We start from the raw sequence: 72,089 nt of genomic DNA, 5'->3' as shown, positions 1-72,089 counted from the left end.
CAGCCTGTATAATATTCAGATGGCAAAACTGGGCTTTATTGTATTCTCCAATGGAGGCAAACCAGTCTTGTAAAGTGACAGTAGTCCGAGAGATAAATTCTCTAAGGACAGTATGAGAATCAACATCTTCTCGAAGCATCTGAATATCGAGCCAAGCTTTAAATTCTGCGAGACGATCTCTCCATTTTGAGGGAGGAATGTCGTCCAATGAGAACCATAGGCCTGAGCTGGGCCTGGATTGGTGTGGGGCTCCTGAAAGATTAAAGTCTAGGATTGGATCGTCTTCTGGTATTTTCACATGTGGTTCTTGGGCTTGATGAGGCCCAGTAGGAGGGCTTGTGGTGCCACTGGTGGAATCTGTAGTTGGAGAAGGACCTGTTTGAGATGCAGTTGGTTGAGGATCAGCCATGAGCAATGTCGTGATATCCATTTTTCCATCCTCACTGTCATCTCCAGATGAATCGTCTGAAGAGTTGTCTTCTGATTCAGGGGGCATAGACGCCATATGCTGAGGAGGAAGATCAGGATACATTTTGTCCTTTCCCTTATCATTCCTTCTTTTTAGAGGATGGGATTCTTCCGAAGAAAATGAACTCTTTGGTTTATATCTGGTAGGTGTAGGATTAGGTCTGAACAAAGGAGATGGATGATATGTGGTTGGAGGTGGTTCATATGAGTAGTTAAAAGGACCAAAAGGAGAATATGTAGGTTCAGGTGCAGGAAGGAAAGGATTATGGGCCATTTGAGTGGAAAATGGGTCGTAAGAAACAGGAACCTCTGTTGGCTTACGCAGGTCTGCTTCAACTTGGGCTAACTGTTTTTTTAACCTTCTGATTTCCTGTTCCTTCTGGTTAAACTTCGCGCTAAACCTCCTTTGCTGGATTGAGGATCTCAAATCCTTGTCAAGCTGGGCAATTCTGCCTTGCAAATCTTTATACATGTTCTGGACAAATGCAGTGAAAGAATCGACTTTCTGATCAATATGGTGAGTCCTGGTAAGGACTTGATCAATCTTGGAGTCAATTCGTTGTAATGTTTTATTCTGAACAGCTGCATTCTTCGTCTGCCAATTCAAAACTTCTTCAGCTTGAGTGATCAGGGTTATCTGACCTTCACTATCAACCTTAGTTGAGTGGATGAAAGGTCTAATGGAGATTTTGGTCTGCTGGTCTGTTTGTTGTGCTAGTGGGGGAAAGTCTGCTTCATAAGAAGCAGGTGAGAACATCATACAGAGTTGCACTAAAGGAAGTGCAGGAGGAGGAGAAGAAACTAGTTAAAGAGGGGGCAGTTTCTTTCCTTCTTTTCTGATGATCTCAAGGGCAGGCTCATAGATGGGAAGAGGTTTGTTCTGCTTGGTTTTCTCATGGATACCAATCCATAGGCTATTATTTGGATAGTCTCTTCTGAGAACTTGCCGAGGCTTGCAAGAGGCTTTCCTCGTTTGTTTGGTAAGCTTCCTCCAGTTTTTATTAGACAAAGGATGGTCATATTCATTTTCTTAGTAGTTATCACAACAGTCACAATCTTCATCGCACATTGCAGATCCTGGGAGATCCCAGGGACAGTGACCATCTATCTTCTGATGATAGATGTAATGGTTGTCAGGTGTTACTACTCCAATGGGAAAATCTTCTTTCTCCTTTTCTAATGGCTGGACTATCATGGTCTAGAATACAGGTAAAGATCCTGTAGAATGACGAGGTGGCTGAAAGGAAGTCTGTATTGTTCCATCAGGATTTCTCCTGAAAGAGGATTCCGTAATCTGGATTGGTTGAGAGGTTGAATGAAGCATTTCATAGTTAGTTAACCAATCTTTCGGAATGAGCTGCTCAAGCTCATTTCTAAGCAGTTGCCTAGGTATCTGAACAATTGTTAGAGTGGTCTCAGTGTCTGCTAACACCAGTAGAGCATCATTTGATACGAATGGCTGAGATAGATCTACTGCATGATCTTGCAGCCTATAGATAATCTGATGGTGTAACGTAGCCATCATGGAGGATGTGACTTGTGCTGTACCAGTGAGTTGGATTTGGACTTTTTAAGGCGGTGCTGAGATGTGGATCTCTGAGTGAGAGATTGTAGTTCGGAAAGAACGTCAGTACTACACTTCTAGCATGCAAGGTGTTAAGACATGTCCCTATCACTGCATATTCATACTATAAGAACCTTGTGTCAAGAAGAGACACTCTTGCTGTTACTGGAAGTCCTCGTCTTTCACGTAGACTGAGGATAAGTCTAACGGCTCCAAAGTGAAGGTGAGAAAATTATTCTTGTCTCCATCTAGGGATGAGTTGAGGAAGGATCTTTAAGGTCATATACTGTTCAACAGATGAACTCTGAAGAGAGCATTGGTCCATCTTGGAAGCATGAACGTATTCTTTTGATAAAGACCTTCTGGAAGAGATGATAGATCTGGTTAAAGATCCAGATCGTCTGTAGATGTTGTAAGGACTGAGAAGAGGTAAGAGAGATTCTCCAACCTGGGCATCTTCAGGTAGGGTAGAGATTTCTACGAGATTATCAATTCGGGAAAAAAGTGTTTTTTGAAGTGGTGAAGAGAAAGAAAGAGAAGAGGTGAGATTAACAATTTCTGAGGGAAAAGGGGTCTGGAGATGAGTTTCAGTAGCAGGGTTAGGTGTTTGACAAGCCATGTTTGGTACATAGCGCTGTGGCCAGAGATCGCTCTACCTTCTAGGAAAGAATTAAGCAGTTACTGGTTTCCAGCCGATATACCAAGATAGAAGAAGATAGCAGAAAATAATGATACAGAGATTATGAGAAATACCAGAGGTTGAAAGTTTCTCCCCTACTCACCAATGAAGTATGTATAATACAAGCAAAATCAGGCTTTGATACCAAGATAAGCCGAGAGCCCTTACCATACATATAATGGTTTGGGCCCATGGACGGGACTAAAGAGGTATTTGGTGCACTGACTGGACAGGATATTCTTTTCAGTTCAAGTGGTATCAGAGTCTCGTAACGGTCTGTGCGGTCCAGGGTTCGAGTCTCACCCCTGCGTAAAAAACAACTCTGCGCTAAGAGTGGGCCTGGCGAACCTAAAGTCTGTGCAAGTTGAGTCGTGGTGGGTTTGGGCCCTTAGATGGGGCTAAAGAGGTATTTGGTGCGCTGACTGGACAGGATATCCTTTTCAGTTCAAGAAAAAATAGCTCTGCTCTAAGAGTTGGCCTGGCGAATCCAGAGTCTGCGCAAGTGGAGTCGTGGTGGGTTTGGGCCCGCGAACGGGACTAAAGAGGTATTTGGTGCGCTGACTGGACGAGATATCCTTTTCAGTTCAAGTGGTACCGGAGCCTCGTAACGGTCTATGCGGTTCCGGGTTCGAGTTTCGCCCCTGCGTAAAAAACAGCTCTGCGCTAAGAGTGGGCCTGGTGAACCCAGAGTCTGCGCAAGTGGAGTCGTGGTGGGTTTGGGCCTGTGGACGGGACTAAAGAGGTATTTGGTGCGCTGACTGGACGGGATATCCTTTTCAGTTCAAGAGATCTATCAGATCTATCATCTCTTCCAGAAGGTCTTTATCAAAAAAATACGTTCAGGCTTCCAAGATGGACCAATGCTCTCATCAGAGTTCATCTGCTGAACAGTATTTGACCTTAGAGATCCCTCCTCAACTCATCCCTAGATGGAGACAAGAAGGATTTTCTCACCTTCACTTTGGAGCCATTAGACTTATCCTCAGTTTACATAGAAGACGATGACTTTTAGTAACAGCAAGAGTGTCTCTTCTTGACACAAGGTTCTTACAGTATGAACATGCGGTGATAGGGACATGCCTTACCACCTTGCATGCTGGAAGCATAGTATTGACGTTCTTCCCGAACTACAATCTCTCACTCAGAGATCCACACCTCAGCACCGTCTTAAAAGTCCAAATCCAACTCACTGGTGCAGCGCAAGTCACATCCTCCATGATGGCTACATTACACCATTAGATTATTTATAGGCTGCAAGATCATGCAATAGATCTATCTCAGCCATCCGTATCAAATGATAATTTACTCGTGTTAGCAGACACTGAGACCACTTCAACAATTATTCAGATACCTAAGCAACTGCCTAGAAATGAGCTTGAGCAGCTCATCCCGAAAGATTGGTTAACTAACTATGAAAGGCTTCATTCAACCTCTCAACCAATCCAGATTACGGAATCCTCTTTCAGGAGAAATCCTGATGGAACAGTACAGACTTTCTTTCAGCCACCTCGGCATTCTATAGGATCTTTACCTGTATTCCAGACCATGATGGCCCAGCCATTGGAAAAGGAGCAAGAAGATTTTCCCATTGGAGCAGTAACACCTGACAACTATTACATCTATCCTCAGAAGATAGATGGTCACTGTCCCAGGGATTTTCCAGGATCTGGAATGTGCGATGAAGATTGTGACTGTTGTGATAACTACTGGAGAAATGAATATGACCATCCTTTGTCTGATAAAAACTGGAGTAAGCTTACCAAACAAACGAGGAAAGCCTCTTGCAAGCCTCAGCAAGTTCTCAGAAGAGACTATCCAGATAATAGCCCATGGATTGGTATCCATGAGGAAACCAAACAGAAGAAGCCTCTTCCCATCTATGAGCTTACCCTTGAGATCATCAGAAAAGAAGGAATGAAACTGTCCCCTCTTCAACCAGTTTCTTCTCCTCCTCCTGCACTTCCTTTAGTGCAACCCTGTATGATGTTCTCACCTGCCTCTTATGAAGCAGACTTTCCCCTACTAGCACAACAAACAGACCAGCAGACCAAAATCTCCACCAAACCTTTCATCCACTCAACTAAGGTTGATAGTGAAGGTCAGATAACCCCGATCACTCAAGCTGAAGAAGTTATGAGGATGGAAGAATGAATATCACGATATTGCTCATGGCTGATCCTTAACCAACTGCATCTCAAACAGGTCCTTTTCCAACTACAAATTTCATCAGTGGCACCACAGGCCCTCCTACTGGGCCTCCTCAAGCCCAAGAACCACATGTGGAAATGCCAGAAGACGATCCAATCATGGACTTTAATCTTCCAGGAGCCCCACACCAATCCAGGCCCAGCTCAGGCCCATGGTTCACATTGGACGACATTCCTCCCTCAAAATGGAGAGATCGTCTCGTAGAATTTAAAGCTTGGCTCGATGTTCAGATGCTTCGAGAAGATGCTGATTCTCATACTGTCCTTAGAGAATTTATCTCTCGGACTACTGGCACCTTACAAGACTGGTTTGCCTCCATTGGAGAATACAATAAAGCCCAGTTTTGCCATCTGAATATTATACAGGCTGTCAATGTTATTTTTGCTGAGTTCCTTGGAGATGCATCCTTATATAACAAATAGCTACGATAGGAGTTCTTTGACATGCGTTGTTGCTCTTTAAAGAGAACAGATATTGAGAAGCACTACCAGCGCATGGCCCAGCATTATTATTTGCTGAATGGGTATAATGATGTCAACCTCAGGCATACATACATTACTTCCCTTCCAGAAGTATTACAACATGAACTCCATAGAAGTATTACTGCTACCAAAAGAGCAATGAATGTCATAACCATTGGAGAAATCCATCAAATGACTTTGGCTTGCTTAGACAAGATGTGCGAGCAACAGAAGTTGTTCAAGGATATCATTGACAATAGCAAGGCCTTAAAGAATGTCTGTTAGAAGTCCCACCTTGCCATCAAATGCAAGGAAAAGAACTGTGAGTGCAAGACAAAAAAGAAAGGGCATTACAAGAAGTATTCCTCTGGTTTCAAACCCTCTTTCAAACAGAAGAAAGGAAGAAGAGCAGTCATATACTTTCGAAAGAAAAAAATGGGTACAAAGAAGTCTGATAGGTGCTACATCTGTGGCAATCGAGGTCACTATGCCAAGAACTGCCTTAAGAACCCTAATAAGGCAGTCAAGTTCCTACAACACATACAACAGGCTTCTCACATCTCTCTAGAGCATGATGATGTTGAATCCTTATTCTCTGAGCAAGATGAACCAGATGAAGATACAGTCTTTGCCCTCGGAGCCGATACTGGTTCAGAACAAGATCACTCCTCCTCTTCAGAAGAATTCAGTTCAGATACTGAAGTCCATTACCCGTCTTACCTGGCCCAATATATCCAATCTTTTCAATCAACTTACGGCCCAGACACTATTTCAATCCCTTTAGTCTCGCTTCATATCCTTCCCAGTTAATATGAACAGCCTATTAGTGTCATTGGTTTTCTAAATACCGGAGCTCACAAAAGCATGATAAACCCAGCCATTTTACCTTCAGAATACTGGGTCCCTCATGAAGAATACTTCAAGACAGCAGATGGGAATGTTTTCAAGACTAGCCTCATCACCAAGTATCCCATTGGAATCCAGTTCTTTCCTACTTGTATCCTCTGGACCGGGGTCATCGGGTCGGACCTTCCTGACAAAGATTTGTTGATAGGCTTTGACTTGTATTAACAAGGAAGCATTTGAAGATCCTCCCCATAGGATTAAAATATAAGAGGAATTTTCAGCCATTCACCTCTGTCCCAAGGTTATATTCATTGGCTGATGCTTCAGCTGAGTTTCAAGAACACAAGGAGCTCCTCTTAAGGTCCTGTGCTGATTCCCGTGCACATTTTCACCATCATCACCCATTGTGGAAGAACCTAGATTTCTTTGTCAACCTTCCATTCAAACTCAATGAAGATATTAACCTGACAAAGGCATCACACTCGGGGATGAATCCTACAGACTTGGCTCTAGCCCAAGAAGAATGTAAACAGCTCCTCAAACAAGGTCTCATATAATCCACTCCTCTCAGTGGGCCTGCCAGGCCTTTTATGTTGAAAAAAGATCTGAGCGAGTAAGAGGAAAGAAAAAACTTGTCATTGATTACAAGCCCCTTAATCATTTCCTTCAAGATGACAAGTTCCCTCTACCAAAACCTGAAGCCTTGTTCACTCAACTCCACGATGCTCATGTTTTCTCCAAGTTTAATCTTAAAGCTGGATTTTGGCAATTGGGTATTAACCCCTCTGATAGGCCCAAAAACGCTTTCTATATTCCCACGACCCAATACCAATGGACAGTCCTTCCATTCGGCCTCAAGACGGCCCCATCAGTTTTCTAAAAGGCCATGACAAGGATATTCGAGTCCATACTTCACAGTGCTCTTATTTACATAGACGATATCCTTCTCTTCTCTAAAAATGTTACGGCCCATAGAACACTTCTCTCTACATTTCAACAACTGGTGGATTCCCATGGAATTATGCTTGTATTATACATACTTCATTGGTGAGTAGGGGAGAAACTTTCAACCTCTGGTATTTCTCATAATCTCTGTATCACTGTTTTCTGTCATCTTCTTCTATCTTGTTATATCGGCTGGAAACCAGTAACTGCTTAATTCCTTCTTAGAAGGTAGAGCGATCTCTGGCAACAATGCCACGTATCAAACATGGCTTGTCAAACACCTAACCTTGCTACTGAAACTCATTTCCAGACCCCTTCTCCCTCTGAAATTGTTAATCTCACCTCTTCTCTTTCTTTTTCTTCACCACTTCAAAGAACACTTTCTTCCCGAATTGATAATCTCGTAGAAATCTCTACCATACCTGAAGATGCCCAGGTTGGAGAATCTCTTACCTCTTCTTAGTCCTTACAACATCTACAGACGATCTGGATCTTTAACCAGATCTATCAGATCTATCATCTCTTCCAGAAGATCTTTATCAAAAGAATACGTTCAGGCTTTCAAGATGGACCAATGCTCTCTTCAGAGTTCATCTGCTGAACAGTATGTGACCTTAGAGATCCCTCCTCAACTCATCCCTAGATGGAGACAAGAAGGATTTTCTCACCTTCACTTTGGAGCCGTTAGACTTATCCTCAGTCTACATGGAAGACGAGGACTTCCAGTAACAGCAAGAGTGTCTCTTCTTGACACAAGGTTCTTACAGTATGAACATGCGGTGATAGGGACGTGCCATACCACCTTGCATGCTGGAAGCATAGTATTGACGTTCTTCCCGAACTACAATCTCTCACTCAGAGATCAACATCTCAGCACCGCCTTAAAAGTCCAAATCCAACTCACTGGTGCAACGCAAGTCACATCCTCTATGATGGCTACGTTACACCATCAGATTATCTATAGGCTACAAGATCATGCAGTAGATCCATCTCAGCTATCCGTATCAAATGATGCTCTACTCGTGTTAGCAGACACTGAGACCACTCCAATAATTGTTCAGATACATAGGTAACTGTCTAGAAATGAGTTTGAGTAGCTCATCCCGAAAGATTGGTTAACTAACTATGAAAGGCTTCATTCAACCTCTCAACCAATCCAGATTACGGAATCCTCTTTCAGGAGAAATCCTGATGAAACAGTACAGACTTTCTTTTAGCCACCTCGGCATTCTACAGGATCTTTACCTGTATTCCAGACCATGATGGTCCAGCCATTAGAAAAGGAGCAAGAAGATTTTCCTATTGGAGCAGTAACACCTGACAACCATTACATCTATCCTTAGAAGACAATTCGAATTTCATCTCATTGGCCACCATTTTACTTTGGTCATGGACAGCTCATCCTTTCTAAAGGTTCTAGACTTCAAAAATAAGTCTCTTCCTGGACCACAATTACTGAGGTTAAAGGACTGGTTCGCCAAGTATAAATTCATAGTCCAACACATCAAGGGGAAACAAAACTTGGTTCCTGATCTCCTATCTATGCCCAAGAATCTCCATCTTATTCAATCCTCCTCTACTCTCCCCCTGATCCTTATGGCATCATCATCGTCCTCTCCACATACTCCTTCTCCAATGCATAATTTTCTGGTTCCTACTCCAGACAGTTTCCCTCCAGGATACTCACCCAACGAACCCATCACAAAAATGGCTAAGTTTGCAAGAGATCATCTGTTCCACTATCTAAGTGCTAGAAACACTCTGAGAGGGTTACTCCCATCCTCGTCTATCTTTATCCCTGATAACCCTTTCCTCACTTGTTTCAATATCCACCCTGACAGAGAACTCATCCTGGAAGAACTATGGCTTCTCTGGTGCATGGTTACTCTCTATTCCATAAGGATAGAGTTCCCACTCATGGCCCTGTACCAGTATGTTATGTGCAACACTAATAGGACTCTCCTGTCCAGATTTCTGGAATGGTTCAAGCCCATTTCGGCATGGTGCTACAGTCTGAAGCGCATCATAGACACACATGGAATTGAGGACAGGCCCATCAGCACTCTGCCCAATATCAGGACCATGTTCATAATGCACAGGCCTTTCTCTAGAAGGCCCGATGGACTCCTTTGGACCCAAAATACTGAATACGAATGGAGAACTTATGAGGGATCAATCACTGAAAATGACGCCATGAGGCCCCTAAGAAAATAATTAGCTGAATATCTCTATGAAATTAACAGCTATTATTGTCTGGTGCCTCCCCATGTGAATTGTACATCACTTGGTCCCATCCGGTCTCTCACTGACGAGCCTATTGACTGGACCCATCCCATGTGGCAAGATTCCCAGGATCCAACGGACACCGAGTCAAGAGATGCCATCCAGAGCGCTGACCCACCATCACCTGTACACCGACAGTGGCCAAAGGACTTTTTTGGAATCGACTCTGACGACTCTGATTTTGACACCCTTAATCTGTCCACCACTCCATGAAGAAAGTTAAAGTTTGTCGGTCAATAATGTAATAAAATATCTATCTTTGCTTTGCTTTTCCTTTATCTACTTTAAAAGTGTCGGTAGCCAGTTTCTAACCGGTTGCCTGTAATGCTAAGAGCCTCCAAGTTCATATAAAGAGTTGCTCTCTTCAGTTGTAATCAGACTAAGTTTTTCCTTCAATAATATTCTTTGAAGTTCTCTTCTATGGCTTTCTAAAACCCTTTTCTTTCTCTCTGAAAACCTTTGAACGTGTATCATACTCTTATAATCAGAGATACGTATGCTATACACTTGCCTCTCTGAGAGGATCCTGTGTATCAGAAATATCTTTGTTTTGGTATTTAGGTGCGACGGTCCCGTTATCATATGTATAATGTACAAAAGGGCACAGCCAGTGAGTACCTATTGAGAGGGAATAAATATAGCATGAGTGCATTATATGTATGGTAAGGGCTCCGATAGGAGATCAGAAACCAAGTTGTGTTTCCCCTTGATGTGTTGGACTGTGAATTTATACTTGGCGAACTAGTCTTTTAACCTCAGTAATTGTGGTTTAGGAAGAGACTTATTTTTGAAGTCTAGAATCTTTGGGAAGGATGAGCTGTCCATGACCATAGTAAAATGGTGGCCAATAAGATGAAATTTGAATCTTTTTATCCCATTTTGACAGCTAATATTTCTTTATAGACTGAATGATAATGTTTCTGAGGCTCTGGAAATTCTCCATTAGCATGTCCGCATATATGCATTTCTCTTTGTATCTCTTCGATGAGAACCGCACCCCAGTGGGTGTCACTAGCATCAGTCTAAAGGATCTGATGTCCAATGCTGGGAATCTTCAGAGGTGGCGGATTCAGAGCCACTTCTTTTAGTGCCTTGACTGCACATGTTTGCTCTTTCTTTCCAAGGTGGAGCATTCTTTTTTAGCATTTTCGACAGTTGGCAGGTGTGGGTGGCCACGTGCGGAATAAACTTCCGGATATAATTCATAATACAGAGGAACTACTCTATTTGCTTTACTGTTAAGTCCTTATCGGGGAACTTCAGTAATTCTTCTGCAATGTGAAGTCTCGGTTGGTATTTTCCATCCTTGAATTTCATTCCAAGGAAGTCGATATTAGTTTGGGCCAATGAGCTCTTCTTTTCTGATAGCATAATTCCATAGGAATTCACCAGTTGTTGAAATGTAGAGAGAAGTGTTCTATGGGCCATAACATCTTTGGAGAAGAGAATGATATCGTCTATGTAAATAAGAGCACTGTGAAGTATGGGCTCGAATATCCTTATCATGGCCTTTTGGAAAACTGATGGCGCCTTCTTGAGGCCGAATGGAAGGACTGTCCATTGATATTGGGCCGTGGGAATACAGAAAGTGGTTTTGGGCCTATCAGAGGGGTTAATACCCAATTGCCAAAATCCAACTTTAAGATCAAACTTGGAGAAAACATGGGCCTCGTGGAGTTGAGTGAACAAAGCTTCAGGTTTTGGTAGAGGGAACTTGTCATCTTGAAGGAAATGATTGAGGGGCTTGCAATCAATGACAAGTCTTTTCTTTCCTCTTACTTGCTCAGATCTTTTCTCAACATAAAAGGCCTAGCAGGCCCACTGAGAGGAAGTGGGTTCTATGAGACCTTGTTGGAGGAGCTGTTTACACTCTTCTTGGGCTAGAGCTAAGTCTGTAGGATTCATCCCCAGGTGTGATGCCTTTATCGGGTTAATATCTTCATTGAGTTTGAATGGAAGGCTGACAAAGAAATCTGGGTTCTTCCATAGGGGGTGATGATGGTGAAAATGTGCATAGGAATCAGCACAGGACCTTAAGAGGAGCTTGGGACAGAGGTGAATGGCTTGAAATTCCTCTTATATTTTAATCATGTGGGGAGGATCTTTAAATGCTTCGCTTGTTGATACAAGTCAAAGCCTATCAATAAATATTTGTCAGGAAGGTCCGACCCAATGACCCTGGTCCAAAGGATACAAGTAGGAAAGAACTGGATTCCAATGGATACTTGGTGATGAGGCTAGTCTTGAAAACATTTTCATCTGCTGCGTTGAAGTATTCTTCATGAGGGACCCAGTATTCTGAAGGTAAAATGGCTGGGTTCATCATGCTTTTGTGAGCCCCGGTATCTAGAAAACCAATGACACTAATGGGCCGTTCATATTTACTGGGAAGGATGTGAAGCGGGACTAAAGGGATTGGAATAGTGTATGGGTCGTAAGTTGATTGGGAGGATTGGATATATTGGGCCAAGACGGGTAATGGGCTTCAGTATCTGAACTGGATTCTTCTGAAGAGGAGGAGTGATATTGTTCTGAATCAGTATCTGCTCCGAGGGCAAAGACTGTATCTTCATCTGTTTCATCATGCTCAAAGAATAAGGATTCAACATCATCATGCTCTAGAGAGATGTGAGAAGCCTGTTGTATGTGTTGTAGGAGCTTGACTGCCTTATTGGGGTTCTTAGGGCAGTTCTTGGCATAGTGTCCTCGATTGTCACAGATATAGCACCTATCAGACTTCTTTGTACCCGCTCTTTTCTTTCGAAAGTATTTGACTGGTCTTCTTCCTTTCTTCTGTTTGAAAGGGGGTTTGAAACCAAAGGAATACTTCTTGTAATGCCCTTTCTTCTTTGTCTTGCACTCACATTTCTTTTCCTTGCATTTGATGGCAAGGTGGGACTTCTGACAGACATTCTTTAAGGCCTTGCTATTGTCAATGATATCCTTGAACAACTTCTGTTGCTCGCACATCTTGTTTAAGCAAGCCAAAGTCATTTGATGGATTTCTCCAATGGTGATGGCATTCATTGCTCTTCTAGTAGCAGCAATACTTCTATGGAGTTCAGGTTGTAATACTTCTGGAACGAAAGCAATGTATGTATGTCTGAGGTTGACATCATTATACCCATTCAGCAAATAGTAACGCTGGGCCATGCGCTGGTAGTGCTTCTCAATATCTGTTCTCTTTAAAGAGCAGCAACGCATGTCAAAGAACTCCTGTCGTAGCTGTTTGCTATATAAGGATGCATCTCCAAGGAACTCAGCAAAAATAGCATTGACAGCCTGTATAATATTCAGATGGCAAAACTAGGCCAATCTTTCTTTTTGGAGGATGGAATTCTTCCGAAGAAGATGGACTCTTTGGTTCATATCTAGTTAAAAGGACCAAAAGGAAAGTATGCAAGTTCAGGTGCAGGAAGGAAAGGATTATGGGCCATTTGAGTGGAAAATGGGAAACAGGAGCCTCTGTTGGCTTACTATTTTCTTAACCTTTTGATTTCTTGTTCCTTCTGGTTAAACTCCGCGCCAAACCTCCTTTGCTGGATTGAGGATCTCAAATCCTTGTCAAGCTAGGCAATTCTGCCTTGCAAATCTTTATACATGTTCTGGGCAAATGCAGTGAAAGAAACGACCTTCTGATCAATATGGTGAGTCCTGGTAAGGACTTGATCAATCTTGGAGTCAATTCGTTGTAATGTTTTATTCTGAACAGCTGCATTATTCGTCTGCCAACAGAACTTCTTCAGCTTGAGTGATCGGGGTTATTTGACCTTCACTGTCAACCTTAGTTGAGTGAATGAAAAGTCTGGTGGAGATTTTGGTCTGCTGGTCTGTTTGTTGTGCTAGTGGGAGAAAGTCTGCTTCATAAGAGGCAGGTGAGAACATCATACAGGATTGCACTAAAGGAAGTGCAGGATGAGGAGAAGAAACTGGTTGAAGAGGGGCAGTTTCTTTCCTTCTTTTCTGATGATCTCAAGGGTAAGCTCATAGATGGGAAGAGGCTTCTTCTGCTTGGTTTCCTCATGGATACCAATCCATGGGCTATTATCTGGATAGTCTCTTCTGAGAACTTGCTGAGGCTTGCAAGAGGCTTTCCTCGTTTGTTTGGTAAGCTTCCTCCAATTTTTATCAGACAAAGGATGGTCATATTCATTTTCCCAGTAGTTATCACAACAGTCACAATCTTCATCGCATATTCCAGATCCTAGGAGATCCCAGGGACAGTGACCATCTATCTTCTAAGGATAGATGTAATGGTTGTCAGGTGTTACTACTCCAATGGAAAAATCTTCTTACTCCTTTTCCAATGGCTGGACCATCATGGTCTGGAATACAGGTAAAGATCCTGTAGAATGCCGAGGTGGCTGAAAGGAAGTCTGTACTGTTCCATCAGGATTTCTCCTGAAAGAGGACCATCCACCAGAGAAGCCATAGTTCTTCCAGGATGAGTTCTCTGTCAGGGTGTATACTGAAACAAGTGAGGAAAGGGTTATCAGGGATAAAGATAGACGATGATGGGAGTAACCCTCTTAGAGTGTTTCTGGCACTTAGATAGTGAAACAGATGATCTCTTGCAAACTTAGCCATTTTTGTGATGGGTTGGTTGGGTGAGCATCTTGGAGGGAAACTGTCTGGAGTAGGAACCAAAAAATTATGCATTGGAGAAGGAGTATGTGGAGAGGACGATAATGATGCCATAAGGATCAGGGGGAGAGTAGAGGAGGATTGAATAAGATGGAGATTCTTGGGCCTGGATAGGAGATCAGGAACCAAGTTATGTTTCTCCTTGATGTGTTGGACTGTGAATTTATACTTGGCGAACCAGTCCTTTAACCTCAGTAATTGTGGTTCAGGAAGAGACTTATTTTTGAAGTCTAGAACCTTTGGGAAGGATTAGCTGTCCATGACCATAGTAAAATGGTGGCCAATGAGATAAAATTCGAATCTTTTTATCCCATTCTTGACAATTAATATTTCTTTATAGACTGAATGATAATGTTTCTAAGGCTCTGGAAATTCTCCACTAGCATGTCGGCAAATATGTTTTTCTCCTTGTATCTCTTCAATGGGAACCGCACCCCAGTGGGTGTCACTAGCATCAGTCTAAAGGATCCGATGTCCAATGTTGGGAATCTTCAGAGGTGGCGGATTCAGAGTCACTTCTTTTAGTGCCTTGACTGCACATGTCTGCTCTTCTTTCCAGGGTGAAGCATTCTTTTTGAGCATTTTCGACAGTTGGCAGGTGTGGGTGGCCACGTGCGGAATAAACTTTCGGATATAATTGATAATACCAAGAAATTGCTGTATTTGTTTTACTATTAAGTCCTTATTGGGAAACTTCAGTAAGTCTGAGAAATTAAAATAATTAGATTAAAAATATTAAACGATTATGTTAAATAATGAATATATTCAAAATTTTTAATTTTATGTGAAATAGCAAGATTTTTAAGATTTATTATAATTGTAGGGGTCACAGTAAATTATATTATAGTATTTACAGTTTTATTTGATTAATAAGTAAAAATTTTGGATATATTTGTGATTTAATATAATATTTGGTATTTTTAGTTTATTGATTGAATTTAATATTTAAAAAGAAAATATTTTTTATATTTATTTTTAATTGAAATTTTGTATTAAAAAAATATTTTTATTAATTAAAATTAATGTAATTATTTTTTAATGAAGCCAAACAAATTTGTATATTCAAATATAAAATTTAAGAATAAATTTATACCTTTTTTTAAAATAGTTTTAAAAATAATATATAATTAAAAAGAATGGATTTTGCACTATGAATCCGTAAAAGCAGAGATTATGTATTTAAGGTTTAATCGTGGTCAAATCAAGGTTTAATCGCTATAATAATAATAATAATAATAATAATAATAATAATAATAATAATATTTTATTATAACTAATATTTTTATATATTTTATAAATAATTATAAAAATAATATTTAATTATTTATAATAAGAAAAAATTAAAATAATAAATTTATTCATATCAGTAAAAAAATAAATGTTAATATATTAAATTAATGATATAGTAAATAAATAAATTTGTGTGCTCATATTTTATAAAAAATTAAATAAAAAACAATTTAATAATTTAAATTAATATAATAATAATAATAAAGTAAATTATTGATATTATTAATTATTAAGTCATAAGTGTAGTTAAAAATTTTTTATTCTTAGATTATTAATTATTTTATATTAATATAATATACTATAAGTAGAAAAATATTTTTATTTATTAGTTTAGTTGATATATATATTATTGCAAAACAAATGCCAATTATGTTTGTAGTTTGTAGGGTAATTGGAGTGAAAAAAGGTTTGAAGGTCTTACTTTCTACTCCTCGTAGTGGTATTTGAATTTCTTTTTTTTTTTTTTTTTTTTTGAGTAATCAAATTAGATTACTCGATTCCAACCTGGCTGAGTTGACTAGTTTGTAGGTTACCCAGCTAGCCCAGCTATCGGGACCGATTGGCCGGTCCGAGTTTAACAACCATAATTTTATATGAATTATAGTATTCATTAAATAATTGTATATTTTATATATGATTTATGTTAATTAATATGTGTATTTTATTTAATGAATACTACAGTAAATTTGGTTTAAACTTAAATTTTTTTCACTCATTTTTTTACTAAATTCTTGAAAAACTTACTGACGAGTTCGAATTTTAATTGAAAGAAAATGGAAAAAAAAAAACTCAAATGTAATAATATGCATGATTCTAAAATTTTATTCTTTTCTTCACAAGAAAAAAAGAAAAAATAATTTTATAAAAATTTATGAAGAACTCGAATATTTTATTTTTCTTTTATTTTTACGAGATTTACAATATAAAGAACTCATATAAATTTATGAAATTTATATGTTTTAATATTATATATCATATATTTTAATTCACATGATAAATTGAGTTTTGATATGATTTTTTTTAGTTATTATTAATTCTTTGAAAAACTCATTAACTCAACTCAACTAAACCTTTATCCCAAAAATTTGAGGTCGGCTATATGGATTCGCTTTTTCCACTCTGAACGATTTTGGGTTAAATCCTCAGAAATGTATAATGCTTCTAAGTTATGCTGTACTACTCTCTTCCAAGTCAATTTAGGTCTACCCCTTTTTTTCTTTCTATCCTCTAGCCTAATGTGTTCTACTTGTCTAACTGGAGCCTCCGTATGTCTACGCTTCACATGACCAAACCACCTCAATCTCCCTTCTCTCAACTTATCTTCAATTGGCACCACTCCTACCTTTGCTCTAATACTTTCATTACGGACTTTATCTAGTCTAGTATGACCACTCATCTACCTTAACATTCTCATCTCTGCAACTCTTATCTTAGATGCATACGACTCTTTCAGTGCCCAACACTCACTACCATATAGCATAGCCGGTCGTATGGCTGTACGGTGAAATTTTCCTTTTAATTTATTGGGAATCTTACGATCACATAAAACTCCCGTGGTACGTCTCCACTTCAACCATCCGGCTTTAATCCTATGACTAACATCCTCCTCACATCCCCCATCTACTTGAAGGACTGAGACTAGATATTTAAAGTGATTACTTTGGGACAGTGCCACTCCATTCAAACTAACTCCTTCCCTATCACCAGTTTGGCCTTCACTGAACTTGCAATGCATGTATTCTGTCTTCGTTCTACTTAACTTAAAACCCTTTGACTCTAGAGTACTTCTCCAAAGTTCTAGCTTCCTATTGACTCCTTCTTGTGTCTCATCTATCAGAACAATATCATCCGCAAACATCATGCACCAAGGAATACTCTCTTGTATATGTTTCAGTTCATCTAAAACTAATGTAAAAGGTAAGGGTTTATGGCTGATCCTTGGTGTAATCCAATTGAGATCGGAAAATCTCTTGTGTCCCCTCCCACTGTGCGCACAATAGTAGTTGCTCCTTCATACATATCTTTCAATACTTGTATGTACCTAATAGATACCCTCTTTTGTTCTAACGTATTCCATAAGACCTCTCTTGGAACACTATCATAAGCCTTCTCCAAATCAATAAAAACCATGTGTAGATCTTTCTTCCCATCTCTATATTTCTCCATCAAGCTTCTAATGAGAAAGATCGCTTCCATAGTTGAAAGACATGTGATGAAACAAAATTGATTGAGAGAGTTATAAGTATCATGTCGTAGTCGATGCTCCACAACTCTCTCCCACAACTTCATAGTATGGCTCATGAGTTTAATTCCCCTATAGTTTGAGCAACTCTGTATGTCTCCCTTATTTTTAAAAATAGGTACTAAAATACTCTTCCTCCATTCATCAGGCATTTTCTTTGAGTTTAGAATCTTATTAAATAATTTAGTTAACCATGCCACTCCCATATCTCCCAAATACTTCCACACTTCAATTGGTATTTCATCGGGTCCACAGGCTTTACCTACTTTCATTCTCTTAAGTGCTTCATTTACTTCTAAAGATCTAATCCTTCTAGTATAATTTACATTCTTTTCTATCGTTCTATAATCTATATTCACGCTATTTCCATTTTGACTATTATTAAAGAGATCATTAAAATAATTTCTCTATCTTTCTTTAATGTCCTCATCTTTCATCAACACTTTTACTTCATTAATGAGTTTAATTCTAATTAAAGGAAAAAAAAAAACTCAACGCAATAATATGCTTAGTTTTATAATCATAATCTTCTCTTCACAAGAAAACAAAAAAAGAAAAAGAAAAAGATCAATGAAAAAAATTTATATTTAAACATAATTTATCATGAATTATAGCATCTATTAAATAAAATATATATAAATAAAAATAAATTATATATAAAATAGACATTTTATTTAATGATTAATGATTTTATGATTTAAATGAGATATTTTTGTCATATATATATATTTTTTAAATTGCTTTGTAAAAATATAAAAAATAATTATGTTAATTTTAATTAATAAAATATTTTTAATATAAAATTTTAATTAAAAATAAATATAAAATTTAATCAATAAAATAAAAATATCAAATATTTACATTAAATTATTATTGTATCTAAAATTTTTAATTTTTAATCAAATAAAATTATAATTACTATATTTTAATTTGCTGTTAATTTTTCAACTTCAATTCCATACAATTATAATAAATTTTAAAATTTTAATTATTTCACATAAAATTAAAAATTTTAAAAAAATTATGATTTGATGTAAAGGATTTTAGTCTTATTGACCAAATAATTAAAATCATTGACTATTTCTCTCCTTCACAAAGCACCTATAAATTACTTCATACGGCCACACAATCAACTTACACGGCCCGTCCATATTTTATACTGCAAAAAACAATTCGGTGACCTGAAGGTGCTCTTTCAATTTGCAGCTTAACTCTCACTCCATTATGATGGCCTTACTGCATCCTTTTATATGTGCCACGAAGCAATGTCCGACTTTGTACTTTAAAGAGCTTTCCTTTTCCAACTTTAAGTTTTGACTCTTGCCCCAAAAACAAGCTCTTTAGTATTATTTTTTTCTTAATTTAATTACGCAAATAAACCTATTCTACGACAAATTCACCGTCAAAAAAAGATAATAATAATTAATATAATTATTTTTCTCACTCATAAAACACTCGCAAATTACTTGACATGCCACAAAATCAACTTACACGGCCTGTTCATGTTTTACACTACGATCACTCAAAGACAATTTGGTGACCTTATAGTGCTCTCTCACCAACCCGCTTGCTTTCAATTTTTGGCTCAACACTCACTCCCTTGTAATGGCCTTAATGCACCGCTTTTATATTTACTACAAAGCAAAGTCCAACTTTGGAATTTTAAGGAGTTTTTCTTTTCCAACTTTAAGTTGGACTCTTGATTCAAGAACGAACTTTTTTTTTTAATTTCTTAATTAATCTAAATAAATTCTAATCCGATGTTCTTAATTTATTTTAACTCCTAATTTCAATTGTGCTAGAAATTCTAACAAATCTCGCCATATTAGAGGAGAAATATTTACATAAATTAAGCTCATCACATGTCATATGGATTAGCAAATTACATTATCACATGCACACTATACATAGTGGCTGAGCTAGAAGTTTCATTTGGTATAATGGTTATCTCAATCATTAAGATGATAGGCCAATATTTTAGTGCGCAATGCTATTTCACTATGAAGACCTTCTAAGTCAATCTCCACACGAGATTGCTTTGAAAATTTTTGCTCATTTTGTTTGTGATTGCTCTAATGGTTTTCTTTTTATAAGAAATTTATCTATGGCCTAAAAAATAAAATATGCTTCATAATTAAATTCAATTCTTATAAAAATAATAAATAAGTAGATGCAATTATATTAAAATGATATCAAACTAAATAAAAATTTTGATACCTTAGATTAACATCAAATTGGTATCTCTTTCGAACTCAAAATTCAACATCAAAGCTTCATTAATAGCAGAATACAGGGTCTTAATTAGTCAATTATTTGGCTGCTGTCTGAGCACCAAAGAAGAGCATACCTATGCTAATATTCTACTTATAATACCCGATTCTTCTTACAATTATAATTTAAAAAAAAAAATTGTAACCTTAAAAACCATTAATTTAGTGCATAAGCTGAAGCAGAACTTCTACTAAATAAGCATACATCAACAATAGCAATTTAGCAAGTATCAATCATAACACAACATTCTTGATAATAATAGTAATATAAAACATAATTTCTCAATGCAAAGTAAAAGCATAAGAATTTTATTTCCACTTCTAAATTGACAACGTAATGAAAATGTGTTGATTTTTTATAAGTTGCCAATGCATTTTTGCATTGTAATATTTATAAGAATAAATGTCAATGTATGAATTTAATTACGCAAATAAACCTTTACAATTTCTTTTGAAATCAAGTTCAAAATCCAATCAATATATGACCATACTATCTACTTTCAACCATTTATCTAAATCATTAGAATCAATTGTAAGTTTCTTATGAGTGCCATTGGTAAACCCTAGCTTATCTTTAGCCCTAAGCGCCATCAACATCGATCTACTCCTGTCACGACCCAACCTATGGGCCGGACCGGCACTAGGACCTGGGCCAGCAAAAAGCCCCTGAGGCCCGTAATAAGCCTTACTGTTCTCAAACCCATGACTAGGCCCATAATTTAGGCCCAATATGCATATAAAATAATTTAAATTAAACTGTTATAATTGTATTTTGGGCCAACTTAACTCAGTAATTATCAGAAACTAAAATTAGGGGAGCCCAGCTCAACCCTGTTACCTCATTTACAACCATTTAAAACTCATAAATTTTTTTTTCATTTATTAATACAAAAACATAAATTCATGCAATCCCTGACAAGTTTAATGCTACTACTAGCACATGCGAAGTCCTAAATTACAAATTTGGAGAATAATAATACAATTAAGTAATTTTTCATAACCTGCGAGGAAATGGACAGGTTATTCTGAAAAAGGTCTCCTCCTGTAGCCTGCAAAAATGTGGTGAACAGGAGTGAGCGTTCGACTCAGAGAGTAAAATATCAATTTTAACCATAATCTCTATATCTATCCAAAGCTAATGCACCCTGTGAAGTGAAATGCAACATTGTCACAAATTTCATATAAATCACATCAAAAAGGCAATTTGGAGCACTCACACACCTAACACTGTCAAACAATACATATATGGGAGCTGATCCCCTATACAACCCTCTTAATCCAACCTGTGCCAGCGAAGAACTCAAGCCGGACTTTTGCTTAATAAACCAAATCAGGGTCCCAGCGAAGAACTCAAGCCGTGTCTACCCCGAAGGACTAGGTCCCAGCAAAGATCTCAAGCCGTGTCTACCCGTATTACAGTCATACTTTTATTGTATGATCTCTATTCTTATCCTTTAGCTTACATAATAACCTTACTACTTCGAGAACTGATTCTGTAGCAATTTTATTTATTTGTTATTATTATTATTATTATTATTATTATTATTATTATTATTATTATTATTATTATTATTATTATTATTATCTTTCTATGTTTACTCAATTCGCCAAAATTTAAGATTCCGGGCACCCAAACCTGTCATCCAATTCAAAGGATTTACATCCATCATGATCTGATTGTATATGATTCCTATAATGGAACTTGTATCCTCTCCAGGATATCCGAGCCAACTACTCTCTACCACACTCTACAGTCCCATCTGGGACACTATTCCATAAGTCATTATTATCAGTAATAACCTTCGATCCCTTCTGAAAAGATAGGACTATACCCTAACTTGCTGCAACAAAGGTACTACATTCACCACCTTGCCAAAACCATGTCAAGTTAATGACTCTTTTATCATATCATAGCCCTATAAATCATCAATTCATAGTTTTGACTTTCTCTAGGTAGTAGGGTTGTACTTTACACCTTACTGATACACACAAGGTATACTATTCTCACTCTATAAGTGTCACCTTTACTTTGCAACTAATCCGAAACCTCTGGTCTGATGGCAACTCTTGATGTAACTCTAGCGCATGCTAGGGTAACTGAGTCACTAATTCTAGTTATCACCCAACTGTGACCTTTCAATATTCTAACTCTAGACCCCTAACCAGGAGTTCCCAACTCCTCTGCAGATATAGAACTCTGTTATGGCATAACTATACCAAAACAGAAGCCATCTCAAACACCCTCATTATAGAGCACCACGGGGATGCACGCAGCTCTACACAATAATTTCATATCGGTACTGTAATCTGTAGCTTACAGAGCAGACATCGAGAACATTGTATAGTTACTAAGATACGTCCTGACCGACTAGGTCTCCTAATTTCTTATCTCTCTTGAATATTCTATTATCACAAACTTATTCTGACTGGGTCATCCACTGATGACTGCCAGCAGTGGTATCCTCATCCTTATCTAGGGCAACTGTACTTTCAAGACTCACCTTTATGTACTCGTTCCTTGCACGAAATGGGCACACCATTTAAACCCATACAGACATAAACATAGCATTTCTTGGAGTATGTATCCTCATGAGAGACCTCAATATGTCTGCTAATTCTATTTCACCTTTTTATGTACTCCACGAAAATCAAGACACTAACTGAGGCACTTTTATATTTCCCGAGGTATAACGCAGAATCTAGAAACAAAGAATTACAGAAAAGACAAAACAGAATCCTATACTCCGCATGTAACATCCTAACAAGACTCCTTTTACACTCCCAAGTATATTCTTTTCCATGAATCTAGAGCCTAAGCTCTGATACCAACTTTGTCACGACCAACCTATGGGCCGGACCGGCACTAGGACCTGGGTCAGCATAAAGCCCTCGAGGCCCGTAGTAAGCTTTACTGTTCTCAAACCCATGACTAGGCCCACAATTTAGGCCCAATATGCATATAAAATAATTTAAATTAAACTGTTATAATTGTATTTTGGGCCAACTTAACTCAGTCATTATCAGAAACTAAAATTAGGGGAGCTCAGCTCAACCCTGTTACCTCATTTACAACCATTTAAAACTCATAAAAAAAAATTCATTTATTAATACGAAAACTTAAATTCATGCAATCCCTGACAAGCTTAATGTTACTACTAGCACATGCGGAGTCCTGAATTACAAATTTGGAGAATAAGAATACAATTAAGTAATTTTTCATAACCTGAGTGGAAAGGGACAGGTTATTCTGAAAAAGGTCTCCTCCTGTAGCCTGCAAAAATATGGTGAACAGGAGTGAGCGTTCGACTCAGAGAGTAAAATATCAATTTTAACCATAATCTCTATAGCTATCTAAAGCTAATGCACCCTGTGAAGTGAAATGTAACATTATCACAAATTTCATATAAATCACATCAAAAAGGCAATTTGGAGCACTCACACACCCAACACTGTCAAACAATACATATATGGGAGCTGATCCCCTATACAGCCCTCTTAATCCAACCTGTGCCAGCGAAGAACTCAAGCCGGACTTTTGCTTAATAAACCAAATCAGGGTCCCAGCGAAGAACTCAAGCCGTGTCTACCCCGAAGGACCGGGTCCCAGCAAAGATCTCAAGCCGTGTCTACCCGTCCTGTCCATAGCCAACACCATACCACACGCACGCCAACTCATGCACACTGCTCCAAATTACCACAACAATATCCATGGCACTTTAACAATTATGAATGCAACATAAAACGTGCCTAGTGTTTAACTATATAAATACATAGTTATAAGTGATGCATGGGCATGCTTGAACATATAATAATATCGAAATTACAATTAAAATTAATATTTTACTAACAGTACACCGAGGACTATTGTAGCTGCTGGATGAAGGAAAATAGCTGACATCGATCACCTAATTATTAAATTATAAATTTATTAGTACTAAGTCAAAATAAAACTCTAAAGAGGCAACAGATAGCCTAATTCATGCCGGAAATTCGGCAAAGTTTTCCCTATACCTGGGACCTACCCAACCTGCAAAAAGGCTCAAATAATACTTCTAAATTCAACTCATATCTCATTATCATTATATGGCCCCTCCTGGGCTTTCCAAACCAAGCAATACTCAAAACCTTTAAAATTATATATTTGTCTCTATAATTGACATTTTGTAAAAATTCACTCAAACAAGCTCTAAAAATTCTAAAATTTTTCCCCGCGGTCCTTAACAATATTATAAAGCTATTGCAAAATGAATTGTAATTTTCTAATCACCCATGAATATTTTACTCAAAAATATTACTCAATTTCATAAGTTTTCAACAGCTAACATATTCTTAATTCAACCCAATTTAATATTCACATATTTAAACCTCCATCCTCAAGCTTCAACTAATCATATAAAATTTAAATATCTTAATTTCAAATAATCTTATATGTCCATATGCTAAAAATCTAACTAAAATTCATATATTTGTCAAAAATATTCTACAATTACTCAAAAATTCAACAAATACCATAGAATATCTCCAAATAATTTTACTTTCATTATATATTTTTCTTAGAATTTTTCTCAAATTTTTCCTGTTTAAGGAACACTGCATTTATGCTATACAGACAAAGAAATAATAAAAATAATCTTACCCGAAGCTTATATGTGTCTCAAAAATTCTAAAAATTTATGAGGAAGCATCTGAAAGTTGAATCATCTCCAAAGTCCACCAGAGCCACCGCCGGAACCACCGCGCACGATGGCCAGTCGCCGGCGACATTTACCGGATCTGATCATACCATCATGTTCTTCTCCTCTCCCTCAGTCCATAGGTGGTATCGGGTCGTCAATCCAACAATCGGATCGTCGGAAAATCAAAGAAAAGTCGATTTTCTCTCTCCTCGCCGGCGCCGAAAACGGCCACCAAATCCGGCGAGGCTGGTCTCATCTGAAAGGGCTCGCTTTTAGGAGTCCATAGCTGCTGGAATCACTCCAATCGGACATCGGGATCGCTGGATATAAGCATTCAAAGTTTGGGACCTTTTTTTTTCTCTCTCTCTATTGTTAGCCGGATTCCGGGCTAGTGCCGCCGCTTGGAAATTCGCCGGCCGGGTGGGGAGCTGCTTGGGAGGTCGCCGGTCGGCCACCGGAGAAGGAAAGAAGAAGAGGAGAGGGGAGGAGAGGAGATAAATTTGGGGGCAGGGAGGGGGGCCCCTCCCGATTTTGTTTTGAATTTTTTCTTTTTTTTAATTAGTAGTGACAGTAGAAATCCACTGTGACACGCCAAGTCTCATCCCTCTTCCCTTTTTTTTTTGTTGTTACATTCCAAGTCAAATAGTTATTTCCAACAAGAGACATACCCATCAAAATCATTTGAGGAGAATCAGAGTGTTGAAGCGGAAACTGTAACTGCTCCCTCTGTGGTTGATTTAGATTTCTAGTAATTATGTCGACCATGATTATAATCGAAGATCTACTCTTCAACAAGGAGAACCACACAGATTCAGATCAATGAACACAGGGATTTGATCGTGGCTCTGATACCATGAACAAATTTAACAGAAATCAAATGAAGAAAGCACTTGGCTGGCTTAAAGAACAAAATAAAGAGAAAATTTGGGGAAAATGAAACCCATTTTCATTGATAACCGCTTGTAACAGATTTACATATATTTTATAGTGTTCTTTCTTGTGCAGAAAGTAAATAGATCTAGCTGGATTGCCAGCCTGTAACTAAAATTCCCGTCGCTTCTGTTCTAAGTTGGTGTTCTTCGATATCATGGAACGCACCATTTCTAACTTTGAACTAAACGCATCGTTTCATTAATTTGCAGTGCAGCGTTTCACTCATCTTCTTCAAGGTGCGTTCTTTTGTCCAGTGGGAGCCATATTTGCATAAATAAAGACTTATGAACGTTTATATATATAACAGATGACTTCCATAAAAATATGATCGATAAAAAATTAATAATTTTTTATTTATATAATTAATTAAAATAATATTAAAATTTATTTTAATTTAAATAATTAAATATAATATTTATAATGGCATAATAATATTATATTATATATAAAAATAAAAAAAAAATTATATATAAAAAAATTAAATTATAAATATATATAACAATAATAATAATAATAATAATAATAATAATAATAATAATAATGTATATTGCAGAAAAATATTAATAAATTTATAAATATAAAGGAATAAAAAAAATCAAGTTATATATATATATATATATATATATATATATATATATATATATATATATATATATATATTTTTTTTAAATTTAATTTTAATTTGATATAGTTTTGATTTAATCTTAATGGAAGAATTATAATCAAAACAATAAAATAAATTCTGATCAATTTGATACAGTTTTTCAATTCGACGAGATCAGTGCAAATGCACACCCAATGAGATCTCTAATTTTTTATTTTAAGGAATCCGTAATTTCTAAAAGAAAAATAATAATTTAAAAAAAAATCTATTTGTTTTTGACCAAACAAAGCGACGAATTTTGACCCAAAAGAAAAGACAAATACGTGAGACACTCAAAGATATCCATATTAATTGACAATATAACGCGATCCTTTGAAATTAAATTATTTCATTTTACATTATTAAACATTTGCAGTTTGTATTCTAATTCGTGATTTATGCAGAAATTAAAATTAAATTAAAATTTTCATATGATTTTAATTTATTTTTTAATATTTTGATTTTTATTTTATTTCATTTGATTCTTATTTTTCTTTTATAAAATTTAATACAAATTATATGCATGAAAAATTAATTAATTTCTCGATTTAAATTTAAATTTTAAAATAATTTTATATAAGTATTATTATAAAAAATCATTTAAATAATTTTAAATATTATTATATAATATATTTTTATTTATTTTTAACAATATATTATTTAACCGCAATATTTAAGAGAGAGAGAGAGGAACTACGCCTCAAACGAGCAAACTATCAATGTATACTGTAATTTTAATTGTATAGAAATATATATAATTATTCTAAAACTATATAGTATATTAAAAAATTATAGAAAACTAAATATGTAAAATTTATTTATCAATTTAGTATGATTTTAATTTAATTTTTAATTAAAAATTAAAATTAAATTAAAATAATAAAATAAATTTAATTTAGTATGATTTTAATTAATTCGATATAATTCTTAAATTTTAATTTACGGTCCATGTAAATTATGCACATCCATAATTATTATGATACAATTATTATAAACTCATTTGTATATAAAAATCAATTCAATAACTATTATATTAAATATTTACTATGAGATTCATATGGAGTTAATATAATAGTAGAGTTAACATAATCAAACTATACTTTATATACTAAAGCAGAGTATGCTTTGACTGTTCTTAAGAATAGTAAAAGTACCCTTTTGCCCATAAAAAAAACTAGAGAAGCAAGCAGAATTGGCATCCTGAATTTGTCCTTTTTTTGCAATGGCCACCAATTTGAGCATTATTTCTACACTACACCCACATGGCCAACTAAAATAAATATCTAATATATTTTATTTTTTAAAAAATAAAAATTTTTTCTTTTATATTTTATTAAAAATTAAATTGTCAGTGTTAAAATCTATGTCATTTATTTTTTTAATAAAAGCTTTTCTTCCTATATCTACTTTGATATTTTAAAAAAAAAAATATTAATTTTATTTCCTATTATACTATATTAACATATTAAAAAGAGTACAACCTAAGAATATTTAAATTACTCTTATCTCTATTTTTAGAATATTTAAATTACTCTTATCTCTATTTTTTTTTCTAATTTCTATTTTAAACTATTTAATTAATTTTTACTATTATTTAGAACATTATAAGTACCTGTTACCCATGACCTTTATCTTTTCTTTTATTTTTAATTTCTATTTTAATATATATATATAATTCAAATTATTTTTTATTTTAATATCAATTACTTTTAGATTTTTTAATTATTATTATTTTCATTGAAAAAATTTTGAAATAATTTTATTTGTTATAAAGCGTAACTCACTATTTTAATAAAAAATTTGTCATTATTTTACATTGATGTGATTTCTTATTTTTGATGCCTTTATTTTTAAAACTTTTTAATTGCTAGGAAATAGAGACTTTTTCTTTACTTTTTATATAATATATTTTGAAACCTTTTGACATGCTAACCCTTTTTTTTCCTTGAGTCTCCTATAAATTTTTATTTTGTGTTTTATTTTATTAATTAAATTTTAAATTTTTATTTATTTATTTTAATTTTTAAACCACCTAAATGTTCATATATGAATTCAAATTTTTCTGCTATTTTATTTTCCTGTTATTGTCATTTTAATTACTTTGAATTATTTGAATATTTAATTATTATTTTATGTTAATTATTATTTTTTTAAATAATTTTAAGATTAGCTTTATTTTATGATAAAATAATTTTTAGTTTATACACTAACATTATATTAATGAAATATTATATTTTCTTCTCATTACAAAAAAGTATAATAATATTGTAAATTGTTCATTTATATTAAAAAAATATATACTTTTTATAATATCTATTTCAGGTGTTAGTCCAATAAATGTAGATTTAGTTTATAAGTAACAAATAATTAAATTTACTTTACTCTTAAATTTTGATATAATATATTTAACTTATTTATTAATAATTAAAATTAATTTAAAGTAAATGTGTATATACATTATTTTTATATATTAAACTTATTCCCTTAAAAATAGTGTTACACTTTTTTTTTTAAAATAGGTTAATTAATTTTACCTTTTTAAGTAATATTATTATTATTATTATTATACTCTTTTATAACTAAATTATACAATTAAATATTTTTTATTATAAAATTTTGTTTTATTATGTATTGCAAGTAAATAATAAATATTATATTATTAACATCAGCTGGTCTTAAACTATATCATATACTAATACCTAATATGCAGTATAACGAATGATTAAAATTATATTTCAATTGAATTGATTAAAGGATTTTAATAATTATGAGTAAATTAACGGTTTTATTTATAAAATATAAGTATAATGTTTTTTAATATTATAAAATAAAATAAAATTTTTACATAAAATGACAATAACCCTTTACTTTTTACTTTTTTTTTTTCTTTTATCATAGATATATTTTGTTTTGGAGATTCGAATCCAGGACATTGACCAGATTGAGTTATGTCTTGATCACTAGAGTAAGCCTAAACTTATCAGTAACTCTTTACTTTGACTGAACGTAAAATAGTAGATCGTATTGTGAAAGCTTGTTATATTTATATCTTGATTAATTTTTATGAAATTTGTAATATATACTTAATTTAAAAATTATTAAATTCGTATGGAAATGATCTTATATTATATGCATTTAGAATAGAAGATTAATCAACAATCTATATATAAAGAGAGAGAGAGAGAGAGAGAGAATCTATAGACCAATTATGCAAATCTTTGAAATTAAATTATTTTTTATTTTAATGTACGAAATAAATAATTAAAATAAGAATAAAGGAAGGAAAATTAATGCTACCGCACCAAAAAAAGTCAACTAAATGCACGTCACCAACTTCAATATTCCACTAAAAGAGACAATAAATTGTTCCTTTTTATGAAGTTTCCTTTTCAAATTTCCACTCCTGGCAATGTCAATACTCCATGAATGAGTAAATTTCGGATCAAATTTTTTTTGTGATTTTAATTTACTTTTTAATATTTTAATAATTTTATATAAGTATTATTATAAAAAATAATTTAAATAATTTTAAATATTAATACATAATATATTTTTATTTATTTTTAATAATATTTTCTTTAACTACAATATTTAAGAGAGAGAGAGAGAGAGAGAGGAGCTACACCTCAAACAAGCAAACTATCGGAACGCATGCTGTCATTCGCGATACCAGCAGCATCATGGGCAAGCCAAACTTGCATACCAAGTGAGAGAAGATTCAAAACTAAAGATTAAGCATAGTATAATATATTTATAATTAAAATTATTAAAAAAATATATAGATATTAAAAAAAAACATTAGATTGCATATAATTAATAATTATAATATATATTATAATTTTAATTGTTTATAAATATATAATTAATTATATTAAAAATATATAATATATTTAAAAAGTTTTAGAAAAATACTTATATAAAACTCATTTATCGATTTCTTAGGATTTCAATTCAATACTTAGTTAAAAATTAATATCAAATTAAAATAATAAAATAAATTTAGTTCAGTATAATTTTAATCAGTTTAATATGATTCTTGAGTTTTGATTTACGATCCTTATGAACCATGCATATCCATAATTAATATGATGATCTATTATAATTTATTTTTACATAAAAATTAATTTAATAGCTCTTAAATTAAATATTTATTATGAGATTCATATAGAGTTAACATAATCAAATCATTCTTTCGATTATATGTATACCGTGATTAACTTTTATGAAATTTATAAGGCATATTTAATTTAAAAATTATTAAATTATATTATATTCATCTAGAGTAGAAGATTAATCAACAATCTATATATATATAGATCAATTATGCAATTCTTTGAAATTAAATTATTATTTTAATGTACGAAATAAATAATTAAAATAACAATAAAGGAAGGAAAATTAATGTGGCTCTACCAAAAAAGTCAAGTAAATGCACATCACCAACTTCAATATTCCGCTAAAAGAGACAATCAATTATGCCTTTCCATGTAGTTTCCTACTCAAATTTCCACTACTAGCTAGCCTTAGACTTGAATATCAATACTCCATGCATGAGTAAATTTTGAATCATTGACTTGCCATGTGAACTTCTCTATTAAATTTTAGCACCCATTAACTCCAACTTCACAACCAACCCAACAATGGCCAAGCTTAGCTTGCTTTTCCTATTGTTCATATTCTTGATCACTACCACTTCTCTTTCCTGTCCAGATGATCAGAAGCAAGCCCTTCTCCAATTCAAATCCTTGATTATCAATATCATCAACTCATCTTCTTCTGATCATTATTATTCTCTTGGCTTGGATTCATGGAATTCAAGTTCAGATTGTTGTTATTGGGAGATGGTGACCTGCAATTCTCGCTCAAGTTCAAGATCAGTGATAGCTCTTGATCTTCACGCCGTGGTTCCATCTCAAGTGCCCATATCAATACCTTCTTCTGTGTTATCACCTCTCTCTCGCATTAAAACCTTGATGTTGCTCGATATATCCTATAATTACATACTGGGTGAGATTCCAGCTAACGTATTTGCCAATCTCAGCAGATTGGTTCATCTAGACATGATGTTAAACAATTTTAGTGGCTCCATCCCTCCTCAGATTTTTCACTTGAAGTATCTTCAATATCTTGATATCAGTAACAACCTTCTGACTGGTATGCTAAGCCAGGAAGTGGGCTCCCTTGAAAACTTGAGGGTACTGAAGTTGGATTATAATTCTATAGCAGGAAATATCTCTCGAGAGATTGGAAACCTTACAAAATTGCAGCGGTTGAGTCTTCGCAGCAACAATTTTGTATGGAGGATTCCATCTTCTATTCTCTATCTGAAGGAATTGCAGGAATTGGACTTGAGGGACAACGCTTTATCAATGGAGATTCCTGCTAATATAGGTGATCTTACCAACCTGATCACGCTGGCCTTGAGCAATAACCGGCTAAGTGGAGGAATCCCATCATCAATACAGAAACTGAGCAAGTTGCAAGTTCTCAGGTTGGAAGACAACATTCTTGCTGGAGGAATTCCAACATGGTTGTTTGACATGAAGAGCCTGAAGGATCTGTTTATTGGTGGGAATAATCTGACTTGGGATAACAACGCAGACTTAATGCCAACTTTTATGTTATCTCAGTTGTCTATAAAATCATGCGGGCTTCAAGGAAGAATCCCAGATTGGATTTCGACGCAGAGGACTCTTGATTTCTTGGATTTGAGTGAGAATATGCTCCAAGGACCCTTTCCGCAATGGCTAGCTGAAATGAATCTAGGCGCCATTGTCCTGTCTGATAACAAACTCTCAGGTGCTCTTCCTCCGCGTCTGTTTGAATCTCAGAGTTTATCTGTACTTGCCTTATCAAGGAACAACTTCTCTGGAGAATTGCCAGCAAATATTGGGAATGCCAATGCTATTATAATTCTCATGTTGTCTGAAAACAACTTTTCAGGGCAGATTCCAGAGTCCATCTCTGAGATTTATCGGCTTATTCTTCTAGATTTGTCAGGAAATAGATTCTCAGGGAAAATCCCAATTTTTAAACCTGACGCATTGCTAGCTTTCATCGATTTCTCTTCTAATGAGTTCTCAGGTGAGGTTCCGGTGACATATTCTGAAGAAACCATTATCCTTTCCTTAGGAAACAATAAATTCTCTGGCAGATTACCAAAAAACCTCACTAACTTGAGGAAGCTTCAACATCTTGATCTCCATGACAATAACATTACAGGAAAATTGCCAACATCTCTCTCCCAAATTTCCAGTCTTCAAGTCCTGAACTTACGCAACAACTCCTTCGAAGGTTCTATTCCTGACACAATTTCCAACCTCACTAGTCTCCGAATTCTTGATGTGTCAAACAACAACCTCATTGGAGAAATTCCTGTCAAGTTTGGAAATCTGCTAGGAATGATAGAAACACCCATTACCTTTGCATCAATTGCGGACATGTTCATCATTCCCATTGAGTTCAATGGCTTGGTTGTGAATTGGAAGAATTCAAAGCGAGGTCTTTCAAGCCACAGCCTGGATATCTACTCCTTGCTAGACTTGTCAAAGAACCAACTTTCTGGCAAAATCCCAGCTTCACTAGGTCACTTGAAAGGTCTAAAGATACTGAATATTTCACACAACCACATCTCTGGCAAGATACCAGAAAGTTTTAGTGATTTAGAGAGTGTAGAAAGCCTCGACTTGTCACACAACAAACTATCAGGGTCTATTCCTCAGACCCTGTCAAAGTTGCAGGAACTTGCTATTCTGGATGTGAGCAACAACAAGCTGGAGGGTAAGATTCCTGAGGGAGGCCAAATGGACACGATGGATGATCCAAGCTATTACGCCAACAACAGTGGGTTGTGTGGTCTGCAAATTAGGGTGGCATGTCCATCAGAGCAATCACCTGCACCTGCGGAGACACCAGAAGAGGAAGCATGGTTTTCTTGGGCAGCAGTGGGGATTGGCTATTCAGTTGGGCTCGTAGCATCAGCAGTAGCAATAATTTTCACTGGATTTGGTGACAGACTACCTCCTCGAAATCGCCCCCGCCTGCAAAGAAGGAGAAGAGTTTAGGATTTGGCATGAAAGTTCTTGTAAAATGATCTTTATTATTTTTAAAAGTTGAAAACATTTGAGGTAAAACGAAGATCTTCAAAGCCAAGAGTTGAACCCTGTGATCCTTGCAAAAGCTGGGGAATAACACTATAATTAAATAACAAATCTAATGTCAATTGTCTATTAACAATGATTGTCTATTAACAATGATCCATTTTATAAATATTAGAATTTAATCATAATAATAATAAAATATTTTTATTATATAAGAATTAAACAAATCTCTTTACCTATTTTTTGGGTAAGTTAAATCAAACTCATTTTCTTAAAATAGTATCAAAACAGTAACTTCTCTAACTATTTTTTTTTCTTCTCCCCTTCTTTTTATTGCTGAATTTTGTTACAGATATCTGTTTCTCTTTCTTGATATTCTTCCACGGCTACTCAAAGCCAACGATCCTTTACAAAATTCCTCCCGTCCTTATTTTCTTCATCCACATGAGAATTTTGCTCTCGGTTTTTCCACATGGTATCAATGTCTAGCTGTTTTAATATTAGGCTACTTGCATATGTATTTGCCCATAAACTTCATGCTCCAAATGTTTATTGCGAGTGAGAGAGTTGTATTTTCCCACATTGATTTGGAATAAAGACTTTATGTTAAATATAAGACTTGAAAAAATCTCCTCCCTTAAACTAGCTTTTGAGTGAGTGAAGCATTGGCTATTTTCTTAACATTTGGATTAGAAACACTTATTGTTTTGTTATTAATAACGACAATTGAAAATATATTTGAGCATATAAAATCAATACATTCTGAGATGTATCTTTTTTTTTTCTTCATTAACAAACTAGAGGAACCAAAATTACCAGCTTCAAAAAGCATTAACCAAACTATGTATGGTTGTGACAAATCTATTGAGATGTTTTTGTAATTTATCCTTTATAAAAACATTTTCATGCAGATCATATTAGTTAGGACAAAGCAAGACACAGCAACAAAAGATCAAGTGGATCAGGATCACCCTTTAGAGGGTTGTGGGCACAGCACAATAATAAGCTCCTAAAGTACTTCCATCTGCAATTGAATTGCATATATGAATTAGAGTTCTCAAAAGGCTGCATGTTTCCTTCACTTTCTTGCATAGAGATGTTACTTGCATGGAGGAATTCAATCATCTCAGAGCTTGTGTCCCACAATTCTTTTCAGCTTCAAGCAAAAGCTCACAAGGCTATAAACTTTGCCACAAACATACATCTTGCAGGAAAGTTTAATCGCTTTTCATCTAAGAGCAAAACTCTTGGAAGAATGTTAAACAAAGATTTTAATCATAGAAATTCTTAGCAGATTCCATATCTAAATGATACAGAGACCTCCAAAAATGCCAGAGGCAATATAATTCCTACAGGCCTACTGCATTTCTCAAATCTATAGAAAAATAAAAAGCCTTGCCAAATGAGCCAAAAATTTTCATTTTATATATTGAAGGAAGCCACCCCCACTGCGTGCTTCCCCAACAACCAACTGAAAGAAAATGGAGGAAAAAAAAATCCTGAATGAGAAAAGTATTTTTCTTTGAATAATATATAACCAAGCTGACAAAGGAAGCGAGCCAATCCACAGGGTTTTGTTGCAAACGTACTGCAGAACCTTGAGCACAGGAAAAGCAATAACATCTCGGATACTAGGAGAGTTTGTCAAAAGCATCACCAGCCTGTCGATTCCGAGTCCCTAAGAAAAACAAAATCGCTCCATTGCGATTCGATTTGCATATATATATATATATATATATATATATATATATGCCATTTTAACTAGTCAAGACCATGAATGTCTTTTCAGATCTTAAACATAGACTCAACTCCCTCCAATCACTTCATCCAACAATCAAGGATTAAAAACCTTATTACTAGATAGTTAGCAGGTGTAAATTGAGAAATTTAGAATAGGTATCATTTGTCATAAAAACATTCTCTGCTTTGAATCTAATATGGTAACATTGAGAAAAAAAAATTATGACTTTTGTGCCTGATGTTACGCCTGAAAAAGTTTTCAAGCAAAATCATCAAGCATGAAAAATGCAACATAACTGTCTTTGTCATTTTAAAATGAGCAAGGTGTGTGGACACCTCAGGATTCAATAGCATCTTGATAGTCGAGAATAACTTTCTGTTATGCAAAACAAATTTAATATTTATCATACTCTTCAGAGGTATCAATGCTGGAAGAACCTCTTTTAGCCTTTGTACAAGCATCATTTTTTTCTTTTCAGTGGCTGTACAAGCATCCTTTTTAATAGAAAGAAGTCATCTTCGTTCACAATATCGTTGAAAAAGAAAAATGCAATGCTAGAAGGATGATTACCATTCCTGAAGCAGGAGGCATTCCATATTCCAAAGCAGTTAAAAAGTCATCATCAAGTGTGACTTCACATGAATCATCCTCGTGTTCATTTTTTTTTCTCTTCCGCACGTTCTGATTCTAAAATAGCTGCTGCCCTCTTCTCATTGTGCTGCCTCACTTGCTCTTCCAAGCGTCCTCTCTGCCAACATCAAACATTGACAACCCTTTTTTGAATCTAATTACAACTTTCATAAGACACCAAAAAGGGAAGTGATGTAGGGTCACAACCCAATCATGTGAGAATTACAGGTCTAAAAAGTAAAGCAGGCTAGGCCACCCACATGGCTCCCTTAGTTGTTTGTAGTAGTTCACATAGGCCTTTAGCACAGATCATATCAATATAGTGTGTGTGTGTGTGTGTGCGTGTGCGCATGTGTGTGTGTGTGCGTGTGTGTGTGTGTGTGTGTGTGAGTGAGAGAGAGAGAGAGAGAGGGAGAGGGAGAGAGATTGATAGAAAGCAAGCATTAACACATATGATGCATGCATAATGACCTCAATTTGGGTAATAGCAGTACTTGGAAGGCATACAAGACAGCATCAGAACAGCAGCCAAATAACAATAAGTTCAGTCCAACCAAAAGATCGAAACTGTCCAACCAACATGCTACATTCTTCTAATCCACAAATGTAACTAATCTGCCAAAGGAAGAACACTGAGGAGCACCAAAGCTAAACGCAAAGGTTTTACAATTAATACATGGTCAACAAATCACTTCAAATAGTCCTTTATTAAACACACTAGTAGTCTTTATGTTTATTAACTAGACAAGAAAAAGGCTAGCCAGTACTTTTGTGTCAACCATTTCGTGAATTGTTCTCCAACTTGGAGGTCTTTTACACCATTCTACTAATTTCATTTTCCAAAAAATGAAGCTCAAAGCCTATAGGTCCTTTCCTAGGGTGTTCACTATTTAGGTCCAACTAAAATAACCAAGCCAAACGGACCCAATTGGGAGTTTTTACTTCATTTGGTTCGTTTTTTAAGTATTAAAAAAATAAAAAAATAATAAAAAAAAACTGAATCAATTGAACCAATTTAATTAATACAAATAAAAAGATAAAAATATTTTAATAATTCCCCCATATTCAGTTTGATTTGGATAAGTGCATAGGTATAAGGGTTAATATATTACATATGCAAAATATGAGATTAATAATTTTTATCTTTTAGATATTTTGTATGAAAATACTTTTATTTATTCAATTATTCTCATTTTTTTTTTTATAAATTGCACCCAAGAAAAGTTGGAAATGCATGGATATAAATGTGAAAAATCAAAATTTATTGCGCTTAAAATAATCATTTAATCATTTTTCAAAAATGTACACATGATAAAAATTTCAAATTGATTGCAAAAGAAAATTAGATTAAAAACCCAATCAGACCAAACTAGTAATTCGGTTGGTTCGGCTTTTCAAATTCTCATATTTTGGTTTTCAATTCAGTTTCAAACCATTATAGAAGTCTTTTCCTATTAGAAGTTGACTCTTATAGGATATCCTTGTTAGAAAAGGATTCCTAATCAATGTAGAATTTCAATCCATGTAGCATAGGAGATAATTGTGTGTGTGTGTGTGTGTAGAGCTGTGTATAACACCTTTTGAATATATGAAAAATACCTTCTTTTACATGGTATCATAGCAAGGTCCAGTAGCAATCTTTCCCTAAGAATTTTCTCCTGTTCCCATTCCCCTATTTTTCCTTCCACCCACTGTAACTTAGGAAAACCCACTGGAGTTACTACAGTGTCTCACTGCCACCCTCAAGAGGTGACCCAAGTGCCGACCGACCATCCCTGAAAGTCCAGTAACCAAACTTGGAGTGAGTGACCTCCACTCGCCACTTTTGGTTTATGGTTCTTGTTCCATGCTTCAGCGCGTGTGATGTTCTCTAGCAACATCCGACGGTCGAACCTCCTCTCCCGGCGTCGCCCCAACATGGTGGTTCCATCCCTATAGACTGTGTTGGGTTTTGAGGCTTCATTCTTGATGGTGCTTGAAGATCATTTTTTTGGAGTCACTGGATCATAAGGATCTGCTAACTAGAGGCAGTTTCATAGGTTATTTGTGGATTGTGGTATTAAATTACAATGGCTAGGGGTGAGACCAAATCTATAATTCATGATGTATTCTCGGTGATGACTAAAATTACCGAATGCAAACTCAATGGCTTGAATTACTTGGAATGGAGCAAGACTGTTCTGATTTAATTGCGGAGCATTGATAAAGATAATCATCTCACAAATGATCCACCGCATGATGATACCAAGCAAGCTAGGCTGAGGAAATATGCCTGTTTGTTCTTACAGTTTCGGAATTCAATTCACAGTGAGCTAATGAGTCTTATTAATCACTGTGAGTATATTAAAGAATTGATGGAGTATTTAGAATTTTTATACCTGGCAATGGCAATATTTCTCACACATATGATGTTTACAAAGCATTTTATCGACTTGAAAAACAAGATAAGACTCTTACAGCATATTTTATGGAATTTAAACATATATATTAAGAGCTTAATGTTCTGTTACCATTCAGTCCTGATGTAAAAGTGCAACAAGCTCAATGTGAGCAAATAATTGTTATGAGTTTTCGTGCTGGTTTACCCTTAGAATACGAGACTGTTAAATCTCAGATACTCTCTAGTTCTGAGATTTCCTCTCTGCATGATACCTTTACACGTATCCTTCGTACAGAGAGCACTCATTTTTCATAACCCACAAACGGTGCTCTTATTAGTTGGATTATGAGTGGACAACAGAGAAAAAGAGAAGGATATAGAGGAGGGGTTACTGACAACAAATATAATCAAAGTAATGGGGAGGCTAGTTCTAATTAGGATTCGGGAGGAGTCATTTGTTATTATTGTCATGAGCCTAGACACACAAAACATAATTGTTTGAAACTTCTGAGGAAAAATCAGCGATCCAAAATGGTAAATATGGTAGCAGAAGATTCTACAATGTCTTCCTCCTCTGAGAAAACTATCTCAGTGTCTACAGAAGAATTTGCACAGTTTTCCCAGTATTGGGCATCTCTAAAGCCTACTGATTCCTCAATCACCGCTATCGCTGAGTCAAGTAAATCCACTACATGCCTTGTGTCCTCCTCATGTAAATGAGTCATTGATTCTGGTGCTACAAGTCATATGACAGATAATTCTGATTTTTTATCTGTTTCTAGTCTTTTACTACCCCTTCCACAGTCACTTTAGATAATGGATCTACTTCATGTGTCATGCGTTCTGGAACTATAAATCCAACATCATCCATATCTTTGTCATCCGTCTTATGTCTACCTAACTTCTCTTTTAATTTACTTTCTGTTAGTAAACTTACTCAAAACTTAAATTGTTCAATTTCTTTTTGTTTTATTTCTTTTTTCCCTAATCATTGTTTATTTCAGGATCTTACGACGAAGAAGATTATTGATAAAGGGCATGAATCAGGTGGTCTCTACATCCTTAATAAACGTGAATCGCGATCTCTTGCTTGCTCCAGTACCTTAACTCCTCTTGAATTTCATTGTAGATTGGGTCATCCTTTCTTATCTACCTTAAAGAAATTATGTCATCAGTTTCAGTCTTTGTCAGTACTAGAATGTAAGTCATGTCAGTTTACTAAGCATCATCGTTTACCTTCTGCGTCTAGAGTCAATAAACGAGTTTCGTCTTCTTTTGAGTTAGTTCATTCTGATATTTGGGGTCCTTGCATTGTTACTTCTAAACTTGGATTTAGATATTTTGTTACTTTTATGGATGATTACCCTCGTGTTACATAGTTATGTTTAATGAATAATCGTTCTGAGTTATTTTCTATCTTTAATGCTTTTTGTGTTAAAATTAAAATACAGTTTAATACTTCTGTACGCATGTTAAGAAGTGATAATGCTAAAAAGTATTTTTCTAAGTACTTTCATACCTATATGACTCAAAATGGTATTATTCACCAATCACGTTGTGTTGATACACCATCCCAAAATAGTGTTGCCGAAAAAAAAATCGGCATATTCTTGATATAGCTAGGGCACTTCTTTTCCAAATGAAGGTACCTAAATATTTTTTGGCAGATGCAATTTCTAAATGTTTTCTGATTAATCGCATGCCATCTTCAATCCTTGATGGGGACATTCTTTATACTATTTTGTTTTCATCCAGATTATTGTTTCCTATTGAACCTCAGATTTTTTGTTGTACTTGTTTTGTGCGAGATGTTCCTCCACATGTTTCTAAATTGGATCCAAAGTCTCTTAAATGTGTTTTCCTTGAATACTCACAGCTCCAAAAAGGATACATGCATTTTTCTCCCAACTCTTAATCGTTATATTATTTCTACTAATATTACGTTTTTCGAGTCTACTCCATTATTTCCTCAAATATCTACATATGAGAATCAGGGTGAGGACGATGATATTTTAGTTTACACTGTCAAACAAAATCCTCCTGCTCCTGCTCCTGCTCCTCCTTCTATCCCAATCTCAATCAGACCTCCTATTGTTCATGTTTATTCAAGGAGATTGGAGACTCCAGTCTTAGATCCTCCACCATCTTCTTCATCGGAAGCTCTTTGCAAAGGTAAATGTGTATGTACTTACCCTATTTTCTCTTTTGTTTCTTATGATCATTTGTCTTCTCCTTCTTAATGTTTGTTACCTCTTTGGATTCTATAAAAATCCCTAAAACAATCATTGAGGCATTATCTCATCCTGGTTGATGTGCCACTATGAAAAAGAAAATAGAGGCCTTAGATACAAATAGTATATGGGAACTGATACCTTTGCTCAATAGTAAGAAAACTATTAGTTGCAAATGAGTTTTTACAATGAAGATGAATCGTGATGGTTCTATAACCAGATTAAAAGCACGTTTTGTAGGCAAGGGATATGCTCAAACATATGGGATTGATTACTCTGATACTTTTTCTCCTATAGTTAAACTAGCTTCAGTCCAGTTTATCTCTCTAGCAGTTAAATATGATTGGCCTTTGCATCAATTAGATATAAAGAATTTCTTTCTTCATGGTATCTTTAAAAAAAGATGTATATGGAGTAACCACCAAGATTTGTTGGTAAGAGGGAGTTAGGTAAAGTTTGCAAACTTCGAAAGTCTTTTTATAACTTGAAACAAAGTCCTCAAGCTTGGTTTAGGAGATTCAGTGAAGTAATACAGGATCTTAGTATGTAAAACAGTAAGTGTGATTATTCAATATTTTATAGGCAGTGTAAGGCTATCCGAATTCTACTGATAGTATATGTTGATAATGTTATCACTGAGAGTGACTCTACAGCTTAAATACTTCTTTTAGACCCGGTTTTAAAAAAAAGACTTGAGTCCACTCAAGTATTTCTTGTTATTGAAGTTATGAGCATAGTTACCAAATCCATCCACATCCCCTAGGTTCCGCATTCTGGATCGCGAGCCCCAAATCGCGGGATGACTGTGTCCCAAAACCCTGGGAGACGCGTTCTGAATCGTCAAATTCTAGTCCACAAATCAAAGGAGAAAAACAAATGTAAGAAGAAGAAAAACAATAAATTTAAAGAATTATAATTCAAAATTTCAAATGATTGATTTTCTTTGTTTTTATTCTCAGTGCAATAAGCTTCAATTTCTATGGGTGCTGAATGCTTTCTGCCATTGTTGGGAGAGCTTGCAACAAAATGACAAAGACAAAATCAAAAGTTCATAACCAACAGAATCATCATGAAGTGAAAATCTAAACAAATCACCATTAAAATGAGAAAGGACATGAAGAACAAAAGAAATTTCTTGATAGACTAAGCAACAAGAAAACATTTTTGAAAGATAAGAAACTTGAAAGTTGAATTGCTGATAATTGAAATGAAGAAGGCAGAAGCTTCTAGCAATCTAGTTTTGACGAAGATGGATCCACACTTTCTCAAATTCTCTAGCAATCTTTAAATGAGATGAAGATATGAGATGTAAAGCAGAGAAAGAGGAAGATAAGGCGTGATTTGATTTGGGGGAAGAGAAGGATGAATAGGAGACATCTGCAACCCGCAACTCATATGGGATATGGAAACAACACGTAGATGCTTAGAACCTTCTATCAATCTGTTTAAAAAAAAAATAAAAATAAAAAAAAGAAAAACATTTTATTTAGTCAGTTATTGAATACTATTAACACACTATAATTTCTTTTTGTAAAAAATAACAAACTGATATATTAGATTGCGATTCCCATTTTTAAGATAATTAATAAATTCATATAACAAATTATTATTATTATTTTAAAAAATATTATAAAAATAAAGTATTAATTAATTTTTTTAAAAGTAAATATATTATTATATCTATAATCTATTAATAACATATATAAAATATAAATAAATTGGGAAATCAGTGAACTGATTAACATATTCTTAATTTTTTTATAATATTTATATTAAATTTTAATATCACTTAAATTTGAATGATTTATAAATAAAAATTAAAATTTTTTAATAAGAAATTTATTAAATATTAAAATTAATATTTTCTATTTTAATTGAACAAATAATTCCAAACCTAATTTTAACGTAATTAGGACTGCTTTTATACTATTTAAAACATTGAAATTTTAATTCTAAAAAAAAAAACATGACAATCTACAAATTATCATTAATTAAAAAAAATCTACAAGTTAGCATTCAAAAAGGAAAGTTTAAGATAATACAATATCGATCCATTACCAGTTTTTTATGATTCTGTTTCGAAGATCAATGCAATAAATTTTTTAATCTCCTATAATGATCCACATATACAAAGTGAAATAAATTTTAATTTTAAATGTAAGATAATATAATAGAAATCCATTATTAAGTGAATATTATAGCATTCAAAAAGGAAATTGTTTATAGCATTATAAAAAAAATGTTTATGCATATAAAAATTAAAATGGTTAAAAATTATTATTTTTAATGATTAAATTTTAAAATTTTATTAATTGATTTCTCTTTTAAAATGTTAACATGATAATTATATTTATATATTTATTTATTTATAAACAAGCGTGAATACCTGCGGTTTGCTGAGGATGACACAATATTCATCAATAATACATATTATATCTAACAATTCATATGCATATTCATGCTACAATAAAATATACAGTAACAAAATTAGTAAATTGGATATTAACAATTTAGACATATTGTATTTTTTATACACAACAACTCAACTCAACTAAACCTTTATCCTAAAAATTTAGGGTTGGCTATATGTATTCGCTTTCTCCACTCTAAACGATTTTGGGTTAAATCCTCCGAAATTTGTAATGCTTCTAGGTCATGTTGTACCACTCTCCTACAAGTCAATTTAGGTCGACCCTTTTTTTTTCTTTCTATCATCTAATCTAATGTGCTCTACTTGTCCAACTAGAGCCTCTGTATGTCTACACTTCACATGACCAAACCACCTCAATCTCCATTCTCTCAACTTATCCCCAATTGGCACCACTTCTACTTTTTCTCTAATACTCTCATTATGGACTTTATCTAGTCTAGTATGGCTACTCATCCACCTTAACATTCTCATCTCTGCAACTCTTATCTTAGACGCATACAACTACTTCAGTGCCCAACACTCACTACCATATAACATAGCCGGTCGTATAGCTGTACGGTAAAATTTTCCTTTCAACTTATTGGGAATCTTGCGATCACATAAAACTCCTGTGGCACGTCTCCGCTTCAATCATTCGGCTTTAATCCTATAACTAACATCCTCCTCACATCCCCCATCTACTTGAAGGACTGAGTCGAGATATTTAAAGTGATTACTTTGGGTCAGTACCACTCCATCCAAACTAACTCCTTCCCTATCACCAGTGTGGTCTTCACTGAACTTGCAATGCATGTATTCTATCTTCGTTCTACTTAATTTAAAGCCCTTTGACTCTAGAGTACTTCTCCAAAGCTCTAGCTTTCTATTGACTCATTCTCGCATCTCATCTATCAGAACAATATCATCCGCAAACATCATAAATAAATGAATACTCTCTTGTATATGTTTAGTCAATTCATCTAAGATAAGGGCTTATAGCTGATCCTTGGTGTAATCCAATTGAGATAGGAAAATCTCTTGTGTCCCCTCCCACTGTGCGCACAATAGTAGTTGCTCCTTCATACATATCTTTCAACACTTATATGTACCTAATAGATACCCTCTTTTGTTCTAACACACTCCATAAGACATCTCTTGGAACACTATCATAAGTCTTCTCCAAATCAATAAAAACCATGTGTATATCTTTCTCCACATCTCTATATTTCTCCATCAAGCTTCTAATGAGAAAGATCGCTTCCATAGTTGAACGACCGGGCATGAAGCCAATTTGATTGAGAGAGATAGAAGTATCATGACGTAGTCGATGCTCCACAACTCTCTCCCACAACTTCATAATATGGCTCATGAGTTTAATTCCTCTATAGTTTGAGCAACTCTATATGTCTCCCTTATTTTTAAAAATAGGTATTAAAATACTCCTCCTCCATTCATCAGGCATTTTCTTTGAGTTTAGAATCTTATTAAATAATTTAATTAACCATGTCACTCCCATATCTCTCAAACACTTCCATACTTCAATTGGTATTCCATCGGGTCCACAGGCTTTACCCACTTTCATTCTCTTAAGTGCTTCCTTTACTTATAAAGATCTAATCCTTCTAGTATAATTCACATTCTTTTCTATTGTTCTGTAGTCTATATTCACGCTATTACCATTTTGACTATTATTAAAGAGATCATTAAAATAATTTCTCCATCTTTCTTTAATGTCCTCATCTTTCACTAATATTTTTCCTTCTTTATCCTTAATGCACCTGACTTGATTGAGATTATGACATTTCCTTTCTCTCCTCCTTACTAATCTCTAAATATCTTTCTCCCCTTCTTTAGTTCCAAGTTTCTCATATAACTTCTCAAAGGCCTGTGCTCTTGCTTGACTAACTGCCTTTTTTGCCTCTTTCTTTGCTTCTTGTACTGTTCATATGCCTCATTATTTTCATATTTGGGTAATTTTTTATACCATTCCCTTTTTCTCTTCACTGCCTTTTGTACTTCCTCATTCCACCACCATCTCTTTTGAGGGTGGCCCATGTCCTTTAGACTCTCTAAGTACTTTTCTAACTACTTCTCTTATCTTTGATGTCATCTGTATCCACATATCATTGGCCTCCATATCTAGCTTCCATGCTTCGGACTCGAGAAGCTCATTTTTGAACTTCACTTGCTTTACTCCTTTAAGCTCCCACCACTTTGTTCGAGCTACACTATTTCTTCTGACCTTACTTGAATTGTTCCTAAACTTGACATCCAAGACCACTAACCAATGTTGACTTGTTAAAGCCTCTCCTGGAATGACCTTGCAATCCTTGCATAGAGCTCTATTTGTCTTCCTGGTTAAAAGGAAGTCGATTTGACTTCTATGTTGCCCACTTTTGAAAGTCACTAAATGTGACTTTCTTTTTATAAAGTAGGTATTTGCTAGTATTAGGTAGTATGCTATAGCAAAATACAGGATGTTTTTTCCCTCCTCATTTCAACTGCCAAAACCAAAACCTCCATAAACATTATCATAATCTTGCCTATCACTTCCTACATGTCCATTCAAATCTCCACTAATGAAAACATTCTCTTCATTCGGTATGCTTTGCATTAAATCATCCATATCTTCCCAAAACATTTGTTTACTCTCACTATCTAGTCCTATTGTGGAGCATAAGCACTAACTACATTTATTATTTATCCTTCTAGTACTAACTTTACTAGTATAATTCTATTTCCTACTCTTTTCACAGCTATTACAGCATCTTTCAATGTCCTGTCTATGATTATGCCCACTCCGTTCTTGTTTCTCTCCTTTTTGGTAAACTACAGTTTGTACCCTGAATTACTCACTTCCTTGCTTTTCTCTCATACCCATTTAGTCTCCTGAATGCAAGCAATATTCACCATTCTCCTTTCTAAAGTATCTACAAGCTCCATTAATTTTTCTGTAAGTGATCCAACATTCCAAGTACCAATCATGATCCTCCTCCTATCCTGTTCCTTCCTAATTAGTCTCCTTCTATGATATCTTCTATTATTTTCTATGTCCATCTTGTGTTCTATTCCACTATCTGTTCTACTATATGTCCTATGGACTAATTTCTTTACCCACACCCGTCCATGATGTAGGAACCATTGCTCACTTAACACCACACTAGGGCGCCGGCATGGCGAGTCGCTTTCAGTGAATGCCCTACACCCTTGCATATTTTTCACTATACCCGAGCTCCAATGTAGCTCATCGTAAGTAGAGGATACCCCAACGTTTATATCATTTGAATCCATATCATAAGGTATGACTAAATTTTTACGCTGGTTGTCACCTACCGCAACCCTCTTTCTTTATACACAACATTCATCTATTTTTATTTTTTATAGTTCACGTCTTTTGACTAAAAAAATTAATTTATAAACATAAAAAGAAAAAAAATTGACATTTATGAATAAATAAATAAATTATTAATATTTAAAAAAAAAAAAGCCCAGTGTAACTTAGAAGTCGGTCAAGTTGATGGCAAAACATTTTGCCACGTATAGACTATGGACTAATAGCAGGAAATTGGATAGGCAGTGGGTTGTGTGTTATGTTTTAATAATATATAATAATTATATAGAATTACTTATATTGCACATTAAAATAAAATAATTAACTTAAAATGATAAAAATGGTTGTTTTAAAAATAATAAGACAAACATGTCAACACGTGTATAATAAAAGGCTAATGTGTGTTTATATATATATATATATATACAAACCATGTTATATAAATGAACATAAATATTAAAATTAATATTTTATATATATTTATTAGCTATTAGACTTTTAACACAAATTAAATAATTAGTTATTTGCCTACTTTATTTACAAATTGATAAGCCCTTTAATTTTAACAAGTACTACTGGACTACTAGTATTTTATCAAATTAAATTATCAATACTTATTTTTTAGCAAAGGATTAAAGAGTGGAGACTCAAACTTGACTTTACCTGATGAGTAATATACCTTCGGCCAATAAATCAAATCACATTAAACGACTTAGTATATTTACTCTTAAGCAGAGAATCACAAAGTTTAATTTAATATAATTCAAAGAACAAAGTAATAATCACAAAGTAATATACCTTCGGCCAATAAATCAAATCACATTAAACGACTTAGTATATTTACTCTTAAGTGGAGAATCACAAAGTTTAATTTAATATAATTCAAAGAACAATTTCTAACAATGATAGATTAAACATTATCACCAAATGATAATATTTGAATAGATATAAAAAGAGATTATTTTATAATTTTGCCCAAAATATAACTACATCGAATAATTTATGAATTAGTATTGAGTAGCTCATAGGTATATACACACAACGGATAATACTATAATTTTATATGTATATCATTCATATAATTAAAATATATAACATAATAATCACAATAATTGAGGATTAAAATTTAAGTCATTAAGTATTATATATCATCCTTAATAAAATAGCTTAATAATTAAGATAAATCATTTTAATTACTTAATAAAGAAGTAGCTTATTATAATACTAATTACTTGATGAAATAATTTAAATTATCATAATATGACTATTTAATTTAAAGGCTGTATTTTATAATAAAATACCTTTTATAATTTAAAGTTTAAACTATTACTTTTGTAACAGTTTTCCAATTAAATATAAATAACATTAATTAAAAATTGAAAATATATTAAAGTGAAAAGACCCTGATCCGAAGATTTGAATGTTATGCACTAAACTACTAATATCTATTTAATTAGAAATTGAATTATATTAAACATAGAAGACAAAACAGAATAGGAATTTATAATTTAAAATTGAAATTATTAAAGAAAGTAAGACTAAATAGAATAGAAATCTAGGCTAATAAAAATTATATTAAAGAAAAAAGAACAACAAATTAGGAATGCATGATCTGAATTCCAAACTTTGCACCACTATCTATACAATTACAAATTGAATTATATTAAAGAAAGAAGTCAAACCATAAAAGGAATTGTAATTGAAAAATTAAATTATTAAAGAAAGTAAGACTAAATAGAGATTCTGTCCCTTTATGTTCCTAACAAAAGAGGAACTTTAATGAAACATTATCTTTTAATTAAAAAAAAAAAGGCTGAATTGCAGTTCCAATGTTCTGATATAAATCTCGCCCTTCACTATCTAAAGGAATAACAGTTTCCGTAATTATAAAGTAGCCATTTACAAAACTTCATCTTCTCTTTTCGTAAATATGGTGTGCGGAAAAATAGGCTAGAATTGAGAAAAAATTCCACATGAAGATGCAAGTGATGAGAGTGAAGATGTAGAATCAATTGAGAAATCAAATCTCAAAATTGAAAAAGCATCAACACAAAGACAACAAGATTCATCAACAAAGCCATTGTTGAGTGAAATCAATGTAATTTGAGCATCAAAAGGGAAGAATTCAGGAGGAACAAAGTGTTGGTCATGCAAGCATTGCAACAATCAATTCAACAGCTCATATACAAGAATGCACTATCACTTTTTTGGAGCTCTACCAGGGAAGAAAGCAGGAATTCAACGTTGCCCAGCACTCATGAAAGATAGAGTTAGATATGACAAACTGAGAAGAATGGTTGAAGAGGCAGAGAAATCAGGTGTGTCTTCATCTCTAAAAAATTCCACAATCAGCACAAAGCCTAAAGCAATTGTTGTTAAAGCTAATCCCATAGCAAGTGCTTTTAACGTGATGGAAAGGGATATGGTGGACTTAAAAGTGATGAAAGGGCTATGTGCTAATGGAATTCCTTTTAATGTTCTACGAAATCCTCAATTTTGTGAGATGGTTACAGCAACTAACAATGCCCCTAAAAGATATAAAGCTCCCTCTTATGAAAAGGAAAGAACTATATTGCTAGATGGATGTAAAAGAGACGTTAAGAAACACTTGGCTCCGGTCAAGGATACTTTGTATACTCAAGGGGTGTCTATTGTTTCTGATGGGTGGTCCAATGTTAAACATCGACCTTTGATTAATGTTATTGCAGTTAACAGTCGAGGAGCTATGTTCATGTCTGCTGATGACTTTTGAGGCATTGAAAAAACAGGTTATAGTTATTCATCTTCGAATGTTAATTATTTTTGTAGAAAATTGAGCATTAAATTATAGTAAAATTATTCTAAAACCTTTTTTTTTTTTTTCCAGGTAATGCTATGGCAGAATACTTACTCAAGCTGTTGAAGAAGTAGGGCCTTCTAACATTCTTCAAATTATTACTAATAATGCATCAAATTGCAAAGCTGCAGGAAAAGAGATAGAGAAGGTATATAAACACATTTTTTGGTCTCCTTGTGTTGTTCATACTCTCAACCTAATTTTCAAGGATTTTGCTCAAAAGTTTGATTGGTTGAATAATATTTATAAAAGAGGGAAATGCATTGTGAAATACATTATCAATCACACACAAGCATTATCCATCTTTAGAACACAATCAAAGTTGGAATTGCTAAAAGTAGCAAAAACTAGATTTGCTTCACATTACATCTTGCTGAAAAGATTGTTAGTTTGTAGAGAGGCTCTTGCAACAACTATTGTTCTTAAATCATGGAAGAAGTGAACGAAAAATGGGGATGAGAAAGTGAGGACAATGGGTGCATTAGTTGCTAAAACAATTAGTGATGATGATTTTTGAGAGGAAGTAGAAACTATAGTAGCTATAACTAAGCCACTGTATTTGTTGATTAAGTTTAGTGATGGTGAAGGTCCACTGTATTTTAATTTCTTATTTGCTTGAATTGGATTTTGGGAAAGTGTTGAGAATTATTGTTTTAATTAATTAATTTGTAATTTTCTTCTCTATGTTGCATTATTGTTAGCATTATAAATGCTTTTTAAATATACTAATATAGCATGATGTATAATTATACAAATTATTAAAAAAATTAAATGTTAATATTTTAATTTCTTATTTGCTTGGATTGGGAGTTTGCGAAAGTATGATGAATTATTGCTTTAATTAATTAATTTGTAATTTTCTTCAATATGTTGCATTATTATTAGTATTATAAATACTTTTTAAATATACCAATATAGCATGATGTACAATTATGCAAATTATTGAAAAAAATCAAATGCTTAATATTTTAATTTCTTGTTTGCTTCAATTGATAGTTGTTGCTTTAATTTCTTATTTTCTTATATTTTTGGCTTTTGTTGCTACTATTGAATTGAGATAACACAACCTTTATAGTGTTTTTTTGTGCTTTTTAATTATGTTACTTTTTTTGTTTTGTCAGATCATAGATGAGTGATAAGTATAATACAACTAGATCTTCTACTAGCAGTAAAAGAATAGATCCAAGATGGGCACATGTGATTCAACTTAATGAAAATAATAAGAATAATCTTCAGTGCATTTACTGTATGAAAGTTTGTAAAGGGGGGGGTTAATAGAATCAAGCAACACCTTACAAGGTTATAAAAATGTGGTTCGATGTCCAAAATTTCCAGAAGATGCGAGGAGTCAAATGCAAGACATTATTAGTAAAAAAAGAAAAGGGCAAAAATCAGTCGGAAAGACCGCCCGAATTTGAGAATGTTGAAACATTAGGAATTGATGAAAATGAGGAAGAGGATGATGGAGTGCAAGAAATTGGTAGTAAAAAACAAAGGGAATAATTCATAATAGTGGTACTAGTACTTCAAAAAGAGCAAAAATTCCACCACCACAAAGCAATAGAGGGCCTATTGATGCTTATTTTTCTCCAAAACGGGCTGTTACGAGAAAAAATGTGAGGCAAACTACTGTTGATGAAAATAGCCCAGCTAAGAAGGAATTAAGGGAGCGTGCGTGTGTTGCCATAGCACGATGAATGTATGATGTAGGAATAGCTTTTAATGCTGTGAATTATGATAGCTTCGGATAAATGATTCGAGCAATAGGAAATTATGGAAGGGAAATGAAACCTCCAAGTTATCATTAGGTTAGAGTTAGATTACTTAATAAGGAAGCACAGTCCACAAATGAACTTCTTCAGTCTCATAGTGAAGAATGGATAAATTATGGATGTTCATTGTTATGTGATGGATGGACAGATAGAAAAGGGAAAAGCTTGATTAATTTCTTAGTTAATAGCTCGAAAGGAAGCGTGTTTATTAAATCAGTGGATGCTAGTGATGAATCAAAAACAGCAGCGTTGCTGACTAGTTTGATTGAGAAAGAACTTATGGAAATTGGTCCTGAAAAAATGATTCAAATTGTTACAGATAATACATCAAATAATGTTGTAGCAAGTAAAGTTTTTATTTAATATTATCTATTAAAAGAAAAATATATTTGTTTATTTATTTTTATTATTAATGAAATGAATTATCTATTTGTTTATGACAGGAAGAATATTGGAAGCAAATTTTTCACATCTATATTGGACTCCATGTGCAGCCCATTGTATAGATTTGATGTTGAAAGATATTTTTAAGATAATGGTTTTCAAAGAAACATTCCGCAAAGCTGTTGCGCTTACTGGTTTCATATACGGCTCTTCAGGAGTTTTGAATATGTTACGGAGTTTTACTAAAGGAGTAGAATTACTAAGGTCAGGGCAAACTAGATTTGCTACTGCTTTCACTACATTGGAAAGGATTCATCTGCAGAAGGCTAACATCAGAAAAAAGTTTACTTCAGAGAACTGGACAATTAGTAAATGGGCTAAAGAGTTGAAAGGCAAAAAGTGTGAAAGAACTGTTTTGAGTCCTGCCTTCTGGAATCATGTTGTATATGCTCTTAAGGTTTCCGGTCCTCTTGTTCGTGTGCTTCGATTGGTTGATAATGAAAAAAAACCAGCCATGGGATATATTTATGAAGCTATGGATAGAACTAAAGAAACTATTACCAACTCATTCAATGGTAATGAAGAGAAATACAAGAATATTTTTGAGATTATTGATGCAAGATGGTCAGTTCAATTGCATCGTCCTTTGCATGCTGCCGGATATTTCTTGAATCCTGAATTTTTTTATCCAAACAAGATGAGAATTGAGCGTGATGAAGATGTGAATTCAGGCTTGCTTTCGTGCATTCATAAAATGGAACGAGATTCAGCAAAAGTTGACATGATTATTGATGAAATTGAGAAGTATAAGGCAGCTACAGGGACGTTTAGTTATCCTTCTGCTATTAGAGGAAGAACAACAAAATCTCCAGGTTATTAATTTATATTTTTATTAATTTTTCATCCAACTCATTTATTAAATTATATTATGAATTTGAGTTTGACAATCATTGACTCTATATTTTAATAACTACTTGGTGGAAAACATATGGTTCATCAACTCCAAACCTACAAAACTTTGCTATAAAGGTTTTGAGTCTCACATGTAGTGCAATTGGTAGTGAGAGAAATTTTGAGCATGCAAGTAAAAGAATAATTATTATATTTAATATTCTTTGTTATTTTATTTTGAATCTTTACAATTTTAAGTTTAACTTATTTATTATTATAAAATTAATGGCAGCTTCATAGTAAGAAAAGAAATCTGCTATTTCAAGAACGCTTGGACAAATTGGTTTATGTAAAGTACAATAGAGCGTAACTACGCCAATACACATTTGGGGATATCACCACGCCAATTGATTTGGCAAATATTGATGAAAGTGATGAGTGGTTGCTTGGTGAATTAGAAAAGAGAGATGGGGATGATGATGATGATGATACCTTTGTTTTCATGGAAGATGTGTTAACCTGGAGTGATGTTGGTAGAACAACCGGAGTTTCTGAATCTCGTTATGAATCGAGATCAGTTGTAAGATCAACAACAATTGAAACTCCATCATTTTGAGGGTCTCGTTCAATGAGGGGTGCATCCTCTTCACAAGTTGTTGATGATGATGAAGAGGAGAAAGAATTTGTGATGCAAGCTATTGAAAATGAAGATGATTTTGGAAATCTTGATAATGAGTAGTTTTAGTTACAAGTTCTTTTTTTTTTTATGTACTTGTTGTATTTGGATTGTTATAACTTATGACTTATTTCAATTTATTAAAGTTTGAACTTCTAGAATTTGCATGTTCTATTTAATGATTTAACAACTTTTATTATTATTATTATTATTATTATTATTATTATTATTATTATTATTATTATTATTATTACTTAAGCTATGAATTTCAATTTTATAGCCTCAACTTTTATCTTGTACTTAAGTTGGAAATGCAGGTATGCACAATTTCTTTTCCGTTTATATTAACATCTCTTATTATTATTTATATTATTGTTTATGCTATGAGTTTTAATTTTGCAGTCTCACTTTTATCTTTTACTTAAGCTGGAAATACAGGTACGTACAATTTTCAATTTCTTTTATTTTACATATAAACATAATGCAAATAATGTGTTTTTTTTCCTTTTCAATATGCATTTTTTTACATATCAAACTAGTTAAAAAGTATGAATTTTTATATTACAAGTACACATTTTTACTATAATTTAGATAATTTAGACTATGGTGCCTTGCTTTGAAAAAGCCTGGCCTTGCCTCTCAACTATCGACTAAGGCCGTAAAGTCCCTTGTTGCCTTAGTGTCGCCTTTCGCCTTAATAACACTGGCACTCATACACTTTCCTAGCAAAGCCTGGTTTGCTCCAGGATTTGAGGAACCGCATCTGTCATCTAACAAATATAGATCATCTCGTAATCTACCACTACTAATCGTTTTTCCTGTTTTCAAATCCTGAAATATGCAATGAGGAGGAAAAAAACTAATTTTGCAATTAAGAACTTGGGTAATGGAACTAACAAATAAAAAATTAACAGGAAAGCTAACTGAATTGAGATTTATATTGAGAATGTATGCAATAGAACCTATAACAAAAATTGTGGTAAAGGAACCGTTTGCTATATGGACCTTTCTTTTTCAGAGCATAGGAAATAGATAGAGAATTTATTTGAAGAGCCTGTCATATATTTGTTTGCTCCAAAATCTATAACCCAACAAGATTTATCAAAGTTGGCAAGAAAAACATTACCTATTTGACAAATTAGAAGAAACAACTGTGGAAGATTGAGATTTAAGCCGATACAACAAACATCTTAGGGGTTGATCTTCTTCATTGGAAAAAAATCCCAACATCATTTGTTCCTTTAGAGTAATCCAAAGTTTTAGATATATTCGCTTGTGATCAAGTCAAGGACAAAGGCTAGGTAGAGACACGGCACACAAGGAACAGTTGAAAAAAGCAAAAAAAAAAAAATCCACATATTGTGAACAGTACCATTGAACAGTGCTGATAAACAATATCGCGTGAATAATGCGCATGAGCAATACTGATAAACAGTGCACATAAACAGTACCAATGAACAATGCACGTGAAGAGTACCAATGAATAGTACTGAAGCCCACCCTAATGACTCGAATGCTCTAATACTATGATAAAAGAAACTGATATTTGAGGGAATTTTTTGTGTATTTCTTAATGGAAAAAAAATGATATTCAAGGCTCCTATTTATATACAAAGAATTAAAACTAAATAGGAAAACTAAAAAAAAAAAGCTAATTACAATGGGAAAATATAATTAATGCCTAACAATCTGTATTCCTAAAATCAAGAGATTCCAATCGTTCTCTTACTTATAATTTATTTACTTATTTTAAAACTACACAAAGTAAAAGACTATATTGTCCTAATAATTTTTAAAAATATCAAGACTACCCTCATTTTAACTACTATAACACTCAATGATATATACTTTTTTATCATTTTGACAAATTAAGTTCCTTTTAAATATTTTTAACCAAACACTTGAACTATTTAAAAATTAATTTTAACTAGCTTTACTAAACAATTAACTACTTATTCCTAAATTAAATTATAAGTTAAAAATACATTTTAAGTCAAAAGTTAAAAGTAAGTAGTCAAACAAAAATCCTCTTAGAATTATAAAAATATAATTTTATATTTTCATATAAATAATTAAAATTGAAAATTCTAATTATAATTAATTATACTTAATTAGAACAAAAATAGTAAAAATATGATTTTTATATTTTCATATAATTAATTAAATTAAAAATTATGATTATAATTGCTTTTAATTATTTAAATTAAAAATATAAAAATATTATTTTATATTTTCTTAAAATTAAATAAAATTGAAAAATTATCATTTTAATTAATTATAAATAATTATATTAAAAATATAAAAATATTATTTTTATATTTTCTTATTTTTAATTAAATTTAAAACTTATAATTATAATTAATTAAAATTAAAAAAGCAAAATATAAAAAAATATAAAAAAACTAATTTTAGGTTGATTTTCATTCAAGTACAAAATAAGTTTGATTTTAGGCTTACATATGCGAACGAAAACCTTGAAAAGGAACTTGATTTCAATTCCGTAGTGAACCAAACAAAAATGAAAATCCATTATTCCGTTCCCAATTCTGCTCAATCCGATTTCAATACTGATTCCAATTCTAATATGCAAACCAAATGGACCCTTAGTCTCTATGCAAGGACCCTTTTCACCTCCACAAATATTTCATGTCTATTTACAATGCCACGCATAACCCTGAAAACATCAAAGCAGAGAACTACGCATGATCTATCAATCTGAGGACTTCTACAACTAGCAGCGTACATACGAATACTTCCTAAACCCCCATCTTTCTGCAATTGGTGTGCATAAGAATACTTCCTAAACCCCCATCTTTGCCATTCCAAAAGTTTATTTATATTAAGCTTTTCAAATCCCATCTCTTCCTAGTTATTGTCACTTTGCCTTTGCAAGTGAGGGCAGCTAGGATTTTAGCAATTACTTATGAAAGCCAACCTAGTGAAAGCTCTTTCATTAATTTGACAGTTACTGCTTAAATATGCCAATGAAATACAAAAATCAACTTTAATTTGGAATATACAAAATATATTGATTATTTTTTTTCTATAATATGAAAATAACCAGTCTGACAAAAGATGTTAAAGACACTAAGACACTATGAAGAAGGTAAAGGACCTGCAGAACTGGAGTTTCAACTTCAACAAAACCTAGTGATTCCATTGTCTTGCGAATCTCAGAAACAATCTGTCAGAAGAGAAGACAATTATTATTCTTATATTACTAAACCATAAGAAGCAAAAGGAAAAACAGATTTGATGGCAACCCTTTAGTGCTCTCAACCAGAAGATCAAAATTTCTTCTGATCAAAGTCATTGTGAGTATTTTAAAAGCAGAAAACAGAAGGTGGCTGAGGGTCCCCCACACAAAGTTTGAGATTTACACAACATATTATAATTAATATTTCACAATAGTTCTTGTTTCAGTAACATTATTCATGCCAATTCCATAATAAAAAATTAAAAAAAAAATGAGCACAGAGCAACAAAGTAAAGATCTTAAAACATTCATAAGGCATGGAGATAAAAAGTGATGATTGTAGGCTTCAATGTAAATTTCAGTCCTGAACTTTGGCCCACAGTTCAATTCAGGGCTTCAGCTTTTTATTTCTGTTTAATTAGGGTCCTATAGTTTATCAAATCGAACAATTAAGGTCAAATTTAAAGTGTGTTAGAACATTGCGTTATCAATTTGGTAAAGTGAAATGGAAAGAATTAATATTTAAATTATAAAAAAATAATATTTTTAATTCAAGAAATTCTTGATTGCAATTTAAAAAAAAAAAAGACAAGGCAAAAGAACCCAAAAAAAAAAAATTATCCATATTTCTTCTTCCTCCAAAACCCAAAACCCAAATTTGTTAACCCTGATCATATATCTCCAGAACTGAGTCACTAACACTTAAATCCCAAACCCAGCTAGTATAGATTTGGTGCAGCCATGGCGCTGCGGTGGGTTCTTCTGTGGATGATCTGGTCAACAGCGACAAGGAGAAGAAAATGAGAAGGATAAAGAGAAAGCTAGAAGCAGTGGTGGAGATGGGTTTGGTTGCCACAAATGGCTTGGCACCATGGAATATCGCTCTGAGCCTCTCAGGTATGATGCATCTTCATACTCGCCACCCGCGATCCTCACAGAAATGGCTTGATATATGATTCTTGTATTTGTTCTATCTTGCCTCTCCTCACCGCCGCTCCCCCGCATCTGTCCCTTACCCACTGCCTGCCCCCAACTCCAGTCCTGCCACTTGTCTTTCGCTACGTCTAGGTACAGGTTTGACAAAGAATATACACCAAGGGAAATACGATTTGTTCAAACAAAATTAAACCTTTTTGGTTTGAAATTGGTTTATTGCCTTAAGTATCAAGTCTGCCAAATTCAGCTTAATGAGCTCTCTTTTGAATGGAGGTTTTTGCTTTATATGAAGGATCCCATGAGTATTTTGCTTCTCCTAAGAAACTGAACAAAGCCTTTTCTATATCCTTCAATTTTACTTTACCATTTTACAGAACAATACCAAATATATTAATTTTTTATAATTTAAATATAAAATAATAATTTTTAATTCTTTCCATTTTACTTTACCAAATTGAGAACGCAATATTCTAGGACTATTTAAATTTGAACTTAATTGCTTGCTTTAAATTTAAACCCTAATCTTCATGATAATGTTCATAAAAATCTAGAGCTCAATCTAAAAATCAAGACACATAACAGCAGAAAAAAGGGATTGATTGTACAAAACATTCATGGAAGTTACAGTTGTATATAAATCTAAGTTCAACAACATAGTAAATCAAATAATAAAGATAAGATGAGAAGTGAAGATAATCCACCTTGGCTCTTTTACGAAAGACATCAACAACTTCAGGATTTGCAATCATATCAACATATCTAAACATTAAAAAATCATTGAAGAAGATAAGGGACCATCACAAAAATAAAAAAAAATGAATAATTTGCAAAATAAAACAGAAACACGTACAAAGTCCATTTTACTTTTATTTCATAAAAAGATATCCTCTAAAAATTCAGTCTGATATGTCATCATACAACTCAGGCTAAGTATTTAATGAAAAAAACTTAGGAGCAGAAAACAAACTCACCGTTGGCGGTAACGCTTAGCTACATCAGTTAGGCCATGATATTTGTCCGGCAATGGAAGTAGGGATTTTGTAAGAATAGTGAAAGCACTAACACAAACTGAAATTTCACCTGAAAGGTAAACCAGGAATGCAAATGACATTTGACCAGAGGACATATAGATCATAGTAAGACTAATATAAAGTAGCCTTGCTAGGTTCAGGAAGAGTGCAGGAAGTTTAACATTCTCCAATTTCCATCGCCTCCAAAGCCGAAAAAATAAACAAAACTACACAATAACGTTCAAAGAATGCTCAGCTCCCTTAAATTAATTCTATGTTAGAAAATTCACCTTTCTCCATGCGTTTCATTGAACCGCTGGCACCCAATATATCACCAATATCAACAAGTGTCTTCAATTGCTCAAACTGACCATTTAAGAGCCTTTCCTTTTCACAGTAAAGCTACAAGAAAAGAGAGCTAAACTAAGAAGAACATCACAGTTGGTGAACAGGAAATGGGAATTCCAACGACATCTTACCTCATAAGACCAAGGAAAAACACGTATATATCAAAGAATAGTAAGCTCAAAACTCCAAACAAGAATTTCATACTGATACATTAATTAAAACAAGTAGTTGGCAAATTCTCTCAAGAGTAATTAAAAGTCGGAATAAGACATGGCGGGCCAAAAGAAGCTATGAAACTCAGCAGTAAGAACTAAACCCAACAGAGAACTAATAATCATCATGTTCAGGTTCTTGAAAATAACCTTCACTTCCATGCATAATCTAAACTGACTTTGTACATCATGTTAATATATTTAGTAACATTACAGAACAGAGTATAAGCTACTAAACAAACCAACTACTGCATCACAAAGCTGTTTAAGTGATTAATGGAAAAAGGAACTTCACAAAAAATAGACTCCAAATTAGTGTTTCCATTGACCATGAACATAAACCATGCATTTAGAAAAGAAGAATGAGATTTTAAACTGCACTGGTATCAAATCACAAATCATAAAAGGCACAACCAAATGCAAGTACAAGGCCAACCTGAATAGTCCTTGAGTCATCTCTTAGTGTCAAAAAGGCAAGCTTTCCAAATTCTATGCGAGCAACAATTCTGCCTGTTATTGACACATGATCGCTCATGTTACTTGACTCTTCACTATTGGCTAGATGCCTGTATATCTCTTGTAATTGATTAGCCGTATATGAGTCCTATCCCACTTATAGGCGTAGGGCTCAAGGCCATTGCTCCTCAGTTCTTCAATCTATAAAATCGTAAAATCAAAAACTGAGAAAACAAAACTAAATCATTTAATCCAAAATTCTAAATTTTTTATGTTCCCACTTCCCAAATTTCAAGTTCTGATTGGTGCCCTTGTTCTTCCCTATCACAGAAGAAAATAGAATAAAATAACATAACTGCAGATGAAAATTCAACTTTAAACACATTACTCCCCAAAGCCCACAATGCACTACAGAGAGATAACCGCAAGGATAAACGAATTTGATAACTAAATAAGTAAAATTTTCTTCTATACAATAAAAGTACAACAAAACTCAATTGTCCTGGGAACCAACCAGAGGCTGACTATAGATACAAAGTTGAGTTCTTCCAAGAAAGCAGAAAAACATTAAAGACACATAAATATGAATTGATTTTATTTAACTTATCATTTATAATATAAAGTTCAAACTTTTACTGAAAAAATATGCGAAAAATGAGGACGAATTTGAACAGAAAATCAGAAATCAACTAAGAGGAGAATGAAACTATTAAAACCTTTTTAAGCCTAATAGTGCGGACAGCTTCACGGTCTGACGCGGAGGAAGAAGAAGAAGAGGAGGAGCAGGACCTGCGATTGCGTCCGCCGACCCTGGAGGAGGAGGAGCGGAGAACCAGAGTGGAGTAGCAAGGTCTAGTTGTGGTGTTGGAAGAAGCTAAGTGGAGGAGGTGGCGAAATGGCTTAGAAGAGAGTGTCCAGACCTTGAGAGCCTCCATTGCGTTGTCTGCCTCCACTCACTATTGGCTACCATTGCCTACAGCTTTTCTCATTTTTATCTGTCTGCTCTGCTCCATATTTTAACATCCGCTCCATTTCTGAGTAAAACGAGTAAAATTAAAAAATTATTTATTTTATTAGAATAAAAGAAAATAAAAAATAGATTTAATTTTATATATAATTATAATTATAATTATTTTTTTAATTTTTCAATGTCCCAATTAAATTTTATAATTTCTAATCAATTATATCATCCCATCAAATTCCAATCATAATTGGATGAAATTTTGTCTTATGAAAGTTGTTATATGGATTAATATAATTTAAAAAAGTAAAAATATTAATTGGAATTTTGAAATTATGAATAAAATAATAAGCTCTTTTTTTAGTTATTAAACAATAATAATAACAATAATAATAATGATAATGATGATGAGTTCTTCAAAAATTTATTTCGTGTTATTAATATACAAATACCTGCTTACACTAGTTTATTTTGCTTTTATATTCGTTATAAATATTTATAATTTAATTTTTTTATATGTAATTTTTTTGTTAATTTTTATATATAATATAATATTATTATAATATATTAATTTTCAATAATAAATTTTTAGTATATTGTATTTTAAAATTGTTTCCTTAAAAATATATATAATTAAAAATTTTGAAATTTTCTTTTAATATAATAAAGTTTATTCATATTATATTATAATGCTTGAAATTTTTTATTTAAACATTTAATACACTATTAACATTATGTTATAATATGTTAAAATAATATTAATAATACATATTTTGTGGACATTATTTTATAATATTTTAAAATAATATTAACAATACATATTTTGTTGTTCTAAACAATATATATTTTGATGATATGTCAATTAAAATAATTTATTATTTTAAAGTAGTAGTGTTTATAATTAAAAAAATAAAGAAAATGCTTAAAAAATATTACTAAATTAAATTAACAATGCCAATAAATTAAATTAATACACATATCACTACTGGTGATAATATATTAGAATTACTTCAATAGAAACTAAAATGTACATATTATAAAGATAATAGAGAACAAATATTTTTTAAACCTTCATTAATTTTATTTTTCTATAAACACTATTTTTAAAAAATAGTAAAGTAAAGAATTTTATAATACATGGTCACTAAATCATCAGTTACCATATATTCCTCCCAACACAAAATGAGATTAAATATTTTACTTTGTCTTTTATTACCTTACCTATACCTTTTTATACTCATCCCAAACATATGTAACAAGGTTAAGAAGTTCTGACTTTCTACTTGACAATCTATGTTGAATCTTCCTAATGGCACTAGACTGTGTATTCAAAAAGACCCTTTGTAATAGGGGTACATCAAAGGTAATGTCTCAAACTTGAAGAAACGAGGATATTGGAAATCATGAGAATAGAATTAGCCTTTCAACGAGGGAAATAGACTTAGAAGTACTAACGTTTTGGCTTGATGCTCCAAACAATTGAAAATAAATATCTCTGATCACCTTCCTGCTAAACCATAGATTTTTCCAAGCAATAAGAGATCATATGCAAAGAAAAAGATAAACTAGTACTTGGCCCACAGAGAAAGGCTTTTTCAAGTTGTCGTTCTTCCTCTCAACATATTTACAAATAAGATGAGAAAGCATTTCATACGCAAAACAAATAGGTAGATGAAGATCTCTAGTGAGAGTAAACAATGGAAAAAGGAGTGCCATTAAACAAGATAAAAAAAAATTGGGATGACCTTAAATGTTTATAATAATACTAACCTAAGAAACCCAAATACATGAAGAGTCTTTTTTTGAAAACTGTGAATCAAAGTCATATGCTTTATCTGAGTCAATGTTGGTTGCAAAGGATAATTTCTTAGTTTAGAGTGATAAAAACAATGGGGAATTTCTTGAGCAACAATGATATTATTTGGTGGTTGCCTTCCTATAATGAAACTACTTTGACAAGGACTAAGTGATGTCTCAAAATATGTCCAAGATAGAGGTGAATTGGACTTAAAACAAATTTTTGGTTCTTACTCAAAACCTTTGAAAAATTACAGCTTAGTTCAATTTAATTTTTCTACTGTGAAATGTGTGTAAAACTGCTCAAATAATTAATTTATGCAGAGTTGGCTCATAAACATTTAGTATACTGATTTAACAGAATATATTGACACTTAGTAAAAATTTCAGTAATCTGAATAAAATTACAGCAAAGCTAACAAAGCAGTAAACAGAATATATCAGTTGACAGCAGATATAGCAAGAGGCAAATTATATCAGATATCGGCAGATTCAACAATAAACAAAATTTTTCAGTTTGCAGCAATGTTAACAGTAAACAGTATCAATTCTCAACTTAATAAAAATAATTCAACTAGAAATAAATATGCATAAATTTAAATAATACGGGTTGAGATAATTGAACACTGAATATTTGTAGTGGTTCGGCCTAACTAGCCTACATCCACTCTCTCAAAGATCTCACTTTAATTCTTCACTCTACTAATCTTCTCTTTTAAAGGTAAGAGACAAAAATCCTTTACAAATCTTCACACCAAAGCTTTTACAAGTAGTTTCACAATTCTTTCAAGTGTTATCCCAAACACTTTTCACAATCAAGCTTCAATAGGTACTTGTATAATCTCTCATAAATGCTAAGAATGTGTTTAAAACTCAATCTCACTCGATACAATAGAATCTATAAAGAAGATATGAGTAGGTAAGTCAATGATGAGCAATAAAAACATGTTAAGCACTTTGAATGAAAGCTTTAATGATCTTAAAAGGTTAGAAACAGTAGTTATAGCCAAGGATAAGTGTATTTATAGTTTTGGATTATTTCTGACCGTTTGAGAACTCATTTGAACGTTACAATTTCAAATTTCAAGAAAATAGTCGTTATTTTGTCATTTTCTGTGATGTTGTGCAGAGTTGAGACAGTTAGCATACCAGAACTAGTAGCAAACCAGTTAGTATACCAGAAAAACTTTTCTGCATAACTTTAAAAACTTTAAAACTTTATACCAAATTATAATAAAATACTTTTAGGCCATTGATGATTCAAAAATAAGTTTTGAAAACTTAGGATAAGAATTTGAGGGATTAAAAATAAGTATCATTGGCTTCTACTTTTCAAATATTTTTACAAGCAATCCTTAAAGTTTAAACTAACTTCTAAACTATTTACCTTTAATTTTGATCTTCAATGCAGCTTGGAAGGTAACATTTTCTTTCTTCTTTATCTTTGATTAATCTTGTGTTATCTTAGGATGTCAACCTTTCTTTAAAACACAAGTTCATCATCAACTCCATGAATCTTTTTCTTTATCCTTAAAGAAGTACAACACTTAAAATAAGGTTAGTTTGATTCTAGTTGAGTTTTGTTATCATCAAAATTTATGCTCCTTTGAGCTCATGGGGTCAATAATCTCTCCCTTTTTGATGATGACAAAACTCAATTGAATCACCATGTAAGAATTAACAAGTGTGAGTATGTGTATAAATGTATATGTGGGAATAACTCCCCCTATGTATATACCTATATCAACACATATTAACAAATAACTCCCCCTTAATAATTCCAATGAAAAATTCATAAGCATTTTTAGTCACAAGGAGTTTTAGGCAAGTAGGACTAAAATACTAACTAAATATGCATAAGATATTTTCACAAGCTATATCAACAACATATTAATCACAAGCTATATCAACAATGTCAATCATTCACTTCTCTCCCTTTTTGTCAGCATCAAAAGAACATGTGAGAAAACATGCACATATGTATGACCAAATATGTTTAAGTGCAGTGAACTAAAATAGACAAAATAATAGATAATATAAGAAACTAATTAATGTCTAGAAATCTAAAAATAACAAACAGAGTAGCAAACTAAGAGATAGACTGTCAAACAAAATAAAATCAGTAAGCATCCAGTAAGGTGATCTATCCCTTTAGCCTAGAGCTTATTCTGATTTGTCTCGAAGTAGCCATCTTCATCCTTTTTGGCTTGACAGGTCTATCACTCAAAGTTTGAAGGATTTCAACAGCCATTTCAGTTCCAGGTGTTAAAGGGACAATAGGGCCAGGTGCTGACTCAGATGCAGCAGCAGTACCAGATTCTGCAGTAGGCTTTTTGCCAGTTTTAGCCTTTTTGCCAGATGGTTTACTAGTTTCTTCTTTATGCTTACTTCTTTGTTCCTCTTTAGCTAATTTTGCTTTTCCTTTAGCATGTGCAGCAGGAGCAGGAGTCTGTGGTTCCTGCTCAAAAGCAGAGTCACTCATGTCATCTCTATTCCCTTCTTTGCTACCTCCTTTTCCATCACTATCATTGCTAGAATCTTCTTCTTCTTCTTCTTCTTCTTCTTCTTCTTCTTCTTCTTCTTCTTCTTCAGTAGCAGCCTTACTGGTTTCTCCATCTTCAGTGCTTGAAAGAACCAGATGAACTTTGATTTTGGTTAACTCATCCATAGTTTTATACATCATCATCAAAGTTCCATCAATATTGGAATCAAGTGCATTCATAAGAACATCTTGAAAATATCTAAATTTTTGTATTTCTCAATTCAACTCAACAAAGTACCTTAAATTATTCACTTCTTCCATAATTCCTTAACATAAAAAGCACCACTTGCACTACCCTTATAACTAACACCTTGTTCAAACGTTAGTTTTCTGCCATCTTCATCTTTCTGCAGACTTGTAATTGGGATCATATTTGTTCTAAGTTTCTCATTTTTCAGGGATATCCCAAAGTCTCTAAATAGGCCATTAAGAGATGGGCATAGGGTAGTTTGTAAGGTGGTCTCCATTTCATGATTTGTTTCAGCATAAAGTAGGCAAGATTAAACTCAATTTCATTCACAATATGCCAAATTATGCAGAGATCAAGTTTGCTTAAATAGTTTGGACTACCAGTTCTAGGATTCAATACATAAATGATAAAGCTGTGAAGGATTTTGATGTGTTGTTGAGCATGGGTGATGCTGGTTTTATCTTTCACTTCCCCTTTAAATACTTCAGCTTTAAAATCTCTCTTATTAAACCCTCCAACAGCAAAGACTTCTTTGTGAGAACAGATTCTATTCCCATTGTTTGGGATGCCTAGGGCTTTGGCTAACCTTTCTACTGTCACCTTTTAAACTTTTCCTTTCATTTTAACCTTAAAAGATTCATCACTTTTAGCATCATCAACTTTCAAATTTCTATAGAATTCTTGAACTAAATCCACACATATTACCTCAGTATTAGAGCATAATTTTCCCCATTTTTTGTATTCAAGTAGAGACTATAAAGGAACAGAGACTTCATTAAAAGCAAGCCAGTGGATGTACCTTGGTTCATGAATGGCCCTTTCCATAAGCACAATTGGAGCTTTTGAAGTCTTTTTCTTCTTAAAACCTTTCTCCTGGACAGGTTCACTGGTCCTCTTCTTGGGCTTTTTGTAACACCCTCACTTTAGCTAGTCCGTGCATTCGATTGTTCCAGTGATTAATGTCTGACCGAATAGCTAGAATGTCTGAAACTATATGTAAACTAGAGTGAGGATTCATAAATAACCCAAATAATGGTAAGGAAAATTTAGAAAAATTTAAGAAATAAAATACAATGAATTTAAATAAGTCGGTGCCCTAGCGATGGGTGACCCTGACGGGAAATTGTTGTCTTTACAGCTAGTAGCCGTAAACCCGAGGAAAATTCTATGAAATAATTTTTGAGACTCCAGAGAAGTGTTATTGAGGTTTCAATGGCATTAAAATGCCAAGAAAATGCTTCTGGAATTTTATTAATCGGTACAGACGATTTTGGCTCAATAAGCCAAACGGATGGTATTTTGGTCATTTAGTCTTCAGAGATGATTTTTGACCGACTTGTCCAATTAAGTAAATAATTATTATGACATAAAATATGAATAAATATTGCTAAAAATTAAATTGAAAATGAATAGTAAAGAAAAGAAAAGAAATGAAGGTAAATTTAATTTATTGAGTAAGCATGATGTCATTATTATGCCCTCCACCAATCACCATTCAACAACACAATTAAAATTCTTTAAAAAGGAAAAAAATGAGTTAAATTAAGAAACCAATATCTAGTTTCTTCTTCCTCATCCAACCGTGACCCTCTCATCCCTCTCCCTCCATTGATCTTCCAACTAAGCTTCATTTCCCACTAAAAACCTCATCCTCCCTTCACTAAAAATTACCCTTACCACTAGAGCAGGACTTGGGCAGCAATTAGAAGAAGAGAAAGTGAAAGAAATTGAGGTGTGAACTAGCTTAGAAAATCACCAAAGAGGTTAGTGTCATATTTATTGCCTTTATTCCCTTTTAAGCATGAATTCAAGTTAAGTTAGGTTAGAAATTGATGAAAAATTAAGTAAAAATGCATGCTTAGGTTTCATGAAATTTTGGCCAACCTTATGGGAGTGAGAGTTTGAGGGTTTTCATGGATTTGAATGGTTTAGAAATGGTGTCTGATGTGTAGAAATCAATTAGAAATTCATTAGTATGCCTAATGTGATATGTGTTGTGTAAATCTTGAATTGGAGCTAGGGTTTGAGATAGAAATTAGGAATTTAATGATATGTTGATAAATTGTTGATGTTGAGACCAATTATGGACAAATTGAAGTACATGGAATGTGAATTGTGGATGGTAGTAGTGTGGGAAGGTGGTATTGGAAGTGTTGTTCTTGTGCAGGGAATTCTAGAATGAGTCCAGTGTGTTTAAATGAACATAAGTAGAGCTAGACAGCTTCAATTAGTGTGAGGCCAATTGGAAATGAAATTTAAGACCTTAAGCCACATTTTTTATGAAGAAACCCTGCCCAGAAAATCAACCTAAGTTTCCCTAAAAATTTACCTAATCCGGGTAACATGCATACTACCCTGGAAAATTGACGAAATGAATATTGTTTGTTCATTTGTCCATAACTCAGCATGAAAATATCAAAATGACCTAAATTTTATATCAATAGAAAGATTAGATAATTTAGAATAACTTTCATGAAGAACATAAACTCAAATTCTGAACCTAACCAATTCAAATTGCTAGTCCAAGTTAGGACACCAAATCTGGCAGAACCAAATATGCCCAGAAAATATGGATAAGGATCAATCCGGCCAGTTATGGTAAATTGACCATAACTTGAGTTACAAAACTCCAAATGAAGTGATTCAAAAAGAAAATTAAAGAAGACACATAAAAGAACAACTTTGATGAAGAAAATTTTAGCAAATTTCCACTATAGCTTAGACCAATGGAATAGTAAACATAAGACACAAAAATTGAATTTTTAAAAATACTTCTAGAAGGCTTTGATTTGCAATTGGCAATCAATGCCAACAAACTTAGAATCCAAAATATGGTATAAATATGTATCAAACATTTGTGTACATATTATGAATTAAAAAGTCAACATTTGAAGAAAAATAGTCAAGTGAATAGTAACTGCCAAAAACTTAAGTTGCTAATGGGGTTAATGGTACCCCACTTAAAGGATTTAATGTATTCCTAAATTATGAGAATAGGTAGATGAAAATTGTATTATCATCACAAATAGAACTTAGGAGACATTGTTAATATATTTTGAAATGTAGTTTGTAAATCAATATAAATTAAAATGTTGAACTTAGGGACTTATAAAATGAGGTAATAAATTAGATAAGGAATTACAAAGGGAAAATAGATAATATAATTGATAAATTTTGAATTATATAAATGAAAATCATGAATATATGCATTAAATGAAAATGAGTCTAGATATTGTATTTCTACTAGGAAATAAAGTTTAGAATGTTACAAAATATATATATATATATATATATATATATATGGAATATATAATGAAATAATAGACCCATTAATATTAAATGGTACATGAGAGAAAATAAGGTGAATTATAAATATCTAGTAAGTAAAGATATCTCTTGAATTACAAATGATAAGTTATATAAATATTGTAATGAATAAATGAATTATATTAATGTATGAATGAGACATTAGTTCTCATTCTTGTAGAAAGGAAAAATACTTTGAGTACAAGGATAAAGAAAGATAATTGATGTGAATTGTGATCATATGAATGATCAAATGAATGTATAAATTATGAAATTTATCATGAAATAATGAAGTCATAAAACATAATATATTAATATTTAATGGTACTATATGCCCATGTATTGCCTAGACACATGTATCAGATTAGATAGATTGGCATGCCAATAGGGTATTATTTTAGCAGTACTACGTAAGGCTTTATGCATATATTCATGGCTTTATGCCCGCACTCATGGCTTTATTCCTATACTCATAGCTTTTATGCCCGATTATATGTTATCATGGTTTTTTAGCCATATTGACTGCATACGTGGTTGATGTTCCGCGTCCCATGGTATGACAGCCCGAGGCACCGCGGTGTCCAGTGCCAATGACTCGTTATCCAGTTTAGTCTGTCTGTCATAGGTTACCTAGGCAGTGTAAATTATTGAAATTATTTGAGTACATTAGTAATTAAAACATTAGAAAGTATTATGGAAACATAACTGAATCAAATAGTACAAATAAAATTTTCAGAATTGTAGAAACCGAAAATACAATACTCCTAAAATTAATCTGTATATCAAATATTATTACTGTATAAACTCAGCACTTCTAAAGAGGGACAAAATATTATATAAGATAGTTGATATTAGAAATATCATATAAAATTTAATTGATACCCGATGATCTAAATTATACGTTAGAATTATACTTAAGTCTTTCTTTATTTATATATATTATTTTATTATTATATTATTACACCATTAAGCAGCAATGCTTAGCGCGATGGATTGTTTCCTTCGCTCAGGTACTAAAGGTAAAGCCCAACAAATATTAAACAGGGATTTTGGAGTTCTGATCTACAGAAGTGTCTGAAGTATTCAAAGTTATCACCTCCTCAGCAATGCATGTAGATAGGGCCCATATAGATCATATTTTGTATTTTATATGAAATGCTTAGATATTATATTGTAATGTAGATTATGAATAGGTATTTAATAGGAATGTGATATGAATTAATAAATTAGTTTTTTTCAAATGTAATTAATTTATATATTATGTAAATTATGAAATTATGTAATTTGAGCATGAATGAGATTGCATGGGTTTGAAGACAGAATTGAAATGTATAGATGATGCATGAAATGATGAGATGATTATGAGAATTATTGATGAGATTTTTATTGTAAAATATATTATTGAAAATTTCAAACAGGTGAATAGTAAACGATAATAAAATAGGAGAAACTCCGTTAGTTTCTCCATAGAAAAATAATTAATATTAAAATATAACGAGTTCAAAATTATTAAAGAAATAAAGTAAGATAAGTTAAGGTGCTCCGGCACCGAGTGTGATATGCCTTGCTCGGCTACACTATAGATGGGTGAGGGGTGTCACACTTTTCTTTTGTTTTTCCAATGACCAGAGGAGCTTCTTTCTATGTAGAAGGAGGTGATGAAGGGGCACTGGCATTGGCAGAATCTGAAGATGATTAGGGTGTAATAACCTTTTCCTTTCCTTTTCCTTTTGATCGTGCCATGACCAAATCAGAAAGGGTTGGCAGTAGGGATAGATAATGCTAGGTTCACAAAATGAACAATGTGAGCAGTCAACGTATAACTATTAGAAGAGCAACAACAAATTTTGAATCAATGTCATGTATTATTCAAAATTTTAGGAACAAACAATAAGAAATATTAGGGTTTGTCAATATCAACAATAAATTTATAATTTTGACATATAAGGCATTTTGTTGTCTTGAAAATGCTCAAAATAAGAAAACTCATCAACTAATTTCAAGAAAAATTGAAGATGTATATAAAAAGATAAATAACACAACAATGTCGCAAAAAAAATAAAATACCTGATATTTGTAGAGCGGACGAAAGTCGGTGAAAGCTAAAGAGAGAGAGAATGCATAGCAAAACTTAACCCAAAAAGAACTAATCTTGAGTGATTTCCTTCGGCAGAGAGAGAGAGATATCAAGGAATGAATAAGAAGGATTTTAGGGATTTTCTGTTTTTGAAAAATGTGGAATAAGGGCTTCGTTAGAAAGGAAATGGGCTTCGGAAGTTTTAAAGAAAATGAAAGGAGATGATGGTTGAGAGGGTTGTGAGTGAAACGGGTTAACAATGGAGAAGAGATGCGTTCAATCAGATTTCGAGAAGAGATGCGTCGGAAAAGGGAAAAAAATTTGAAATATAAACTTGAAAAGATAGAAATGGAAGTTTTGTGGAGAGATTGATATCGTGTATCAGTGGAGAAGCAGAAAAGACTGATGGTTCTGTAAATTTTTGAGTCTCGCGCTAGAAATTATGTTCATTAATATATGAAAGGTTTATTTTGTCCTCTAAACACATAAAGAAACATAGATTTAAACAAAAGGGGTATTTAAGTAATATGACTTTTAAAAATACAGAATAGGCGCTCAGAAAAGAAAAATAATCTTAGAATTTCAGTACAATCAGACTTGACCACCAGTTTGCCAATGAAAAATTCGAAGCAGTGGTAAAGCACTTAGCAAACAAGAAAATTAGCAAATAGATTAGTATGCCACTGTGATCAAATTCTGCAAAATACTGTTCACATCAGATCAGACCCAGAAATTTTCAAATTGCACCAAAATTTTCAGAACACATTATCAGCACCACAAATCAGCATATATCACTTTATTTTCATATAGGAACATGAATATGCATCAAATATCAAGCAAAAGCATCAGTCATACCAAGTTCTCTTCTTATTTTGCAAAAAGTTTTCTCATTAGGTGGCTTTGTAAAAAATCAACAAGTTGTTTTTCAGAAGGGACATATTCAATTTGAATATCACCATTTTGAACATGGTCCCTAATAAAATGATGTCTAATTTCAATATGCTTACTTCTAAAGTGTTGAACATGATTTTTTGACAAGTTTATAGCACAGTGTTGTCACATTTTATGGGAATGTGATCAAACTTAATTTCAAAATCTTCAAGCTGTTGTTTCATCCATAAAATTTGTGCAACACAACTTCCAGCTGTAATATATTCAGCTTCTGCTGTAGAAAGTGCAACAAAAGTTTGCTTTTTACTGTGCCATGAAACTAATGCATGACCTAGAAATTGACAAGTTCCAGAAGTGCTTTTTTTCACCAATCTACTATCAGCAAAATCTAAATCAATATAACTAATAAGATCAAATGATTCACATTTTGGATACCACAAGCCAACGTTGTGTGTGCCAATAAGGTACTTAAAAATTCTGTTAATAGCTACAAGATGAGATTCTTTTGGACATGATTGAAATCTTGCACATAAAAATACACTAAAATGTGTCTGGTCTAAATGCTATCAAGTAAAGTAAAGAACCAATCATACCTCTATAGAGTTTATTATTTATCTCCTTACCTTTTTCATCTTTCTCTAATTTGATTGTTGAGCTTATGGGAGTTCCATTACTTTTCATGTCTTCCATTTTGAATTTCTTTAGCATATCCCTTAAGTACTTGGACTGATTTATAAAAATTCCATCTTTCATTTGTTTGGTTTGCAATCCAAGGAAGAAAATAAGTTCACCCATCATGCTCATTTCAAATTCACTTTTCATCATGTTGGAGAATTTCTTACAAAGAGAATGGTTAGTAGCACCAAAAATGATATCATCTACATAGATTTGCACAATGAGCACGTCTTTTCCTAGTTTCTTTATGAAAAGAGTAGTATCTACTTTTCCTCTTTTAAAATCATTTTGAAGTAAAAATTTACTAAGTCTCTGATACCATGCTCTAGGAGCTTGCTTTAAACCATAGAGAGCTTTAGTAAGTTTGTAAACATGATTTGGAAAATAAGGGTCTTCAAAACCAGGAGGTTGAGCCACATAAACTTCCTCATCAATATATCCATTTAAGAATGCACTTTTAACATCTATTTGATAAAGCATGAAATTCTTAAACATGCAAATGCACACAACATTCTAATAGCTTCAATTTTAGCAACCAGAGCAAAGGTTTCATCAAAATCAATACATTCCTCTTGGTTGTATCCTTGAGCTACTAGTCTAGCTTTATTTTTAATTACATGCCCTTTTTCATCCATCTTATTTATAAATACCCATTTAGTTCCAATAATAGAATGGTTTTTAGGTTTAGGAACTAGTGTCCACACTTTATTTCTTTCAAATTGATTTAGTTCCTCTTGCATAGCAAAAAGCCAATTCTCATCATTTTGAGCATCATCATATGTTTTGGGTTCAAATTGAGAGACAAAAGCAACATGACCGAAATATCTTCTAGGTTGAGCTCTTGTCATCATCCTTTGTGATGGACTATCAAGAATGTCATCTTTGGAATGATTTCTATGGTACCTTAATTCTTATGGAATGTCTTGATGTTGAGGTTCCTCAATTTGTAGTTCTTCCA

The 72,089-nt window shown here is 33.2% G+C and overlaps 2 protein-coding genes across 2 annotated transcripts; one reads left to right on the top strand and one right to left on the bottom strand.

Annotated features, from left to right (window-relative positions):
* Window positions 1–30,655: 30,655 nt before the first annotated feature.
* On the top strand, window positions 30,656–33,388 carry LOC110644154 (receptor-like protein 46). The gene has a single exon (XM_021796800.2). It carries the CDS (start codon window positions 30,793–30,795, stop codon window positions 33,214–33,216), a length of 2,424 nt encoding a protein of 807 aa, XP_021652492.2. The 5' UTR covers window positions 30,656–30,792; the 3' UTR covers window positions 33,217–33,388.
* Window positions 33,389–35,278: 1,890 nt separating this feature from the next.
* LOC110644161 (lysine--tRNA ligase, chloroplastic/mitochondrial) lies at window positions 35,279–59,679 on the bottom strand. Its single transcript, XM_058145637.1, is given in 9 exon segments — window positions 35,279–35,741; window positions 40,976–41,081; window positions 55,650–55,718; window positions 57,368–57,425; window positions 57,638–57,746; window positions 57,967–58,078; window positions 58,673–58,831; window positions 58,834–58,893; window positions 59,409–59,679. Coding segments are annotated over 9 exon segments (930 nt in total). The 5' UTR covers window positions 59,628–59,679; the 3' UTR covers window positions 35,279–35,703.
* Between the last annotated feature and the right edge of the window lie 12,410 nt (window positions 59,680–72,089).

The sequence above is a fragment of the Hevea brasiliensis genome, chromosome 4 (assembly GCF_030052815.1).
Source record: "Hevea brasiliensis isolate MT/VB/25A 57/8 chromosome 4, ASM3005281v1, whole genome shotgun sequence".
Classification (NCBI taxonomy): domain Eukaryota; kingdom Viridiplantae; phylum Streptophyta; class Magnoliopsida; order Malpighiales; family Euphorbiaceae; genus Hevea; species Hevea brasiliensis.
This window is presented reverse-complemented; position numbering and strand designations above follow the sequence as displayed.

Excerpts from the sequence above, each read along its gene's own strand:
- LOC110644154 (XM_021796800.2), top strand. The coding sequence starts at position 30,793 with ATGGCCAAGCTTAGCTTGCTTTTCCTATTGTTCATATTCTTGATCACT.